This window comes from Oppia nitens, unplaced genomic scaffold (assembly GCF_028296485.1).
Source record: "Oppia nitens isolate AA-2021 unplaced genomic scaffold, nextdenovo-longstitch-racon4-pilon3 scaffold30_pilon_pilon_pilon, whole genome shotgun sequence".
NCBI classification, from domain to species: Eukaryota; Metazoa; Arthropoda; class Arachnida; order Sarcoptiformes; family Oppiidae; genus Oppia; species Oppia nitens.
Genome location: NW_026533211.1, coordinates 247840 through 319928, shown reverse-complemented (window position 1 = coordinate 319928; position 72089 = coordinate 247840). Strand labels below are relative to the sequence as shown.

Genomic DNA, 72089 nt, shown 5'->3' with positions numbered 1-72089 from the left:
TAATAATTATAAATTTTATTATGCTGTTTGTTGATATTTTTTCGGTAATATATTAATTTTATTCACAAAAAAAAATATTTATTAGTGATATTAATTTTATGCAATTTGTATTTATAATAAAAAATATATATTTTCTATAACATATATAGTGAATACAATTAAAAATAACTGATAAACAAACAACTGCTTATATATAAAACTTATTATTCAAAATTAGTTTTTAAAATATTTTTTTTATAGATATCGAATATTTCGTCTACATTTAGGGCAAAAGTTAGCAAAATTTTTATTAATTTAATCTAAATTATTATTTAGAAATTAATATTATAAACAATAATTCAATGATAAATATATTGTTTATAAATCATTGTTATTAATGCAAATTATATTTATAAATTCAAATAAATGAATGAATACTTTTTGTTTTAACATTATTTTTACATTATATTTACTTTTCTGTTTATAATAACTATTACATAACAAAAGTAATTTAACTCAAAACATAATTAAAAGCAATTTGATTACAGAATCTACAAAATATATCAAAACAATAACTACTACTATGTCTATAACGTTGCAATTGTTTGCAATAATTTTGTCCATACGTTTGTCGCACTGTTATCAACAATCGATGTGCGATATATTGGCACCAAATGGACAGTTTGATGGCATCCGAGTATACCGTATGTGGATTATAGAAAAGCATTCGGCTAATGATTACCAGGATTTATATCTGATGTATAAAAATGGTAATCAATTTGAATTTCAGGTAACGTTTCCAACAAACAGTAGTAATGAACCGGTGGTAACATTACTGGACAGTAGTAATGATACAAATGTTATGACTGAAAATATAATCAAATTTTCAGTCAAACTGTCAATGTTAGGCACTTATAAAAGTACAGTATGTGATGTATACTATACTAATGAAAATTTAACTGTAAGTAATGTATGATTGTATTTGTTTTTGTCTAATACTATTAAATATATTACTTGATTGTTACATATGAATTGAATGGTTATTATTCAAAAAAATAAGGCCATCAAAAACACAACTGTCCAAACCAGATGTATTGATCAGCGTACAAGTCCTGAACAATATCTAATTAATTTACAATACAATATCACTGATGTTATCCTATTTAGTCCCGTTCCCGGACTAATGACATCCTATATTATTTCAGTTAACAAACATCGCAAAAATGATGTCATGTTTGTCTATATTTGGGAAAATAACACAATGAGTTTCGATGAATGCAAACAAATCAAGTGTTTGTATCCAAAATTTATTGATGATATACCCGACGATCTCTGGCCACTGGTCGACGGTATTGTCGACTATGGTATCGCCGATTACCGTACCAACAGTTCCGGTCATATATTGTTCTTTACGATCGATGGAAAACCATACTATTGTTCGACACCATTGAATCAAACGCTGTCACCGAATGTAACGAATGTTTTTAGTTTTTCATTTATTTTTAAAAAAAAAATATTTTTAATATTTGTTTTCTCATTTTAACTATATTTCAGTGCAAATCTAATGATACACTCAAATCACTTAACTGTACAAAAGTCACGACTCCTACCAAATCATCGGATAATAACTTTTGGCTTTACATTATAGTAGCGATTGTCATAACTTTAGCCATTATTGTTGCCAATTGTTTGCTAATTTATTTCGTTTATTACCGAAAATCGTCAGCTAATACTAAAATTATAGTAATATAATTAAATTATTTTTGTTTATAACTATTTTATTCTATATATATATATATGTTTGTATTATGTTTTTTTTGTTGGTTTTTTTCTTAAAGAAAAAGTCAACAAAAAATGAGCCCACATTTAATGGACAGTCATCTTATAAATCGGTGATTACCTCTAAGTCAAACAAAATTATGGCCACCAATGGTACAGTTATTTTCATTGATTTTGTTTTTTTTTAAATACAATAACAAAATTTCGTAGTAATTTATATATCAATTATTTATTAAATTATTGTTTTACTTTTATTAAACCAAATAACAGCAAAAAACTTAAAAGTAAAATCCAATTCAACTACCGTTCCCTCTCATGTCTCTAACAAGTGTATGACTGAGTCTACACTATCAGCTAATATGTAGAGATATTATAACAAATTAAACTGAGATTTTTGTTTTTTGTTTATATTTTTGATTACAATTACAATAACAAAACTTTTGTTTATATACTGTAAATATTTTCATACATAACACAAACTAACATTATTTCTATATATTTATTTTTTAAGCTAAATTCAAAATGTAATAATAATAATAGTATTTTTTTATAAATTTATTTAATGACAACTAACTATAAATTTCTGATATTTTTTTATGAAACTATTAAATAATATATAGTATTAAATATGTAATGTATAGTACAAATATATATGTTAATTTTTTTTATTGGTAGTATAATTGTAATTGTTTTTGCAATCATAATAATAATAATATAAAATATAAGAGTTATTTTTTTGAAAAATATTTCATATAAATATTACAAACAATTTGTATTTATTTTTATTTTTTTAAATGAAAAACTTAGATGTCATTAGATATAATTTAATATAAAATCAATAATCAAAAAAATATCTACAAATCTATTGATGATTTTCATAGGAAACTATTGAAAACAAATGGTATGCAACCGATTGGTATGACTGTCTATAGGAACGGGTGATTTAAGTAACATTATTTAATTTTTATACTATAAATTTTATTGGGGGGGGGGAAATTAATTAATTAGTAACTTACTACTAATAATTTTATTATTATAAGATAAATTATAAAAAGTTTTTTTTATTTAATATTTTAATTTATTAAATATTGTGTACAAATGTAATATACAATAATTTAAATAATAATAAATTAACATTAATAAAACAATAAAATTAATAATAACAACAAATTTTGTGGAAAATTAACATTTGATTAAGAAAAAAGTTTTTTGATATATTATATTTAAATTTATAAATATTTTTTTTTTTGGTAAATTAATTAGATTAATATTATCGGTTAAAATACATTTTAAGGATTAATATAAAGATAATAATGATTGCAATCAATAAGACTAATGCAATTGCAATCAATATATAGAAGACAATCCAATTATTTTCAATAGTTTTTATGGGCCATATGTTTGAACAATTTGTTGCATATGGTGTCAGACTATCTATGGATTTACACTTTAAAAAAAATTAAAACAAATATATTTAAAACAAAAAAATAAAATAATAATCAAATCATTACTTTTGACGACAGACTCTGATTGAATTGTGTAATACAATAGTATGGATCGGAGTCGACATTGAAAAACAATATATGTCCCGATCTTTTGCTGTTATCATCGGCGACACCGTAGTCGACAATACCGTCGACCAGTGGCCAGAGATCGTCGGGTATATCGTCGATGAATTTTGGATACAAACACCCAAATTGTATTTTGCATTCATCGAAACTCATTGTCTTATCGGAGATATAGATAAATATGATATCATTTTTTCGGTGTCTGTTCACTGATATAATATAATCTGATTGAAGTCGAGGAACGGGACTAAATAGGATAACATTTGATATATCGTATTGTATATTATAGTATTTTGGATGGGAGTTGAAATAGCATAGAGTTTGGACAGTCGTGTTTTTGCTGGTCTTTATTAAGCAATAAATAATAAATTCAATAGTAATACACATATACACACACCCACACACCCACACACCCACATACACACACATACTTACAGTTATATTATAGTATACATCACATACTGTACACTGATATTTGTAATCATTAGTACCTAATTGTGTATTTTTGATGGCATATTTGATAATATAATCGGTACTAACGTTTGTTATACTACTAGTGTCCAGTAATGTCACTACCGGTTCGTTACTACTTTTTGTTGGAAATGTCACCTGAAATTCAAACTGACTGCCATTTTTATACATCAAATAGTCATCGATATATACTTTTGGATAACCAATCATTAAAGTCCACATACGATAGACTTGGATGCCATCAAACTGTCCATTTGGTGCCAATATATTACATACCGATTGGTTGTAACAGTGCGACCCATAGATTAACACAATTATGGCAAACAATTGCAACGTTAGAGCCATAGTCGTCATTAATTGCTATATTTTGTAGACAATTATGTATTTATTTATAATTATTATTTTTTGTCGTTAAATAACTTTTCTCGAATAATAGTTAACTGAAAAAAATAATTAATTAAATTAATTAATTATTTAAATATTCAAATCATATGAATGATTATTAGTATTATTAGTATAAAATTATTGTATTATTGTTTCATAAGATTTATTATTTATTTAATAATTTCTAAATTAAAAGATATATTATTATACATATATTTGTTATAATTAATTTTGTTTTGTTAATTTTTATTAATGTAAAACCTATATAATTAAAAATTTGAATAATAATTGATGACATCATTGAAACTATTAAAACAAATACTACTATAACTACTTTATACTATATAAATGACTTTAAAAAATTTGTTTCAGTTTTATTTTCATTGTAAATCATTTTCATCAGTTAAATATTATATTATTTTATTAGTAATTTTCTTGAAAATATTAATTTATTTATAAAACAAAACACAACAAAAACTTTTATTCAAAAAAATGTTTTTATTAACTATTTTTCCATTAAAGTCTAAATAAATTAAAATTATATTTTTATATAGAAATAAATGTTTAATAACTAATAATGTGTTTTAATAACTGAACTATAAATATGTTTTATATGTTATATTTGTAAATATTGATATAATTTTGTTGTTTTTGTAATATATCTATTTTTTGTTGTAAAAATCAAAATCTAGATATATATATATATATATTTGATTTTTACATATTTTTTGATAGTGTAGTCTCAGTCACACACTTGGAGACTGTCCTCTATTGACAGCGTTGTCCGGATGTTCAGCCAGAGAGGAGGGAACGGTAGTTGACTTGGGATTAACTATTATTTTGTTGTCGACATTATTCTTTGACACAAAGACTGATCGATCAGTACGTGTCTGTCCATCGTCTGAGGCGATGGTAAACACCGATTCTATACGAGTTTCGTCATTAAATTTAGGCTCAATTTTTGCCGACTTTTTCTTAACAATGAATATAAAAAAAATTTATGAGTATTTATGACTAAATAAAAATAAATTAATTAATTAAAAAACTTATAATTATATACTTGAGTTTTGGTAGTTGTTAACGATTTTTGATAACATATGTAATAAATTAGCAAACAATTGGCTAAAATAACGGCCAATATTACGACAATCGCTATCATTATGTAAATCCAATATTTATCAGCTGATTGATCATCGGTAGGACTGGGAGGTGAAGGAAACAGTATTATTGACGGTGTTATACCTTTTGGCCAAATATTCGGACAGTTAGTGGCATACGGTTTCAGTGTTAATATTGGGGATAACTTTTTGTTCAATGGTGTCGAAAAATAGTAGGGTTTTCCGTCGATTGTTAAGAATACTATATGTCCCGATCTATTGTCGCCGATTCCATAATCGACAATACCGTCGACCAGTGGCCAGAGATCGGTGGATAAATCGTCGATAAACTTTGGATACCAACACAATGTCTGTTTACATTTAGTTGAATTATATGTTTCTAATATTTTATCAAAAAATATGAATTTTATATCATTTTTACGATGTCTGTCCACTACTATTACAAATGTTGACCATCCGGTGGCAACGGGACTGAATAGTACAGAATCTGTGATATCGTATTGAAAATTGGACTCATATTTCAATGGATTAGCTGATCCATTGTTTTGCAGACATTTAACCAAATTTGTCGTTGGAGTGGAAGTGTCCTAATATATAGAATAAACTGTTATTTTTATTTTGTTTTGTTTAAATACCAAACTCTTATGTGTATTACATAAGAGTATATATATATATATACTTACATTAAGATAGACATCACAGAAAAAGCATATATAGCTTACAATTAAGTCAGCTTTTAAAGCAAATTTAGCCGAACTATCGGTACTGATGTTTGTGACGACACTGTTGTCTGCTATTGTCACCAGTGGTTCATTGCTATCACTATCTGCTTGATTGGTGGGAAACGACACCTCAAACTGAAATTGTTGTCCATTTCTGTACATTACGTATACATCGGTAAAGTTTGTATCCTTTATGTAATATAAATCCCATTTGTGATCGACTCGTATGCCATCCGATCGTCCATTTGGTGCCAATATATTGCATACAGACTGTTGTTGTTGTTGTAGCTGACTGTGCGACCAATGGATGGACACAATTATGGCAAACAACGACAACACTGGATAATACATTCAAAATGAAAATTATTATTATTCAATATTATAGACACAAAAAAAACTCTCAAAAAATCTAATCACAAACAAACAAAACAAACAAATGGGTAAAAAACAAATGCAAATTCAGTTAATAAATTTGAGAATAATTTTTTAGTTAAACTATTTAATTATTTTTTTTGAACATATTTTTAAAAAATAATTAACTCACGCTAAAACAATAAATATTGTATTTTATTGTATCAATAATTAATATAAAAATTTATTTGTTTCATATTTATTATTATATTACAGTATTATAATTATTATTAGTGTCTTGATTTTAAAAATATTTATTATAAATTTACATTGTTTTGCATGCGATAATTGATATTATTATACTAATTAAACTAAATACAAAATAATATTTAAAAAGTAAAACAGTTATAAAAAGTATTAGTAATCAATTTGTATTAATAGTTTGAAAGATGTCATCAATTTTTATTCATATACGACAACAACACCAACAACTACTGGCCATCAATTGGTTTGCCATTAATAAGTGGTGGTCTAATCATCGGATGATAAAACATAAGCCCAGTAGTCGACAATCGTCATCATCTCTATCTACTACCAGTGCTGACTTCAAATCAATCAACAGTAGTTATAGTAGTCAACTGATGATGAGATGCGCTTATATGATACCATCGGATAGGATATCGGATATCTTACGTAATAATCAAATAAATGTCGTCAAATTAGTAAACCCGGGTTATATTGGTGGCGATAGCGGTAGCGGAAGCGGGTGTTTGATTAACAAAAATTACGGTCTATTGGTTACCAATGTTCATATAGCTAACGATATTCGACAATTGAATTGCTATTATATGATAAAAACTAGTGATAATAAAATCATTAGTCGTTATCGTAAAGGACGGGTACTATACTGTGAACCGTATCGTGATTTAGCACTCGTTAGTCTAGAGTTTACTGGCAGTGATGACAAAAACAACGAACTGACCGATCAGTTTGTATTGACCGACAAGAAAACGGCCGATTTTGGTGAACAAGTTTTCTGTATCGGATATCCCAAACCATACCGTTTACAGAGTATGACTTTTGGCTTTGTTTGTTGCGGTCGACAGCCGTTTAATGAGGAAATGTTTGCGTTTAATGTCAGCTCATTTATACACCATTCCAGTGGTGTAACTAAAGGCTATTCTGGTGGACCAGTGATCGATGAAATGGGACGGTTAGCTGGCATTCATTTTGCAAGCATTCCTAGTGATAACATATCATGCGCTGCACTGACTATTGATTTTTTAGGTTTGTATGTTAGCTATAATATTGTTATAAAAACAAACAAATTAACAAAATTATTATTATTATTAAAAATGTTTTATTTTTTTGATGACTAGACTTCTTCAAGAATGCAAACAAGTTTAACAAACAAAATGTAATATAAATATATAATTAATATATTTATTATTAAAATAATTTTTATTTTTTATATGTATTTAATGTAAATACAGTATATATATCGAAATACTAGGAAACGGTTTGTCGAAACTGAATGCCGATTGACTAACAAAGTAGTATTGGGTGTTGAGATCTATTGGTATTGTAATGACTACTGTAGTAAACGATATAAACTAATGGCCGATAAAGAGGACCGAAAGTTCCCTAATATAAAGAAAAATAAATTATTAGACAGTTGTATAATAGTGTGGAATGTCATCAAACCAATGGACAGTACTGTGAATGAGTTGTTAGTATTGAAAGATTATTATTATTATAATTATTATTATTTATAAAATATTTAAAATACATAACTATTATACATAACAAATAATAATTTGTTTTTATCTGATTTTTCTCAATTTTATACTAATAGTCAAAAACTTAAGGAATTTGATATAATTATTAGAATTAATGACTATTTTGTCGAATCTATCGACGATTTATACAAAACAATTCAATCAAATGGTATGAATCCGATTGAATTGAATGTCTTAAGGAGTAATAAAATGATTGACATCACTGTAACTCCACAACAATTGACACAATCAATAGGATTTGCTTAAAGGGTTTACAAATCAATTCAATTATACAACAAATCCATTGATATATTATATAACTATTCAAAAAAAAAGTTTAAATTATTTATAAAAGCTTTTTATTTGTGGTTTAATTCAATTTTAATTCAATATTTATATAATTAATATTATTTATTAGTAAAATTAAAAATCAAAATTATTATTTTGATTTTTTTATACAGCATTTATATTTGATAAAATAAAAACAATTTTGTTTATTAATCAATTTAATGCTTAATATGAAGAAATAAAAATACAATAACAACAAAAACTATTATTAAAATATTGTTTTCTTTTATAACTAAATAAAAAAAATTAATTTATTATTTTAAAAATTAATTACTTGTTTATTATATTACTTTTGGTAGATATACCGGTATATGACATACAAATGTATTTACAATATAACTAAACCACAGATATTACTATTAACGACAACAATAACTATTCAATAAAAAAAGTCTAAATTATTTATTAAGTTTTTTGTTTAATTCAATTTCAATGATATAACAAAATCAAAACATAAATAACAAATATATTTTACTTAAATTTTAATTGACTTTAATATTGTAAAAATAAACACAAAAAACAAATACACTAAAAGATAATACATTTGTTTGTTTTTCTGATTAATTTAAATAAATTTATTTAACATTATTTTTACTAAAAACTATATTAATTTGGAAACTAATATTATATAATTGATATATAATAATAACTTTGATTTTTTTGTAATTTATTAGCAAAATATTTTAGTATAAATTTTAATTGTTTTGCATGCGATACTTGATATTATGTTTCTAATTAAAATAAATACAAAATAATATTTAAAAGTAAAACAGTTATATGAAGTATTGGTAATCAATTTGTTTTAATAGTTTCAATGATATCATCAATTTTTATTCATATACGACAACAACACCATCAGCTACTGGCCATCAATTGGTTTGCCATTAATAAGTGGTGGTCTAATCATCCGATAATAAATGATAGGCCCAGTGGTCGACAATCGTCATCATCTCTAACTACTACCAGTGCTGACTTCAAATCAATCAACAGTAGTTATAGTAGTCAACTGATGATGAGATGCGCTTATATGATACCATCGGATAGTATACCGGATATCTTACGTAATAATCAAACAAATGTCGTCAGATTATTAAACTGGGGTTATATTGGTGGCGGTGGTAGTATCGGAACCGGGTGTGTGATTAACAAAAAATCCGGTCTATTGGTTACCAATACTCATGTAGTTAACGATAAAAGACAATTGGATTGCCATTATTCGATAAAAACTAGTGATAATCAAATCATTAGTCGTTATCGTAAAGGACGGGTACTATACTGTGAACCGTATCGTGATTTAGCACTCGTTAGACTAGAGTTTACTGGCAGTGATGACAAAAACAACGAACTGACCAATGTGTTTGTATTGGCCGACCAGAAACCGGCCGATTTTGGCGAACGTCTTATCTGTATTGGATATCCCGAATCCATTAAACAGAGTATGACTTTAGGCTATGTTTGTTGCGGTCAGAGTCCGTCCGACCAATTCTTTACCTGTGGTGTCAACTCTTTTCTATACCATTCCAGTGGTACAACCAGAGGCTATTCTGGTGGACCATTGATCGATGAAAAGGGACGGTTAGCCGGTATTCATCACGCAAGCATTGCTCGACATATACATAGGATATCATGCGCTCAACTATCTATTGATGTTAAAGGTTTATATGTTTGTTATAATTACATATACTGTATATATATATAAACAAATTAATTAACAAAAATCAAAAAACAAAATTATGATAATTATTAAAATGTTTTATTTTTTTAATGTCTAGACTTCTACAATAATGCTAAAGAATTTAACAAACAAAAGGTATTAATATATATATAATTCATATATTTATTATTAAAATAATATAATTTTTTATATGTATTTAATGTAAATACAGAATAAATATCGAAATAATAGGAAACAGTTTGTCGAAACTGAATGCCAATTGACTAACAAACTAGTATTGGGTGTTGAGATCTATTGGTATTGTAATGACTACTGTAGTAAACAATATAAACTAATGGCCGATAAAGAGGACCGAAAGTTCCCTAATATAAAGGAAAATGAATTATTATTAGACTGTTGTATAATAGTGTGGAATGTCATTAAACCAATGGACAGTATTGTGAATGAGTTGTTAGTATTGAAAGATTATTATTATTATAATTATTATTATTTATAAAATATTTAAAATACATAATTATTATACATAACAAATAATAATTTGTTTTTATCCGATTTTTCTCAATTTTATACTAATAGTCAAAAACTTAAGGAATTTGATATAATTATTAGAATTAATGACTATTTTGTCGAATCTATCGACGATTTATACAAAACAATTCAATCAAATGGTATGAATCCGATTGAATTGAATGTCTTAAGGAGTGATAAAATGATTGACATCACTGTAACTCCACAACAATTGACACAATCAATAGGATTTGCTTAAAGGGTTTGCAAATCAATTCAATTATACAACAAATCCATTGATATATTATATAACTATTCAAAAAAAAACATTTGTAAAAGTTTTTTATATTTTAATTTAATTTCAATTCAATATTTATATAATTAATATCATTGATTAGTAAGATTAAAATCATTATTTTGTTTTAATACAGCAATTAATTTTGTTTAATAACTAATTAAAATTGATAATATTGAGAAATAAATAATACAATAACAACAAAAATAAACTATTTATAAAATATTATCGTAGAGTTTTTTGTTTTAATTTCATAACTAATTAATTATTATTTTTATTTTAATTACAATTTTTTATGTATTACTACTCCTAATGTTATCATTTATAACCGATTTTCTCGATATATCGATCGTAGACTTATTGGTTTGATTAGTTGACATCGATTTTTTAGTATTGATTGTTTCGGTAGATATCGATCCGACCCGAACCGCCCAATCGGTGTCCATTTGGCCGACTTTACTACGAATTTCTGCCGGCAGTCTTTCAGATTTCTGATTTCGGGTGAAAAAAAACAAATTAAAATAAACAGTTTTTTAAATCTAAATTTAAGTTTAAAAAAAATAATTACATTTAAATTGGTTTCATTGTATTTGGTTTTAAGCTTATTATTTCGGTGTAAGCATATAATAACTATCGCAACAATAATACCGATGGTTAATATGAGACACCCGACAACAATGGCCACCAATATGTTAAACCATATATCATTTGGTTGTTCAACAGTTACAATATTATCTGTTTGATTGTTTGACAATGTTGTAGACGACTGTCCTATAGTACTACTACTACTACTGATAGGCATCAATGTTGTTGTAGTTGTTGCTGATGATGATGTCATCGGTATTGTTGTTGAAGTCATTTTTGTTGTTGTCGTAGTTGTTTGTATGGTATTATCAGTAGTAGTATTAGTATTATTACTATTATTATCGGACCAAATACTGTCACATTCAATGCCATACTTAAGAAAATTGATTTCATTTTTACACTAAAACAGTAGATAATATTGATTAGTATTATCGATAGTATTATTATTATCTGTAAACTATTTAACAAATAATTTAATAGACACTACATATATCGTATACTATATATAACAACATACCTGTTCGGACAAGCGCTGACCTAATGGTGTCCAACAATAATAGGGTTTAGAGTTTAGTTTGAAAAACAATATCCAACCCTTGCGATTGTTACCGTAATTATAGTCAACAATACCATCGATGGCCGACCATAGCTTCGAGTCGATATCAAAGACAAATATCGGTATCTGACAGTCCAATTGATCGCAGTCTTTGTGATCAAAAATCACATCCGACTGGACGTAATAGTATTTGATGTTTACCGACGATGTATTTACCGTCGGATATACTGTTGGACTGACCAGATAGACATAGGTTGATCGGACGGCCGGTAAGGGACTGAACATTAGGTCATTCGGATCGTAGTCTTTATTATAGACTTTCGTTTTATTGTTGGCATCCATACAGACTGTTTTGATTGACTTGTTTTGGTTGTCCTAAAAAAATTGTTGAGAGAGAGAGAGAGTGAGTGAGTGAGTGAGTGAGTGAGTGAGTGAGTGAGAGAGAGAGAGAGAGAGAGAGAGAGAGTAAACTTTATATATTAGGAATCAGTTGTGTTTTACACTTACTTTATATTCATTGAAACAATTATACGAATTATACGTTTGATTTATGATATCTTTAGGACTAAACCATTTGATTGTCGATATCGGATATCTATCAGTCTTATTCATTATCAATCGGATGACTGGTTCATCATTATTGTCCTCAAAAGTTACGTTAAACCAGAATAGCCGACCGTTTGTATACATAATATAGACATCGTTGTAGTGGTTGGCATAGATTTTGTCCAGTGACCACTGATGATGGACACCGATACCAGTGAACTGGCCATTGGGTGCCAGTATATCGCACGGGTTGTCTAGTAGTAGACAGTGATAGAAATACCAGTGTATCGATAAATAAAGGACAGTAGTATATAATAAGTTCATATTATTTGAGATATTATTTATTAATTAAATTCAATAATAAGCTATAATAAGCTATCAGTAAATAAATATAAAAATTAATTGAAATTCAAATAATAATAATATTTGAAATATTTTTATTATCGCGAGATATATACAGTATTATTGAGTAGATATTAACTAAAACTCATTAATAAAAAAAAACATTTATACTGTAGTTATACTATAAATTTTATTGGATGGAAAAAATTAATTAATTAGAATTAAATACTATAAATTAGTTTAAATTTATTATAACTAATTTTACTATTAGTAATACTACTACTACTAATAATTACTTATTTTATTATTGTAAGATAAAGTTTTTATTTATTAAAAATTGTGTACAATTTAGTTTAATCAAAAGTGATATAATAATAATAATTAATTAATTAATTAACATTAATAAAACAATAATATTAATAATAATGAAGGGGTCGAAAATTAACATTTGATTAATAAAAAGTTTTTTTTGTATTTTATAAATTTAAACTTTTAAGTAATTTTTGATAAATTAATAGTTGTTTTTGTATTAATTAGATTAATATTATCGGTAAAAAAAAGTTTCAAAGGTTTAATATAGAGATAATAATAATTGCAATCAATATATAGATGACAATCCAATTAGTTTTTATTGTCCATATGTTTTGGACAATTGGTTACATATGGTGTCAGACTATCTATGGATTTACACTTTAAAAAAAAATAATTTAAAACAAATATAAAATAATAATTAAATTATCTCATATAAACTGCTATAATATAATACAAAGCATTAAAACAATTTAAATAAGTATTATTTTTGTAAAATTAAGTGCAATTAAACTAATAAAAATCAAATTGAAACAATAAAAATAATTTTTTTTAAAAATACTTTTTAATGATATTAATTAATTAATTTATAAACAAAAACAAATATTTTATTAAATATAGTTAATATAATACATATATATATATATATATATATTAGTATTAAATAAAATTTATAGAAATAAAACAAATCAAATTAATAATTATTTACACAAACAAAACAAAAATAAATTGACGTAAAAAATATATAAACTAGAATTTAGTTATTATAAAAAAAAATATTAAAAATACAAATAGATAGAAAATAATAGTTTGTTTTAAAAAAAACTAATTTCAACTAAAACACAAGTTATAGTATACTATACAATGTATACTATACATCACATTTTATACAACTATATACATAGCCATTATTGTGTAACTTTATATCTTTGACGGTATATTTGATAACACTATTTGTAGTAACATTTGTAACATTACTACTGTCCAGTAATGTCACTACCGGTTCATTACTACTGTTTGTTGGAAACGATACCTGAAATTCAAATTGTTTGCCATTTTTATACATCAGATATAAATCCTGGTAATCATTATTGTCATCATTATTGGTAATGTCTTCTCTGTAATCCACATACGGTATACTCGGATGCCATCAAACTGTCCATTTGGTGCCAATATATTGCATATCGTGTTGGGATTATAATGCGACCAATAGATGAACACAATTATGGCAAACAATTGTAACGGTAGAGACATATTAGTAGTCTTTAGCTATATTTTGTAAATAATTATTAATCCAATAGTTTTTTTTTGTTATGTTTGAGACTTTTAATAACTTTTGATAAAAATCGTTACAAAATTGTTATAACAAATAGAAAAAACTAAAAAAATTAATTAGTTATTTTGAATCTAGAATTTCAATTCATAACAATGTTTACGATTATTATTATTATTATTATTATTAAATTATTATCATTTCATATGATTAGTACAAATTCATAATTATTTTTGTATAATATTTATAAATTCAATTAATATCTAAAATTAAATATTTGATTAATTAAAATTTATAATTCAAATATTTATATTATTAGAATATACTGTACAAAAAGTTAATAATCTTGATTATAATTTTTATTTGCTTAATATATAATTAATATGTTAAGATGATATAAATTATTATTATTATGCTAACAAAATATATAATAATTAAAATAATTAATAAAAATATAAATACTAGTATTATTTAAATAAAATGTATTATTTACTTATCTAATTATTAATTTGTTTAATATACTTTCTTTAATAAAATTTAACAAACATATGAAGTTTAAAAAAATTTATAATATATATAAATCAGATTTTAAATTTAATAAATTAATAAATATATTAATAATATTCATATACTCTATATAAGGACACAGTTATGTTGTCTCCACAAAACAAAAGTTGATGGGATGTCATATTATTATTATTATTAAACATAACCTATTGATTCAGTTAATTGTTGTGGAGTTGCAGTGATGTCAGCATAATTGAAATCCCTGAAGACATTCAATTGAATCGGATTCAAACCGTTTGATTCAATTGATTTGCATAAATCATTCATTGATTCAATTGGATTGCCATTAATACTACAAATTATATCTAATCGCTTAAGTTTTTCACTAAAAAAAATATATTAATAATAAAAAAAATTTTTTTAAATATAACACATAAACAACTATAAAAAACATTTGAAAATAACAAAAATTCTAATAATTATATTAATAATCAAAAATTTTAATAATCAAAAGTTAAAACTAACTATTCATTGATAATACTATCCATTGGTTTGATGACATTGCAGACAAGTATACACTTATATAATGGTATAAATTGCAAATCAAACTTAAATTTTTGGTTTTCAATTGCAAGCAAATTATCAAAATCTTTGGTGTGACGGCTACTAAACCAGCAGATCTCTACCCCCAACACTAATTTAGCGGTCAATTGACAGTTAATTTTGATCCTATGTTTTATATGGATATTATTTCGATAATCTCTCTGTATATATATATATATTAATATATTTAAAAAAAATAATAATAATTTACAATAATTTTATATTAATTATTATTATTATTATTTATGTTTTAGTTAGTTAGTTACCTGTTGAATGTTAAACTTATCTGCTCTTGATAAAAATTCTAGACATGAGGGGGGGTATAAAATTTTTAAAAAAATAATATACATTTTTTATTTTATTTTTTTTAATTATCATTATTGTATACCAACAAAACAAACAACAAACAACAAAAAAAACAGTTAACAAACCTTTTAATATGTTGACTGGTGTGGCATAACTATTAATTGAGAATTGTCTGCTATGGTTAATACCGGCTAACCGTCCCATTTCATCGATCACTGGTCCGCCAGAAAAGCCGTGCGCAATACCGCTGTTGTGACATATTTGTTGGACATAATGGACACAATACAAATTGCATATTAACGGCCAGTAACCGCAACAAACATTGCCAACCATTGAACATTGTTTTTTTGCTGGCCATCCTATCGAGACTACTTGTTCGCCAAAATCAACAATCGCCAGTTCCTGTTGTTGACTGTTGTTTCCATCGACGACTGTTGTCCTCAATTCAAACTGTTTGACCATTTCCTCATCGGTGTCGGCAAACTGTACGTCAGTTACGGCCAGATCGTACTGAGGTTCGATGTATACAACCCGTGCATTACGTCTAACTATTTGTCCGGATTTGGTTTTAAACCGTACGTACGCTTGTCTCATGTCTTCACACACGTGAGCATTGGTCACCACTTGGCCAGACTTCTGGTCGATCACACAACCGGTTCCATTGCGTCCATAGAAATAGCTTATGATTTCGATATAGACACTCATTGGCTTACTTTCCCAAACAATCGCACCCACTATCGGTAGACTAGTATCTGATGGTATACTATCCGATGGTATCATATAAGCGCATCTCATCATCAGTTGATTACTAATACTACTACTATTGATGATTGGTTTGCAGTAAGCACTGGCAGTATTTACAGATGACGACAGTTGTCGACGACTACTTGACCTATCAATTATCATCCGATGATTAGACCACCACTTATTAATGGTAAACCAATTGATGGCCAGTAGTTGTTTGTGTTGTTGTTGTCGGATATGAATAAAAATTGTTGACATCATTGAAACAATTTAAAACAAATTACTACTGTGTGTGTGTGTAAAACTGTTTATCTTTTAAATATTATTATTTATTATTATTATTATTATTAATGTTGTTAACAATTATCTCAAGCAAAACAATTAATAATATTTTACTACAATTTATTGTCAGATTTTTTTTTGTAATATTATATTTGGCAATAAAATATTAACAATAAATAGTTAGTGAATTAAAAGCGATTGTTAATAGTTGTCTATACAAATGTATGCAAACTAAACAATTTATATTATATTTTGTAAATAAAAAAAATATGTATATTATTTAATTTTTGTATACTTTACTAAATTAGAAAAAAATATTAATCAATATTTGTTTTGTTTTTTTGATTAATTAAGTCAAAAAAAACAATAAACAAAAATTAAGTATCACTAATATTATAGTTAAAAAATTAATAATAGTTAAATAATATTTAATCTAAAAAAATTGTATTTATTAATATCTAACTTAAGATATTATAATTAATACTTTCAACAATAAATTCAACAAACATATGAAATAATAATATATAAATAAAATTTTTAATCAATAAATAAATTAATTGTATTATATATATATATATTAAGCACACAATTACTACAAATAGTATGTCTTTTCAATTGTGTTTATAATATAAGGATTATATACACGTATATCATATGTTAAGCATAATTAAACATCGATTGTATAGTCATTGGTTGTAATGTTGTATTTATGTCAAGAAAATCATCAATTCTGTAGATATTCAGTACAATTGGATTCAAACCAATTGTTTTGTATAAATCATCCAAACATTTAACATCATTGCCATTGATTTGTAGAATTAAATCAAATGGTCTAAGACTTATATATATTGTAAATAAAAAACAAAATAATTATTAATATTTAAAAAAAAAATAATTAAATCAAATAATTATTATTATTATTATTTATAAAAAAAAATATTTTTATTACTAACTTCTCATCCATAACATTGTCATCCATTGGTTTGTTGATGACATTCCATACTAGTATACAACTGTCCACTGGTGTATAATCCATATCCGGTGGAAACTGTCGACCCTCTTCATCGGCCATTATTTTATATTCATCGACATTGAAATGCCTGTACCAACTGATTTCTACGCCCAACCCTAGTTTGTTGTTGTCATCGGTAAATGTCGACAACAATTGACAACTAGTTTGAATCAAACGTTTCCTATTAATATTTCGATGACATTGACTCTAAATGTTTTTATTATAGATAAACATAAAATATTTTATTATTAATTGTTTTTTTTCAAAAAAAAATTAATTATATTATATTATAGTAATAATACCTGTTTATTGTAAAACTGGTCGACTCTATGCAAAAATTCTAGACGGTTGGGTGTAGGGGATGGGAGGGTATTACTATTTTTATTATTAGTTAAACAAACAAACTAACCGTTAAATATGGTGACGGGTGTAGCCCAGGCCATCCTAGTTGAATGACTTACGCTACTATTTATACCGATTAGTCGACCCATTTCATCGATCATAGGTCCGCCAGAAAAACCATGAAAAATACCAGTGCTATGATATACTTGTTTACTATTCATTGCCGGCCACAAACTATTGTCTGTTTGATACGACTGATCACCGCAATAGACATTGCCAACAGCCGTATAGGGGTTGCCTCGGATAGGATATCCTAATGAGACTATTTGTTCGCCAAAATCGATCACCAGTTCCTCCTCCTTCTCCGCCTGATTGCCACCGGTTGTCATCAAATCAAATTGTTTGTCAATTTTCTCGGTATTGTTGGCCAACTGTACACTAATTACGGCCAAATCGTACTGAGGTTCGCAGTACACTACCCGTGCCGTACGTATAACTTGGTTACCGATTTGATTAGAGAACTGGACGTACACTTGTCTCATACCTGAACACACGTGACTAGAGGTCAACACTCGGTTAGATTTATTGTCGATCACACAACCGGTACCATTGGATGTATTGCCGCTATAGTCTCGGTTTACTATACAGACACTCATTGGCTGAAATTTGTCTACAATCTGATCCAATGTCAATGTTGGTGTCGGTATATTATTATTATTACCCGATGGTATCATATAAGCGCATCTCAACATCAGTTGACTACTAATACTACTACTATTGATGATTGGTTTGCAGTAAGCACTGGCAGTATTTACTGGTGACGACAGTTGTCGACGACTACTTGACCTATCAATTATCATCCGATGATTAGACCACCACTTCTTATTAATGGCAAACCAATTGATGGCCAGTAGTTGTTGTTGTCGTATATGAATAAAAATTGTTGCTATCATTGAAACTATTAAAACAAATACTACTATAACTACTATCTGTAAAACTGTTTTAACTTTCAAATATTATTTTGTATTATTATTATTATTATTCTTAACAATTATTTCAAGCAAAACAATTACAAATATTTTTTTACTGTTACATTTAACAATTTATCTAAACAAATGTTATTAAATATTTATTTCAAAAAACAAAATTTATTAAATAAAATAAAATTTTGATATAACTTTATGTTAGTATAAAAAAATTATTCAATTATAATTTACTGCATCAAAAGTATTATAATTTAATATCATTTTTTAAAAATTGTATTTAAAATCATATAAATAACTTTTTTTTTATTTTGTCATTCAATTTGTTGTCAGTTTTATTTTTTGATAAATCTGTTTCATTAGTTATATTATTAGTAGTTTTCTTCAAAATATTAATTTATATAAAACAAAACAACAAAAACTTTTATTAAAAATATCAGTAATTTATTTTTGTTTTGTTTTTCTTAATTATCAAATAATAAGTTAATTATAAATTTCATATGATTAGTGATTTAGCGCTTGTTTTATAATAATAGTTAATACAGTTATCAATGATTATATAAAATACAGATATAAAAAAATATAATAAATTGAATTCAACAAAAATTTTGATGTAAAAAATAGTTGTTTAAATGTTTTATTTAAAATAAGATTTTTTGTTATTTTTATAAATTTTTATATAACAAATATTCAAATAATTAGTAATTTATTAAAGTATTGATTGTTTAAGCCATCACTTCCTCTGTATCTTTGGTCGCGTCTCCAGAATCGGCAAATTGTTTCTTGAATTCGGCGACCAATTTGTTGTCCACTCGTTGTCGACATTGAATACAATTGACAACTGTTTGGCCATCCGTTTCAGTACTGCTCTTCTCGATGAGTCCGCGAAGACATCGGCGATGATATAGGTGTCCGCAGTCCAGCACATCGGTGTCCACCAGTGGTCGTATAGTATGAACACATAGAGTACAGTGACTTCTGTCGGCCGAATGCCACGGACTACGCAAACGGTGTAATCGTTTCCAGGCTTTCTTGTGTTTGTCAAACGATTTCCTATCATTGGTAGGCATTCCCTGTCCTCCAGTGTTGCTGTCGTTGTTGATGTCGTCCGGCTCACAATCACTGTCCGACTTTTCATCCGATGACTCGTTGTTGCGGCAAAACATATCTATCAGACCAAACATTCCGCGACCACCACTTCTCATCAAAAGAGTACGTCCGCGACCACCTAAACCAAAACCACCTCTTCCTCGACCACCACCACCGCCTCTACAGCCACCTCTCGGTCCGCCAAACATTGCCATTCGTGGGTCGAGTCTATGAAAGTTGTCGTAAGCAATAAACTGTTGCATTCGTGGATCATTGCAATCAAAACCACGAGCCATATGATCGTCAAGTAGTTGGTGTCGTTGTCCGCTAAACATACCAGTTCTCGGATCGTTCATTATATTATTGTTATTCAATATTATTGATTAGCAAAACCTAAAATCACTAATAAAAATATTGTCTTAAACTTTTCAAATAGTTATCAAAAATTCAAATATTTTTATTATTAGTAGTAGTTTTATGAAACAAGTGTTAGATGTTATGAATGAAAACCCAGTTTATATATATAGTGATCGGAGATGTAGTAGTAATTCAATGATTATTATTAACTATTAGGTGTTTCCTTATCACATATATATATATATATATATATATACAGTATATATAATGTTTTTCTATCAAATATACATTGTTTTATGTTATGTATTGTTATCACATATTTTTAATATCGCACTGTTATTATGCATTAATACAAATTTTATGTGTGTATATATTTGTACAGTAGATGTTAATATAATATATTAATGTTACTGTATAAAAGTGCACTGTTATCATATACTACAGGTGCAAATGTATGTTATTTGAATAATATATGTATGTTTATATATTTTATTACAATAAATAAAAAATTTACAAAATTATGTTCATAAATACAAATTGTATAAAATTAATATACAGATAATTTTTGCAAATTTTTTTTTATACTAAAAAATAGCAAAAAAAATATAATTAATATAATTGTCAACAAAAACAAATCAACAAAAAAAAAACTATTTATTAATTTTTTAATTGTAAACAAATATTTTTTATGTTTACTTTAATACTGATCGGTTGGTTGTCATCATATCTGATCTGATTTAGATATTTCTGACACTTTTAGAGACCAATTGCTGTCTGATTTGCCCACTTTTTCCCGAATTTCCTGCGGAACTGAATCCAGTTTTATCTATTGGTTACAAATAATAAATAATAAATAAAATTAAATGATTTTTTTATTTGACAAACAATTCATACATTTATCTTCTTTTTCTTCTTCTTCTTCGGCGACGATTTGTTGACTTTGTATGTCTTTTTACGATAGTATCGCCGATAAGACATATTGACTAACATTACTGTAAACACAATAATACCGATTGTTAGGACAATCGATAGGATAATCAATAGGAGGTATAGCCAGAGATAGACGTCTGTAGTTTTAGCGGTAGTAATGGCAGTGATAGTAGGGATGGCAGTCATGGCAGTCATGGCAGTCATGTTGTCAGTGGTTCTGTTTGTTGTCCACAAAGATGTAGTTGTTTTAGCAGTAGTTTGAGTGACCGTAATGTTGTTGGCGTCGGTAGTCGACACTGATGTTGTATTTGCTATAGTTGTTGAATCATTTGACCAAATGTTTGCACAGTTAGTGGCATACGGTATGAAATTGTCTATGGATTTGCACTGAAATATTTTATCAACAAAAAAAATTAATACTTAAATAACAAACATTTAAATAAAAAAATATTATTATAAAATATTTATAACATTTAGCGATATATTTCTATGAGACGCTTCGTTACAGTAATAGGGTTTTGAGTCGATTGTGAAAAACAATATATAACCCAAATGTCGGCTTTGTTTGCCATAATCCGGAGTTTACGCACATTAAATAAAATTGATTTTTTTCAACAGATAATAGTTAATTATGACCTAACAAACATATATCCATCAAAATTATTGCGCGGAAACACCTAAAACCTAACTAAAACCTAATCTAAATACCTGAGCTCTCATAACATAATTCTACACTAATTATAAATAAAATAATATTAAACAAACATAAAGCGCGTGAATATAATTAACATTTATAACAATGATAATAAAATAGTATTATTGTCATTTCTTTATAATACTTTTAAAAACAACTAGTTATCCATGCGGAACATATAACCATCTAATTTTATAGAATTTATAAATTAATTGAACCACAATAATAATGATTTTAAAACATAAATCCAATATATGAATGTTATTTAACGTGACAAACACTGATTCCGTAACCACAGTACTATATAGATTAGGTTAGGTTACCATTGAAAATTAGGTTAGGTTGCGGTTCGAACACCAGGTTAGGTAACGCGACAAACACTGATTCCGTAACCCAAGTACTGTATGAATTAGGTTAGGTTACCATTAAAAATTAGGTTAGGTTGCGGTTCGAACACCAGGTTAGGTAACGCGACAAACACTGATTCCGTAACCCAAGTACTGTATGAATTAGGTTAGGTTACCATTAAAAATTAGGTTAGGTTGCGGTTCGAACACCAGGTTAGGTAACGCGACAAACACTGATTCCGTAACCCAAGTACTGTATGAATTAGGTTAGGTTACCATTAAAAATTAGGTTAGGTTGCGGTTCGAAAACCAGGTTAGGTAACGCGACAAACACTGATTCCGTAACCCAAGTACTGTATGAATTAGGTTAGGTTACCATTAAAAATTAGGTTAGGTTGCGGTTCGAACACCAGGTTAGGTAACGCGACAAACACTGATTCCGTAACCCAAGTACTGTATGAATTAGGTTAGGTTACCATTAAAAATTAGGTTAGGTTTCGGTTCGAACACCAGGTTAGGTAACGCGACAAACACTGATTCTGTAACCCAAGTACTGTATAAATTAGGTTATGTTACCATTGAAAATCAGGTTAGGTTGCGGTTCGAACACCAGGTTAGGTAACGCGACAAACACTGATTCTGTAACCCAAGTACTGTATTAATTAGGTTAGGTTACCATTGAAAATCAGGTTAGGTTGCGGTTCGAACACCAGGTTAGGTAACGCGAATAGCACTGATATCGTAACCCCAGTACTATATAAATTAGGTTAGGTTACCATTGAATATTAGATTAAGTTGCGAAGACATTGACACTTAAATTTATATATACATACAAACATTTTAAAATTATATAGTTGTATAGATAATAATATAATAATATTGTTTTATTATACAGTGATTGATAACAATATTCACGCGCTTTATGTTTTTTTAATATTAATTTATTTATAATTAGTATAGAATTATAATTTAGTTCTCGTGTATTAAGTATTGACAACAATATTATTCTATTAAAGTTGTTATAAATGTTAATAATATTCACGCGCTTTATGTTTGTTTAATATTAATTTATTTATAATTAGCGTAGAATTATGTTATGAGAGCTCAGGTATTTAGATTAGGTTTTAGTTAGGTTTTAGGTGTTTCCGCGCAATAATTTTGATGGATATATGTTTGTTAGGTCATAATTAACTATTTTCTGTTGAAAAAAATCAATTTTATTTAATGTGCGTAAACTCCGGATAGGCCGTAGTTTGAGTGACCGTAATGTTGTTGGCGTCGGTAGTCGACACTGATGTTGTATTTGCTATAGTTGTTGAATCATTTGACCAAATGTTTGCACAGTTAGTGGCATACGGTATGAAATTGTCTATGGATTTGCACTGAAATATTTTATCAACAAAAAAAATTAATACTTAAATAACAAACATTTAAATAAAAAAATATTATTATAAAATATTTATAACATTTAGCGATATATTTCTATGAGACGCTTCGTTACAGTAATAGGGTTTTGAGTCGATTGTGAAAAACAATATATAACCCAAATGTCGGCTTTGTTTGCCATAATTGACAATACCGTCGATGTGTTGCCAGAGTTGGTCGGGTATGTCGTCGATAAACTCCGGACGCCAACACCCAAATTGTTGGTGACATTCATTGTAATCATAAAAATGTATTTCTCTATCCGTTTCATTTATATAGACAAACTTGATCCGGGATTTGTCATACCTGTCCATTACGATAGCATAGGCACTGGTAGTATTGTCAACGGTTATAGGATTTAATATAAAACTGTCAGTCATGTCGACTGTTGTCGATATATTCAATACTTTCATAATAGTCACGGATGTACTGTAACACTGATAAAATACAAGTGTCTTGTCATTGATGTCCTAATTAATCAATAAAAAATTATAAGACATTTTTTAAAACAAATAATTCAAAAAATTTCTATTATAATAGTATGAAAAAAATGAAAATATAATAAAATTATTAATAAACATATTATAAGTTATATTCTCCAATAGTCTACAGTAGACTTACATATATATAACAATATCCACTTGTATTGAATGTATTGAAACCAAACATATTTATTAAAAGATTGGTTTGATTTGTTTGGATAGTTTTGTCAGATAATGTCACCATTGGTTCATCACTACTACTATTGTCCGGAAACGATATGTGAAACGGTAACAACAATTGCGTACCGTTTTTATGCATTGCATAAAAAGTTATGTAATTATTTGATATGTTTTGATTGATAATCCATTGATGATAGACTCGGATGCCATCAAACTGTCCATTTGGTGCCAACATATCGCACACCGACTGGTTGTTGGTATTGGTGTCATTGGTATTGGTGTTGTTAGTATTGGTGTCATTGGTATTGGTATTGTTGGTATTGGTGTCATTGGTATTGGTGTTGTTAGTATTGGTGGTGTTATTGTCTTGAAAACAGTGTGACCAATGTGTGGACACAATTAAAACAAATAATATCAATGAGATATACATTGAAATCATATTCACAATATTATTGGTGTTGTTATCTCGTAGACAATGCAAACAATGAATAATTAACACAATTAAAGCAAACAATTACAATGATATATACATTTAAATCAAACACAATATATATAATAGTCTATTAATATTATTAATAGTTTTATTAATTGCTAACGATATTACATAAAATTAAACATAAAAAATTTAAATATATATTTTTTTCAGTTTGAATTTATAAATCAAACTAAACAATAAATTTATTGTAATTATTTTATTTGTGATTTTTTATTTTTAAAGATTTAAAGATAAGAGCGTGTATTGTGATTGTATAAAATGATGAAAGCAATTATAAAAAAAACAATTATATTAGCAAAAAATCATTTTATAATTAATAATATCTATTATTTATTTTATATAATTAACTATATTTTAAGAATCGATTAAAATCTTAATAAATAAAAATTATATTTCAATAGAAATATTTAGTTAACAAATTTGTCTATAATTTTTTTTTAATCATTAACTCAAGCGAAACAATAAATATTGTATTTTATGTATTGTATATTAATTATTCAAAATTAATTTTGTTGTTTCATATTTTATTTTTGACAATTAATTTGGAAACAAAAATAAATATCATTTTAATTTCATTAATTGAATAATCAATATTGAATATGAGTAGTAATAATAAAGTTTAATGTATTGAATAGTAATAATAATACTATTAAATTGATTATTACTAGTAAATAAATGTATAAATAAAAAAAATAACACAAAAAAATATTTGATAAAATATAAACTAGAATTTAGCTATAAAAATAAAATACAAATAAATAACTAAAAAAAATAAAAACTAATAATAGTTTGTTTTCAAACTAATTTGAACTAAAAAAAAATAAGTTTTTGCTGGCATTTCATTTGAAAGGTAACCCCCAATAGTGTCGTCAATATTAGGCCTACTTTGACCTCTCGATCTCCTGTTGTTGTTGTAGTTGTAAGGGCTGTCCATCAAGAGATGGGATGGACTTAATTGAGTCCATATCGATCTCCGGGGGTTTCAATGGCTTAGCCTATAATATAAAAAACAACAAAAATTTAATAAAATGTTTTTAAACTTTTTTTTTAATAAATATTTTTTACATTTTTGTCTTCATTTGGTTTTTTTGTGTAACAAATTATTAGACAAATGACAATAACAATGACGACAATAATAATTATTATGACAATCACTGCTATAATGTAAGGCATAAAACTTTTTTTAGACGACTCAGTAGTAGTAGTAATGGGCAGTGATTCCGATATAGTGGTCAACAATGCTGTTGTTGTGTTAGTCTTAGCAGTTATTTGGGTGACAGTAGTGTCCGATATTGTGGTCAACGATGTTGTTGTTGTTGTTATCTTTTCCGCCCAAATGTTCTGACAGTTAGTGGCATACGGTTTGAGACTGGCTTTAGATTTGCACTAAAAATAATTAGAAATTTTTTGAAGAAAACAAATGAATATATGAAATACACAACAAAAATAATAATAATAATAATAATAAAATAATTATTACTTTCGTTGACAACGTTTGGTTGAATTGTGTCGAACAATAGTATGGTTTTCCGTCGATCGTAAAAAACAATATATGACCGGATCTGTTGTTGTTTAGTTTATCGCCGGCCACATAGCCATAGTCGACAATACCGGCGACCAGTGGCCAGAGATCGTCCGGTAAATCGTCGATAAAGTTTGGATACCAACAGTTTGGAGATTGTTTGCATTCATTTGAATCAATTGTTTTCTCATCCAATACATAGTTGAATTTACCGACACCTTTGCTATGTCTGTCCATAGCTATTGCAAAGTCTGACCCGTTTTGGGCTACGGGACTGAATACAATTGAATCGGTTATATTGTACGGCAAATCGTAAATAAATGATAACTTATCATCCATTGAATCGATTTTTTCCATACAATTAGCAGTAGTTTTTAAAATGTTGTCCTAATAAAACAAAACATATATTATTATTATTATTATTATTTTGGTTTTTTTGTAAATGCATTATACACTACTACTACTACTACTACTACTACTACTACTACTACTACTACTACTACTACTACTACTACTACTACTACTACTACTACTACTACTACTACTACTACTACTACTACTACTACTACTACTACTACTACTACTACTACTACTACTACTACTACTACTACTACTACTACTACTATAAATCATACCATCACATAATACTGGGCAGTACATGACATACACCTATAACTGTAAAATATTTGTCCATTTTCGTAACCATATAATACAGTTTTAACCACCAGTTGGGCCAAAGTATTGCCATTGATTAACGTAATCACACTGTTGTCCGCTATTGTTACCAGTGGTTCATCAGTGCTATTGTCTATCCCATCAGTGGTGATGGTTGTGGTGGGAAACGATACTTCAAATTGAAATTGTTGTCCGTTTCTATACATTATATACACATCCGTATAGTTTCTAGCATTTCTATAGTCGAGATCCCATTTATGATAGACTCGTATGTCATCCGATCGTCCATTTGGTGCCAACACTTTGCACGCCGACTGCTGTTGAGACCATTGAATGGACGACAAAACAATTACAGCAAACAATAATAACATCGGGATATTCAATGAAATCATTTTTGAATTTAAACCAATATTTTGTTTTTATTTGTTATTATAAATTATATGTTTAAATATTTATAACTAAAGCTCAGGTATTGACAAAAAAAGTATTATTTTGTGTGTAAATTCATTCAATAAATTTACTCAACAAATACCCGTTAAATTACAAATAAATTTTTATTTTCATTGTTTATTAAATACAATTAATCTATTAATCAAATATTAATAACGCGACAATAATTGTTATAATATTATTTTTTATACACATTTAATATGATATGAAAATACATTTTTATTAAATATTACTGTATTATATAATAGTTATAACTAAATAAAAATAAATTGAAATAAAAATACTTTAATGTTTGTAGTATTAATAGCAATAATGTACTATTGATAGATGAATAAATATATATATAAAATATCAAATTAATAATTATTTACAAACGAAAAAAATTAATCAGAAAATATAAACTAGAATTTAGGTTTGAAAATAAAATACAAATAAATAAATTTTTAGAAATAATAGTTTGTTTTCAAAAAAAAAACAAAATTAAGATTTTGTTGTCATTTCACTTGAAAGTCAACCCCCAATAGTGTCGTCAATATTTGTCGACGACTTTATCCCATCGACCTCTTGATGTTGTTTTTGTGAGTCGTGTCCATCCATTGATCGGATGGTCTCCACTGAATTTTTAGTGGTCTCCAGTTTCAATGTCTTAGTCTATAATATAAAAAACAACACAAATTCAATAAAATGTTTTTAAACTTTTTTTTTAATAAATATTTTTTACATTTTTGTCTTCTTTAGGTGTTTTTGAGTAATAAATTAGTAGACAAATGATAATAACAATGACGACAATAATAATTATTATGACAATCAATGCTATTATGACAATCAATGCTATTATGACAATCAATGCTATAATGTAAGGCATATAACTTTTTTTGGACGACTCAGTAGTTTCTGTAATAGCAGTAGTAGTCGGCAGTGATTCCGATATAGTGGTCAACAATGTTGTTGTTGTGTTAGTTTTAGCAGTTGTATGGGTGAAAGTGGTGTCCGATATTGTGGTCAACGATGTTGTTGTTGTTTTCTCTTCTGACCAAATGTTATGACAATTAGTGGCATACGGTTTGAGACTGGCTTTAGATTTGCACTAAAAAAATAATAGTAATTATTGATGAAAGCAAATGAATATATGAAATACAGACCAAAAATAATAATAATAATAATAAAATAGTTATTACTTTTGATGATAACGTTTGGTTGAATTGTGTCCAACAATAGTATGGTTTTCCGTCAATCGTAAAGAACAATATATAACCCGATCTGTTGTTTAATTTATCAGCGGCCAGATAGCCATAGTCGACAATACCGTCGACCAGTGGCCAGAGATCGTCCGGTATATCGTCGATAAACTTTGGATACAAACAGTCTGGAGATTGTTTACATTCATTTGAATCAATTGTTTTCTGATCCCATAAATAGCTGAATTTGCCGACACCTTTGCGATGTCTGTCCATAGCTATTGCAAAACGTGACCAGATATGGGCTACGGGACTGAATACAATTGAATCGGTTATATTGTACGGCAAATTGTAACTATTAAAAAAATCAGTCACATTTGCATCATATACATTGAATTTTTCCCTACATTCAACGACAGTATTTAAAATGTTGTCCTAAAAAAACAAAAACATATAAAATATTATTATTATTATTTTGGTTTTTGTTTGTAAATGCATTAAACACTACTACTACTACTACTACTACTACTACTACTACTACTACTACTACTACTACTATTACCCTATACCTGGGCATCACATGTCATACACCTGTACGCGAAAACTATAATTCCATCAATAAAACCGTATCCTACAGTTTTAACCACCAGTTTAGCCAAAGTACGGCTATTGAATGACGTAACCAAACTGTTGTCAGCTATTGTTACCAGTGGTTCATCAATGCTATTGTAATCAGTGGTGATAGTGTTGGGAAACAATATTTCAAACTGAAATTGATGTCTTCCCTCTCTATACATTACATACACATCCGTATAGTTTTTAGCTTCTTGATGATCGACTTTCCATTTATGATAGACTCGTATGCCATCCGATCGTCCATTCGGTGCCAACACATTGCACGCCGACTGTTGTTGCGACCAATGAATGGACGACAAAACAATTACAGCAAACAATAATAACATCGGGATATTCAATGAAATCATTTTTTGAATTTAAACCACTATTTTGTTTTTATTTGTTATTATAAATTATATCTTTAAATATCTATAACTAAAGCTCAGATAAAAGTGTTGTTTTGTATGTAAACTCAGTATGTAAATTGTATGTAAATTTACTAAACAAATAGCCGTTAAATTACAGATAAATTTTGTTTTTTATAAATACAATTAATCTATTAATCAAATATTAATAACGCGACAATAATTGTTATAATATTGTTATTTTGTTATTTTATCAATAATACAATTATATATGATATGAAAATACATTAGTTATAAATAAATAAAAATAAATTGAAAATACTTTAATGTTTGTAGTATTAATAGCAATAATGTACTATTGATTGATGAATAAATATATAAATATATATCAATTTACAAATTAATCAGAAAATATAAACTAGATTTATGTTTAAAAACAAAATACAAATAAATAAATTTTGAAAAATTAAAATTTTGTTGACATTTCACTTGAAAGTCAACCTCCAATAGTGTCGTCAATATTTGACGACGACTTATACTCCTCGACTTCTTGTTGTTGTTGTTGTTGTGAGTCGTGTCCATCCACTGAATCTTCATTGGTCTCCGGTTTCAATGACTTAGTCTATAATATAAAAAACAACATAAATTCAAAAAAATATTTTTAATAAATATTTTTTACATTTTTGTCTTCGTTTGGTGTTTTTAAGTAATAAATTATTAGACAAATGACGACAATGACTACTACTATGACGACAATAATTATGATAATAATTGCTATAATATAAGGCATTAAACCATTTTTGTTGGTCGAGTCAGTTGTTTCAGCAATGGTTTTGAAGGAATCGGTAGTTTTAGCGGTAGTTTTGAACGACTCAGTAGTTTTATCGGTGATTTTAGCCGACTCAATAGTTTTAGCAGTGGTTTGAATGACAGTAATGTCCGATATGGTGGTCAATGATGTTGTTGGTGTTGGTGTTGGTGTTGGTGTTGGTGTTGGTGTTGTTATAACTTATGGCCAAATGTTTTTACAGTTTGTGGCATACGGTTTGAGAGTATATCTAGATTTGCACTGAAAATAAATTTATTGAAGAAAACAATGAAAATATGAAATACAAAATAAAATAATGAAAAAAAACAGTTATTACTTTCGGTGACAACGTTTGGTTGAATGGTGTCCAACAATAGTATGGTTTGCCGTATATATTAAAAAACAATATATGACCGGATCTGTTGTTAAGCTTATTATCGATGAGATAGCCGTAGTCGACAATACCGTTTCCAGAGATCGCCGGGCATATCGTCGATAAACTTTGGATACAAACATTTATTTGATTTTTTGCATTCATCGGAATCTAATGTTTTATTTTCCAACAAATATATGAATTTTCCGACACCTTTGCGATGTCTGTCCATAACTATTACATAGTTTGATGAATCCTGGGGTACGGGACTGAATACAATTGAATACCTATTGATTGATCCGTATTGCAATTCGTATTCAGATTTTAATTGATAATCCGATCCATTGATGTTTTCCAGACATTCAATACCTGTTTTTCTAATAATATCTAAACTTTCCTAAAAAAAAAACATTTATAGTTTTTTTTCTGTTAATAATAATTGCATTAAATACTACTACTTTATAAACATACATGTATTAACTTATCGTAGGCATTACATGACATACAACTATATTTTAAATTTAACTGATAATTATTTAAGCGCTTAGTTAGTATAGTTTTAACGGCAAGTTTGGCCAAATGTTTGGTTGTAATATCGCTGTATGTCCCATGTCTATTGATATCCATTGTCACCAGTGGTTCATCAATACTACTACTGTTATTGTCTGTATTGGTGGTGTTGGGAAACGATACATCAAATTTAAATTGTGGATAACTTTTCGAGTCGTAGATCATATAGATATCGGTATAGTCTTCAGCATTTCGATGGTCGACATCCCATATATGATTGAATCGGATGCCTTCAAACCGACCAATTTGTGAAAATAAACTGCAAACCGACTGCTGTTGCGACCGATTAATGGACGACAAAACAATTACAGCAAACAATAATATCGACGAAATCATAGACATTATATAAAATTTGAATAAATTTTTATTCAGACAATTAATATCAACAACAAAATTAATTTTATTATCTAATGAACAATAGTTTGATGAATAAAAATCTATTGCTAACTAATAATACAAACAAACAAAAAGTATTCAAAAAATTATTTATTAAGTGTTGTTTAGTTTGAATCTATAAATCAAACTAAACAATGAATTTATTAGCATATTTGTACTAATTATGATTAATAATGATTTTGTTTAGATTATAGATAAGATTGATGCGTGTATTGATTGTATAAAAATGTTAATCAATTATATAAAAAAAATTTATACTAAAAGTATAATTTATTTATTTTTTAGTCAATGATGTCTGTAAATCAAATTGAAACAAAAAATAAAATTTAATTTAAAACAAATATATCTGATTAATAATAATGCAATTTAATTAAATTAATTAATTTATAACAAATATATATTTTGAAACAATTATTATACAAAAATAATTCAGAAAATATAACTAGAATTTAGATTTAAAAATAAAATACTTATAAAAATTATATTTTGTTTTAATTTAAATAAATTAATTTCAACTAAAAAAAACAAAATAAGTTTTTGCTGGCATTTCACTTGAAAGTCAACCCACAAATATTTGTGAATTTTGATTAGACTATAGATAAGCGAGTATTAAAATGTTAATCAATTATATAAAAAGTATTTTTTTATACTAAAAAAATCAAAATTTATATGTAATTTATAATTTATTTTTTTAGTCAATAATGCTTGTAAATCAAATTGAAACAAAAAATAAAATATTTGTAAAACACTTAGTTTTAAATAATTGCAGTCGTATGTAATTTAATAATATTAAAAACTTTATTTAAAAAATAATCTTATAATTAAAATACATTAAAATATTGTTGACATTGAAATGAGTGAAGAGTTATAGTGTTAAAAGCATTGGTATGCGTGTGAGTAATACGGGTGACCATTGATGTCCAATTTTATCACCTTAACTGATTCATCCATAAAAATAACTGATACTATTTAAAACTATAGATATTAAACTACTTAAATATAAAAAATAATTTCAATCGGCCACCGGCTAAGGGCAGTTATGCAACTTTTAATTTTTGTAAAATACAAAAATGCTGTATATCTTACATATTAATTTATTAGTTAAATATATCTTATTAATAAATAATAAATGCTATTTAATTAAATTAATTAATTTAAAACAAATATATATTGAGTAGTAGTAATGATATTAATATTAGTAATGGGATTACTAGTACTATTAATGTATCAAATTATTAATTATTAAAACACAAAAATAATTCAGAAAAAAATAAACTAGAATTTAGATTTAAAAATAATTAAAAATAATAGTTTGTTTTCAATTAAATTTCAACTAAAAAAATAAGTTTTTTCTGGCATTTCACTTGAAAGTCAACCCCCAATAGTGTCGTCAATATTTGACGACGACTTATACCCCTTAAGTTGTTGTTGTTGTTGTTGTTGTTGTTGTTGTGAGTCGTGTCCATCCAGTGATCGGATGGTCGCCACTGAATCTTCATTGGTCTCCGGTTTCAATGTCTTAGTCTATAATATAAAAAACAACATAAATTCAATAAAATATTTTTAATCAAATTTTTAATAAATATTTTTTACATTTTTGTCTTCAGTTGATGTTTTTAAGGAATAAATTATTAGACAAATGACGATAACTATGACGACGACAATAATTATGACAATAACTGCAACTATAATATAAGGCATTAAACCATTTTTGTTGGTCGAGTCAGTTGTTTTAGCAATGATTTTGGAAGAATCGGTAGTTTTATCGGTGGTTTTGAACATTTCAGTAGACTTAGCGGTAGTTTTGAACGACTCAGTAGTTGTATCAGTGGTTTGTGTGACAGTGGTGTCCGATATGGTGGTCAACAATGTTGTTGTTGTTGTTGTTATCTTTTCCCACCAAATGTTTTTACAGTCGATGGCATACGGTTTGAGTTTGTATTTAGATTTGCACTGAAAATACAATTATTGAAAAAAACAAAAAAAAATATACCAAAAAAATAATAATAACAATAAAACAATCATTACTTTCGGTGACAACGTTTGGTTGAATTGTGTCGAACAATAGTATGGTTTTCCGTCGATATTAAAGAACAATATATAACCGGATCTATTGTTATGTTTATTGCCGACGACTAAGCCATAGTCGACAATAGCGTTAATCTTTGGCCAGAATTTGTTAGGTATATCGTCGATAAACTTTGGATACGAACAGTAATTTGATTTTTTGCATTCATCCGAATCTAATGTTTTATTTTCCAACAAATATATGAATTTTCCGACACCTTTGCGATGTCTGTCCATAACTATTATATAGTTAGACGACTCCTGTGGTACGGGACTGAATATAATTGAATCCGTGATATCGTATTGCAAAATGTATTCAGATTTCAATGGATTATCCGATCCATTGATGTTTTCCAAACATTTAATAACTGTTATTTCTATGTGTCCATTTAACTAATAAAAACATTTATATATATTTTTTAGTTAAATATTTGGAACAGAATCGGTATATGTAACCCATTTGTTGTTCAAGTTTTAAACGCTATTAAAATGATAATTTAACAAGTTTTACATACCAGCCCTCACCTCCCGTTCCTTCCCTCCACATACGCCACTTCCTAACCCTCTACACCCACCCTAACCTAACCTAACCTAAAGTAATTGATAGCATTTGTCATAAACTTAATGGTTATAACAACGCGCGTGAAATTTCAACAACAAATGGGTTACATATAACGAACTTTAGCCAAATATTTAATTGAATTAATTACAACAACTACTACTACTACTACTACCACTTTATACATACGATTGAAAGCTTAAGATCGGCAATACATGACATACAACTATAATTTAAATATAATTGATAATCATTTAGTCGATTAGTTTGTATAGTTTTAACGGCAAGTCTGGCCATATGTTTGTTTGTCATATTACTGTTTGTTGAATATCTATTGATATCTATTGTCACCAGTGGTTCATCAATACTATGATTGTCTGCCGCAATGATATCAGTGTTGTTAGGAAACGACACTTCAAATTGAAATTGTGGTGATCTGTATAACTCGCACATCATATAGACATCGGTATAGTATTCAGCATTTCGATGGTCGACATCCCATATATGATAGACTCGGATGCCATCAAACATACCAAATGGTGCCAATATATCGCACACCGACTGCTGTTCAGACCAATCCGTGGACGACATAGCAATTACAGCAAACAATAATAGCAACGAAATCATAGACATTATATACAATTATAATTATTGGCTAATCCGGAGTTTACGCACATTAAAAAAAATTGATTTTTTTCAACAGATAATTGTTAATTATGATCTAAAAAACATATATCCATCAAAATTATTGCGCGGAAACACCTAAAACCTAACTAAAATCTAATCTAAATACCTGAGCTCTCATAACATAATTCTACACTAATTATAAATAAAATAATATTAAACAAACATAAAGCGCGTGAATATAATTAACATTTATAACATTGATAATAAAATAGTATTATTGTCATTTCTTTAAAATACTTTTAAAAACACTAGTTGTCCACGCGGAACATATAACCATCTAATTTTATAGAATTTATAAATTAATTGAACCACAATAATAATGATTTTAAAACATAAATCGAATATATGAATGTTATTTAACGTGACAAACACTGATTCCGTAACCCAAGTACTGTATAGATTAGGTTAGGTTACCATTGAAAATTAGGTTAGGTTGCGGTTCGAACACCAGGTTAGGTAACGCGACAAACTGATTCCGTAACCCAAGTACTGTATAGATTAGGTTAGGTTACCATTGAAAATTAGGTTAGGTTGCGCTTCGAACACCAGGTTAGGTAACGCGACAAACACTGATTCCGTAACCCAAGTACTGTATAGATTAGGTTAGGTTACCATTGAAAATTAGGTTAGGTTGCGCTTCGAACACCAGGTTAGGTAACGCGACAAACACTGATTCCGTAACCCAAGTACTGTATAAATTAGGTTAGGTTACCATTGAAAATTAGGTTAGGTTGCGCTTCGAACACCAGGTTAGGTAACGCGACAAACACTGATTCCGTAACCCAAGTACTGTATAAATTAGGTTAGGTTACCATTGAAAATTAGGTTAGGTTGCGGATCGAACACCAGGTTAGGTAACCATTGAATAGGTTACCATTGAAAATTAGGTTAGGTTACCATTGAAAATTAGGTTAGGTTACCATTGAAAATTAGGTTAGGTTACTGATCGAACACAGGATAGGTAACGCGACAAACACTGATTCGGTAACCCTAGTACTGTATAGATTAGGTTAGGTTAGGTTCAAAATTGAAATAACATTGCTTTAAATTAAAATTGAAAATATATCAATAATTTTTTGGGTTTGTATTAAAATATTGTTTTTGGGGAAATGTGACAGACATACAAAAATCCAGATTATTATCTTAAAGTATTATCTTGATAGTCATTGACAACAATATTATTTTATTAGTTATTATAAATGTTTATATAGATCTCGCGCTTTACAATTGATTAATATTAACTTTTTTATAATTAGTGTATAATTATGTTATGAGAGCTCAGGTATTTAAATTAGATTTTAGTTGGGATTTAGGTGTTTCCGCGCAATAATTTTGATGGATATATGTTTATTAGGTACTAATTAACTAATTTCTGTTGAAAAAAATCAATTTTTTCTAATGTGCGTAAACTCCGTATAGGCCTAATTATTTAGACAATTAATATCAAAAACAACAAAAATTTATTATCTAATGAATGATTTATTATTTTAATGAATAAAAATCTGTTACAATAAGAATACAAACAAAAAGTATTCAAAAAAAATTATTTATTATGTTTTGTTTAATTTTGAATCTATAAATAAAACTAAACAATGAATTTATTATTATATTTGTAATTATGATTAATATTTGTGATTTTGTTTAGATTATAGATAAGCGCGTGTATTGATTGTATAAAAATGTTAATCAATTATATAAAAAGCATTTTTATTTTTTTTAGTCAAATCAAATTGAAACAAAAAATAAAATATTTATTTATTAGTAAACTATATCTAATTAATAATAATTAATGCTATTTAATTAAATTAATTAATTAAAAACAAATATATATTGAGTAGTAGTAATGGTATTAATAGTACTATTAATGTATAAATCAAATTATTAATTATTTAAACACAAAAATAATTCAGAAAATATAAACTAGAATTTAGATTTAAAAATAAAATACAAAATAATTAAAAAATAATAGTTTGTTTTAAAACTAGTTTTAACAAAAAAAAATAAGTTTTTGTTGTGATTTCATTTTGAAAGTTAACCCCCAAATAGTGTCTTCAATATTAGGCCTACTTTGACCTCTCGACCTCTTGTTGTTGTTGTTGAAAGTTGTGTCCATCCAGTGATCGGATGGTCGCCACTGCGTCCATATTGGTCTCCGGTTTCTATAATACAAAACAATTTTTTTTATTGTTTCAATAATACATTTTTTTCTGTTAATAAATTTTTTTTCAGAAATATTTTTTACATTTTTGTCTTCATTTGATTTTTTTGTGTAAAAAATTATTAGACAAATGACGATAACTATGACGACGACAATAATTATGACAATAACTGCAACTATAATATAAGTCATTAAACCATTTTTGTTGGTCGAGTCAGTTGTCTGAGCGGTTGTTTTGGACGTATCAGTAGTTTTAGCGGTTGTTTTGGACGTATCAATAGCTGTAGCATTGGTTTGGATGACCGTAATGTCCGATATGGTGGCCAACGATGTTGTTGTTGTTGTTGTTATCTCTTCCGGCCAAATGTTTTTACAGTTAATGGCATACGGTTTGAGACTGTCTTTAGATTTGCACTAAAAAAATACAATTATTGAAAAAAACAAACAAATAAATACACACAAAAAAATAATATAATAAAAAACAGTCATTACTTTCGGTGACAGCGTTTGATTCAATGGTGTCGAACAATAGTATGGTTTTCCGTCGATATTAAAGAACAATATATATCCGGATCTGTTGTTAAGCATATTTTTGACGAGAAAACCATAGTCGACAATACCGTCGACCAGTGGCCAGAGATCGTCGGGCAAATCGTCGATAAAACAGTTATGTTGTTCTCTGCATTCATTGAAATCTATTGTATTATTCTTTGCCAACAATTGAATGAATTTTCCGACACCTTTGCGATGTCTATCCATAGCTATAACATACGGCCCATAACTATCGGCTACGGGACTGAATACAATTGAATCGTTGAGTTTGTATTGCAAATTGTATTCAGTTTTGTTTGTTATATCCGATCCAAGCATTCTTTCCATACATTCAACAACTGTTATATCAACAGCTAATCCATTGGTCTAATAAAAACATATATATATTTTTTTGGTTTATTTTAAATTGCATTAAATACTACTACTACTACTAAACTGTATTTTATACATACAATTGGTCCGTTAAAGGCATTACATGATATAAAACGATAATGTATAGGTAATATTTCAATATCATCGATACCACTGGTTACTATAGTCTTGAGGGCCAATTTGGCCACAATATCTGTACTAAAGTTTGTAACCACACTGTTGTCAGATATTATCACCAGTGGTTCATAAGTACTGTTACTATTGACTGTCGGCTCAGTGTTGGTGGTGTTGGGAAACGACACTTCAAATTGAAATTGTTGTCCGAAATTGTTGTACATTTTATAGACTTCGGTATAGTTTTGGGCCAAACTATAGATGACATCCCATTCGTGATAGACTCGGATGCCTTCAAACAGACCATTTGGTGCCAATATTTCGCACACCGACTGCTGTTGTGACCAATGAATGGACGACAAAACAATTACAGCAAACAATAATAACATCGGGATATTCAATGTAATCATTTGGATTTAAACCACTATTTTGTTTTTTGTTGTTATCATAAATTATATCTTTAAATATCTATAACTAAAACTCAGGTATTGACAGAAAAAAGTGTTGTTTTTTGTCTATGAATTCAATCAATAAGTGAATACAAATTTACTCAACAAATAACCGTTAAATTACAGTTAAATTTTATTTTTATTTTTTTAAAGTAATCTATACTACACTATACACACATTTCTGTGTCACGCAAACAATTAATTTTAATGTGTCGCGCGATTATTAATAATTTTTAATTTATTAAATAAAAATTAATTAAATAAAATATATACTTTTTATAATACACTGTATATTATATAGTGCGTGAAAAGCATTGTTTAGTAAAGAGATTGATTGAGACTTATTGTAATAATACTGTATTATTATGTAAAATTGCTTTTATTATTAATTATTAATGTAATGTTAAATAAATCTTATTATTTGTTATATTTAAATAGTATTTTTTAAATAATAAAATTTATTCGTATGTTTACATTATTTTTTTTGTGTTTGGCTATTTCATATAAGCCTAATTCAATGCTACCCTTACTTGATATACTGATTGAGAGAGAGAGAGAGAGAGAGAGAGAGAGAGTATTGTTGCACGTGTTAACTATTGTATTTGACGATTGAATGTCATGTAATATTATGTAATTATTATTAGGACTATTATTTTTATCGAAACACTATTATTATTATATAAAATCATACAATCAGTTATACTGTATAATACCAGTACATACCTCTCGGGACAGTTCAGTCAAAGTGGCAAAAAAATAATAAGGCTTAGATTTTAAGGTAAAAAACAGTACATAACCCTGACGTTGGGTACCGTAATCATAGTCGACAATAGCGTCGACAAACCTAAACATAATTTGATTGAGTGTTTGAAATATTTTCGGGAATCGACAGCCTTGTCTACGGCACCGGTCATAAATGAATACCCGATCGCTGTCCAAATAGTAACACTTAATGTGTTTGGGGACAACATTTTTCCGGTCGATAATAATTGTATAGATTGTTTGGTTATCGGGAAATGGACTAATTATCAATGAATTAGCCATGAATTGGGCATTTTTTCTAAGCTTATCGGCCGGTGGTCTTAAACAATAAGTAGTCAGTGTCTTGTTTTGCTTATCCTAAATATATACTGTATATGTGTGTGTGTACCACAAAAATAGGGTTAGTATAGGTTAGTTTGTATAGTATGAGCGCATACACAGGTAAGGTGCCTGAAGTATACCTTATAGTAGACCTCACAATAGTATGACTCATAAAACTGTTTTCCAGTTCTAGATCTAGTCGTCCACTTGAATGCAAACCTATTGACAATACTAGTGTTGATACTATTGACTAAACTGTTTGAAACCAATTCAACATCAATCGGCCGGTTATTGTATTTTTTTTTAATTATAAATAACTATTACTTTAATTTAATAGATTGTAATATAATTTATTGTACATTTAAAAACATTTATTTCTGTACTTTAAGATAATTAAAAAAATTAGTTAATCATAAGTAGAAAAAATAAATAAGTTATAGATTTTATGATTACATATCATTTGTGAAATGATTTTTTGCTAATATAAAAAAATAAATACTGTTTTTAATACATTATTTTACATTATTTACAATCAATACTCGCGATTATCTATAATTTTTTAACGAAATCACAAATAAAATAATTACAAATAAATTCATTGTTTAGTGTAATTTGTAGATTCAAACTGATAACTAAATACAAAAAATAGATTTAAAAATTTTATTTTGTATTTTTTTGTATGTATTATAGCAATTGTGTTCAATTCATTAAACTAATTAATAACAGATACTAATAAAACTCTATATATATATATTATATATTAATTGTCTAATAATAATAATATTGTGAATATGATTTCAATGTATATCTCATTGATATTATTTGTTTTAATTGTGTCCACACATTGGTCACACTGTTTTCAAGACAATAACACCACCAATACTAACAACACCAATACCAATGACACCAATGCCAACAACCAGTCGGTGTGCGGTATGTTGGCACCAAATGGACAGTTTGATGGCATCCGAGTATATAATCAATGGATTCCTAAACCAAACTATTCAAATGATAACACAAGTTTCTATGCAATCTATAAAAACGGTTTGTCATTGATGTTTGACGTGTCGTTTCCTGAAACTGATAATAGTTTTGATGAACCATTGGTTACATTAGCTGACAATACTAATAAAATAAATGAAACCAATTTTATCGATATGTTTGGTTTCAATACTGTGTTCACGATTGGATTTTGTTATAAATATACGTAAGTTATCTAAATATTGTTATTTTAAATATTTTAATTACTATAATTTTAATACATATATTAGCATAAATTAATTGTTAAATTGTTTTATAATTATTTTATTTTAATTTCAAGGACACCACAAACAAGTCAATTGTTTTGTATAAATGTTTTGGACGAAAATCATTTGACAATAATAGTGATAAACCATTGAACATATCGACAGAAGTCGAAAGGACTAATGGTGTTATAATTAATCCCATTCCCGTCACTAACACTATAGCTACCTATGTTATCGTAGTGGACAGGTATGACAAATCTAAGGTCAAGTTTGTCAAAATAGAAGAATTAGAAAATAATATCATTGTCTATGATTACGATGAATGTTACCGACTATTTGGGTGTTGGCGTCCGGAGTTTATCCACGACATACCCGATCAACTCTGGCAACACATCGACGGTATTGTCAATTATGGCAAAAATAACCGACATTTAGGTTATCTATTGTTTTTTGCTTTTGCTAAATCAAAATGTTATAAAAATATTTGTAAATATTTTTTTTTAGAAAAATAATAATAATTGTTGTCTTAAATATTTTTAGTGCAAATCCATTGGTAGTCTCAAACCGTATGCCACAAACTGTCCGGCAATTTGGCCGAAAATCAATAAAACCACTGCTTTTACTATTAAGACCTATATATTGATTGCCGTATTAATAGTCATATTAATTGCTAGTATTGTTTTGGCCATTGATATCATCCGAATGTATTGTCAAAGACAACAAAACTGTATGTCATTTATAAAATAACTACGATTTTTAAAAAACCTGATAAACAAAAATAATAAGACTTTTTGAATGATTTATTTTTGTCGTAAAATTTTGAATGATTTATAGGAAATCTGGTATTTGATCGACACTTCGGAAAAATGTCGGCAAATCGGACACCAATTGATCATTACGTGTGAACAGTATATCGACTAATAGACGATGAATATGAAAAAATAAAACAACAATCGCAACAAAAATAAATGTATTTTAATAATTATAACTCAAAATATATTGTTTTTTTAAATATAAATTTTAATTTATTATAAGTATTATATTTGTCTTACATTTTATATTTTTTTGGTTTTCTTATATAATTTTATATAATTAACTGATATTATTTGTTGTATTAAAAGATTTCTATTTTTTTATAAATATTTTTTATATAAATTTTATCTGAGTTTTACTCAATGATAAACTATTGATAGAAATTTATATCTATTTAGTATTTAATATTAAGTTTTAAAATTATACTTTTTTTCTTAACATTAATAATAATAATAAAACAAAATAGACAAACAATAATAATAACAATATCGACATAACAAATATAATAATATAGATTTTAATAATAATAATAAATCTATATATATTTAAATCAATAAATAACAAATAAATCATATGAAATTATAATAATCTATTAATTACATTGTTATAGATTTAAATAAATACAAAATAAAATTATTTTTCCCATTACTTGTCTGTTAATAATAACGATTATTACAAACAACAAAAAGTTATTTAACTCACAAACAAAATAAGATAACATAATTGTCTACAATTTATAGTGAATATGACTATTACAATGTCTATATCATTGCAATTGTTTGTTATCATAATTATGTTCAGTCAATGGTCTGACTGTAATCATAACATGGTATGCAATATATTGGCATCAAATGGACGGTTTGATGGCATCCGAGTCTATCGTATGTGGATTTTAGAGAAGGAATCGGCTAATGATTACAAAGATTTATATCTGATGTATAAAAATGGTAATCAATTTGAATTTCAGTTGACATTTCCAACAAACAGTAGTCATGAACCAGTGGTAAGATTATTGGACAGCAGTAGTCATATAACTAATGTTAAAACCGATAATGTTATCAAATATGGCATCAAAAATACAACATTACATCAAAATAGTTATACATATGACTGTTCAGTATGCGATGTATACTATACTGTAAGTAATGTTTTGTTGTCTATGTGTGTGTGTGTGTGTGTGTGTCTATGTGTGTGTGTCTATGTGTGTGTGTCTGTGTGTGTGTGTGTCTATGTGTGTGTGTATTTGTGTGTGTATTTGTGTGTGTATTTGTGTGTGTATATGTGTGTGTGTATGTTTGTGTTTGTGTGTGTATTTGTGTATGTATGTTTGTGTATGTGTGTATGTTTGTGTATGTTTGTGTATGTTTGTGTATGTTTGTGTATGTTTGTGTATGTTTGTGTATGTTTGTGTATGTTTGTGTATGTTTGTGTATGTTTGTGTATGTTTGTTTGTGTATGTTTGTGTATGTTTGTGTATGTTTGTGTATGTTTGTGTATGTTTGTGTATGTTTGTGTATGTTTGTGTATGTTTGTGTATGTTTGTGTATGTTTGTGTATGTTTGTGTATGTTTGTGTATGTTTGTGTATGTTTGTGTATGTTTGTGTATGTTTGTGTATGTTTGTGTATGTTTGTGTATGTTTGTGTATGTTTGTGTATGTTTGTGTATGTTTGTGTATGTTTGTGTATGTTTGTGTATGTTTGTGTATGTTTGTGTATGTTTGTGTATGTTTGTGTATGTTTGTGTATGTTTGTGTATGTTTGTGTATGTTTGTGTATGTTTGTGTATGTTTGTGTATGTTTGTTTGTGTATGTTTGTGTATGTTTGTGTATGTTTGTGTATGTTTGTGTATGTTTGTGTATGTTTGTGTATGTTTGTGTATGTTTGTGTATGTTTGTGTATGTTTGTGTATGTTTGTGTATGTTTGTGTATGTTTGTGTATGTTTGTGTATGTTTGTGTATGTTTGTGTATGTTTGTGTATGTTTGTGTATGTTTGTGTATGTTTGTGTATGTTTGTGTATGTTTGTGTATGTTTGTGTATGTTTGTGTATGTTTGTGTATGTTTGTGTATGTTTGTGTATGTTTGTGTATGTTTGTGTATGTTTGTGTATGTTTGTGTATGTTTGTGTATGTTTGTGTATGTTTATGTTTGTGTTTGTGTGTGTATTTGTGTGTGTATTTGTGTGTGTGTGTGTGTGTGTGTGTGTGTGTGTGTGTGTGTTTGTAGTTAATTATAGATATATTAATTTATTTTTTTGAAATATATATTATTAAAAGTCAACCAAAAATACAACTGTCCTAACACGATGTATCGATTCTAGACAACATTACATTAATATGCAATACACTATCAATGATGTTATCCTATTTAGTCCCGTTCCTCGACTGCAATCAAATTATATTATATCAGTTAACAGATATAACAAAAGTAATGTCATGTTTATCTATATATTGGATAATATGGTAATGCATTTCAATGAATGCCAACAAAAGATGTGTTTGTATCCAAAATTTATTGATGATATACCCGACAATCTCTGGCAACTGGTCGACGGTATTGTTGATTATGGTATCGCCGGTGACAGCGGTGGCGACCACAACAGATCGGGCCATATATTGTTTTTCAATGTCGACTCCGAGCCATACTATTGCAGTACACCATTCAATCAGAATCTGTCGTCAAAAGTAATGATTTAATTATTATATAATTTATAATTTTAAATATGTTTTACTTACAAAAAATTATTTTAAGTGTAAATCCATAGATAGTCTAACACCATATGCCACACATTGTTCAAACATATGGCCCACAAATTATAATCGGATTATCTATTATATATTGATTGTCATCGGAATTATCATATTTATTGTCATTATTATAATGTTTGTACTAATTATCAAAATGTTTTTATCCAATACTAAAAAGTCAATCAGCAGATCAACTATTAACTTATCAAAAATATAAGTTATTATTATTATTATTATTAAATATTATTATTTCTTTAAACTTAATTTATTATTAAATTACATTTTATTCAAATAAATACAAATATATGAATTGTATATATGAATTATATTAAAAATTTATCCAATAAAATAAGGATATTAAAATAAATTACATATTTTTAAAAAAAAACTCTACAAATTAATGTATTTTTGATTATTTATTTATTTATTTATTGAACTAATTATATGAAATAATTTAATATTATCTGAATTTTTTACGATTTTTTTTGTATTGTATAACATTTGCTATTAAATATACAGTACTCTTATTTAGTTAAGATACTTATTTAGTTAATTTATCATTAATTAAATTAATATTAATTTTATAATACAAACATATTATGACACGCGCTTTCCAATTGTAATAATAATTATTTTAAAAAATTTGATTCAAAATCAATTTAATATTAATATATAATTATATATAAGATATTACTAATATAATAATAAGATTATATAACGGATTCAAATTTATTTATAGATATATATATATAACAAACAATTATATAATTTTTTTTGGTTTCAGTTGATTTTGTGTATATATTTATTGTACAAAACAAATGAATTCAATGACGATTTGGTTGATATTGTTTGTTCTCATTGTTGTTGTTGTCATCCATTGGTCTGAATGTCAGTATTCGCATGTCTGTGACGTTATGGCACCAAACGGTCGGTTCGATGGCCTACGAGTCTATCATCGATGGGATACGGGATACCCGATGGGTGCCGACCAATACACAGATTGGTCCGAATGGCATGCAGACAGGTATCACATGTATAAAAATGGCAAACAATGGCAATTCAATGTCAGTATGGATGCGGCCAACAATAATGGCCAACCAGTTGTGACATTAGTGGAAAATAGTGTAACCGATATGAACGCCAGTATTGTCGTCCGATACAGTATTAACAATGTTTGGTATAGAGATACCAGTACTGCCTATAAATCTATATTATGCGATGCCTATTATATTGTAATACATATATATAATATATTATATAACAATAACTATGAACTAGTTATCTAACTATATATATATCTATAAATCTAACTATTTTTTTAAGGATCGGTCAGAAAGTATGATTAAAACCCAGTGTACATCTAAATTATGGTCAAACATTAGTATTGTTCAATACCCGATCACCCATAGTCTGATATTTAATGCCATACCAGCAAACAATACAGTCTATGCTATAATTGTATTCAAACTAAAACATGTAACACGTGAAGTCAGTTATTACTACTATATAAACGATAAGCGAATGTATTATACCGGATGTCAACCTCTGGACTGTTGGTTCCCGAAGTTTATCGATGACATACCCCTCGAACTCTGGACAAACGTCGACGGTATTGTCGAGTATGGTATGGCTGGCAGTGATGGCAAATCGGGACACATATTGTTTTTTTCGATAAAAGGAAAGCCCTATTACTGTAGTACACCGTTGAATGAAGAGCTATCACCAAATGTAATGTTGTCTATAAACTGATCTGTTTTTTATCAATTATTTTTATTTTGTTTTTTTTTTTAATAATAATTATGAAAAATTTCATATTTTAGTGCAAAATTGAAGACAAACTAACACCATATGCCACTAATTGTCTAAACATTTGGCCCAATGCTAGTACAACAACAACAACCACTACGACTACTACTACTACAACACTAGCAACTACTACAACAACAACATTGTCGACTACCGGTGCCGCTGATAGTACGACAACAACTCAAACAACTACTATCCCTACTGTCACCACTACTAGTACTACCAGTTCCGCTGACAACAACTCAAATATCTCCCAAACCAGCACTGAATCTACCGGTTTATCCGATGATTATTTCATTTACATTATAGTAGCGGTCGTCCTAATAGTGGCCGTAGTTGGTGTCAATGGTTTGCTAATATGTATTGTTTGTTGCCTGAAATCAAAACCAAATAATGATAACAAAAAAGTTAATATAATTTGTTATTATAATTATTATTATATAACTAGTTATTATAAAATTATAGAATTAACTGAAAATTATTTTTAAAACAAATTAAAACATTTGTTTTTTTGTTTAATTATAGAAAAAGAAATTTAAATTGAAAACCAAAGGTGACATTAAACCGGAGACCGACTCCTCAGAGGAGGCACAGGTAGGTCTCGAGAGGTCAAAGTCGGTTGAGAAGACACTATCAAGAGATTTATGAGAGAGAGAGAGACCAATAAACATAAAATTTTAGATTAGATTTTTATTTATAACAAAATAATAATTATTATTATTATATACAATATTTGTATTTTAAACTAAATTGTTTGATTTAAATGTCTATTATTTTTATTTTATTTGTGTTAAATAACTTAAATAATTTAAATTTAAAATAAGTTACTTTACTTTTTTTCAATACAACAAATAATTTAGACTTTTTTTGTCATTATCAACATTCAATATTGACATTATCTATCATATACCAACATTTATATATATATATATATATATAACGTATAATCTATATAATCTTATATAATCTATAAACCAATAATATATAATCTATACATATATTTATCGATGGTTTGTTGTATAATTGAAAATTGATTTGTAAACCCTTTAAGCAAATCCTATTGATTGTGTCAATCGTTTTGGAGTTACAGTGATTTCAAGCACTTTATCATTCCTTATGACTTTCAATTCAATCGGATTCATACCATTTGATTGAATTGTTTCGTATAAATCATCGACAGATACGACAAAAACATAATTAATTGTAATAATTATATCAAATTCCTTAAGTGTTTGACTATTAGTATATAAAAAAAATGGAAAAATCAGATTAAAACAAATTATTATTTGTTAGTATTTTAGTTATATATTTTAAATATTTTATAAATAAATAATAATAATCTTTCAAAACTAACAACTCATTCACAATACTGTCCATTGGTTTGATGACATTCCACACTATTATACAACTGTCTAATAATAATTCATTTTTCTTTATATTAGGGAACTTTCGGTCCTCTTTATCGGCCATTAGTTTATATTGTTTACTACAGTAGTCATTACAATACCAATAGATCTCAACACCCAATACTAGTTTGTTAGTCTATTTATTTTCTAATTTTTCTATTTTCGTCGAACAGTTTATTTTAAAATGTGAAAAACTTAATAAACTTTTAATCTCAGGATTTCCAATTGATGACTTTAATAGTTTATCATCACTTAATAACATTACTACAAAATTCAGTAATTTATCTGTGCTTAATATTGATATTACTGTCTATTCAGATCAATCAATTATTGAATTTTTGCAACCTTTAAACAAATTAACTAATCTAATTGACTTTACATTGAATGGCTGGTTTGAAGAAACAACCTGTGTGCCATCAATTATTGTTAAACCCTTTAAAAACCTTAAATACTTTACGTTTAACGGTTATCAAAACAAATTTTCTACAGGGTTTTTCAATTATTCTATACTAAATTATATTACTAAATATTGCCCTAAAATTGAATATTTAGATATAGATTTTATATTTGCTGACACTAAAGACCGTCGTTTTTCATTTAATAGTGATTTATTCAAAAATCATAAAAAGTTTTATTTCAATAAAAGAAAAAGAACTTTTGAAACCTTTTTAAAGAATTATAATACCGGTATAAGAGGACTGGTTGAGTTAATAAGTAAAACTAAAATTGCATCAATTACTTTAGTAGGCAATTTTAATTTAAATAGTTTTACTAAAAAACAAATTCTCCGATTAGTCAAACATAATAAAACTAAACTTTATTGTTTAGAATTAAATAATTATAGAATTATTTAAAAATGTCTCAACCCAGTACCAGTCACAATTATGACGAGGACTGTCCATTATATGAGGATCATAGACCAGAAACACCCAATCCTCCTATATATTTACCCAAAAATCGCAAACCTTATGATAATTTAATAAGGTAATATAATCGAAAATATAACAAAAATTATATATTAAGACGAGATATAGACTTTGGAACAATTAAAGTCGTTGTGAGCAAAAATAATGTTGTTTATTATCAACAATTTATTTTTGGTCCTCGAAAATCCTCTATTGAAAACAGAGAGCCTATGATATTTTTAATTTGTTCATCTCATAGCCCAAAAAGATCTCTTATTTATAAAATAAGATCTGAATATACACTATTATGTATACTTAATTATTATAAAATTAATATGTTACCTTTTAATTATATAAAACCTAAATATTCTATTAAATTAACCGAAACCATTAATAGTCAAAAATGGTTAAAACGTAGTGTAACAAAACGCTATATTTGTATATACTGCAATTTATTAAATGAAAATGGATATTACTTTACTAACCATATTGTCGACGAAATTAATAAGAATGAGATCACACATTTGTGCAACAACAAGTGTATTTTAATGTGTGAAACACATGATCACTGGCATAATAACAACCAAATTTGCAACGCAGAATGCAAACTATTTTGTCTTAAAAATAGTTTCGCAAAAACTTTGGAAACTACATGGCTTCCACAATTCACCCGTAATCATTGTGTTAATAAATTATGTATTTATTGTCTCAAATTAACCGATAGTAATGAATTATTAAATATATTAAAAAGTGAAGACATATCAAATGTTTTAAACACTTTCTATAACCATATTAATATGAAATCAGTGTTGTGTTTGTTGTGTCGTGCGAAACATTTTAGTCAATACAAAAATGGACATTCTATTGACCATTATATTGCAAATGATCTAAGTATCATTATTGATCATTTGATATCACACCATGTGACCGATATCCAAGAACCTCTACATCTGGAAATCTCTACATTTAATTATGGTGAAGACATCACAGACGACGCTTTGACATGGATAAGACGGTACTTCTATGATGTTGGAGTAACGAAAATTGAAGATATCATCAAAAGCAACATCAAGAAAGCATCACCGGATTCAGTTGTCTATTCATCACTAACAAAGGCGATTTCGGATATGGGGACACTGGGTGAATTTAATTCGTTTTATACCATACCTACTGAAGCTGATAACATAGCAGCCGATGATATAATCAATGACTTATTTAATAAACTTAATTAATTATTTAAACTTTCTTATTTAATCTTATAAACAATGTTTTTATTATATAAAACAAACTTTATAGTCAACCAATTATTGCAACCAAATACTATAATAATCAATATACTTACATAATCTGAATATTGTATACACAATTTAACCCTTTTATAATTATATAATATACACTTATTATCCAATAATTTTAGTCCTAGTATACTATTTACTATATATAAATATCACAATTAATGAGACTATTCTGATATAATTTATATTATTATATAACCGTAACTATGAATCTATTATTATATAATCTATTAATATATTTTGTGACTTACATTACATTACATGCAAAACTAAAATAACCAATTTTTTATATAAATAACTATATTTATATAAATATTTCCCAATATAAACACCTAATATTGTAATCTAATATTATATCTTAATCAAATTATATTCTAACCAATATTTAACCATTATATTTAATATAACATTTATCTTACATTTATGTCAATTTATTATATATCCTATTTAATAATTGATGTTTTTAATATTTAATTGTAATCTTAATCTTTATATGCGGACAGATATCATGAGATTCGAGTCGAATCTACAGGGAGAAGAGAGTGATGTCAATATAAATATTTAAATTATATAATACCTAATAATATATATATATATAATACAATAGATATCCTGTAAAAAAATTTTTATTCACCCTAAATTAATACATAAATATACTACATATAACATTTATATACAACCAAAAATCCAAAATCTCTACCCTTACCATAGCATAAATAGTACTAATTTTTTCCCGTTTAGAGCGAGATTTTCACTGTTAAGACATCAATCATTATATAACATAGTATAAACACTATTATATTGCAACAGTTTTCGCACCAACACATCAGAAAAATATTCCTTACCTCCCTTTAAAATTTATATTGATGCGACCGTTACTATAAAACCCCAAGTATTCTCAATGATTTTATCATTGAGATACTGGTAGTCATTGGCATAAGACTAGTACTGCTAAGAGCCGTTAGCAGATCAGTTCTCTCCCCCTCTGGTTCGACCCCTTCTCATTGATGGTCCGTATACTTGGATGTATACCACTTTGATGTCTTTTCAATAAAAACCTTTTGGATTTAATGTAAGTTTTTACCATTTATTGTCTCCTACTTTTTCTAAGCGACCTAAATCCGTGGGTTCCCGCGTCGGGAGCTCCAGTATCGAAAAGGTCCCTTCTTGTCTACAGTCTTAAGGTAAGATGACTGGCCGTCGGGTCCGCCGTGTCGGGGGATCTGGTCGGTTATGTTGTCAAGCCTTCCCGCGTAAATAGCTAATGGACGGAGCCGCCGTGTCGGGGGTTCCGGTCCAGTTATGTAACCTTACCATACCTACCCTAACCTACCTTATGATGGTAGACCGTCGGATCCGCCGTGTCGGGGGATTCGTACGGTCATGCCGTCATTCCTTTACCGTTGATAGTGTGCTAACGGATCTGTCGTGTCGAGAGATCTGTACGGCTACGCTGTCCTCCTCCCTTACCTCCTTTGACCTATACTTAGTTATTGTTGGTGTAGACTACTATATGTGTCATATAGGAGTCTCCGACATCCCCGAGATTGTACCAGGCCGCCGAAGGCTCTGCCCGATTTTTCGGCAATAGTCCTATGTCTTAGTGAAACAGTTGTAGTTTTGTCGGTTCTCAGTGTTATTTAACACTAATAGTCTGACCTTAAAATACAATTTACTAGGTGATCCAATAGTTGCTGTCTTCGTGACAATAGCACTAGTTTGGTTGATTGTTGTAATTATCGGCTGTTTGAGTGAATGTGTGTGTGAATGCATAGCAGTGGATTTCTCGAGTACATATGTGCTTTCGCTAACCTAGTATGGAAATGCATAGTTACTATTCGATATCGACTGACTAGGCAGGCCAGTGGTCCCAAGAGGGTTCCGGTCTCCCGATCGCGTGATTGTGTGTTAATAGCCGATAACGGACACTGAGTTTAAGACCGTTAACATACGCTCCTCAATAGTGATCCGAGTGTATAGTTAAGGTTTGCCTTAACTTTATGAGTCTATAGTCACCTTCGGGATTGACTGACCCGGTATAAATAAATATTTAGACACCTAATAGTTTATTGTTGTTACATATGCACTGTTCTTACAATATCACGGCCAAAAACCTATAGGTGATGTCAATTGACCCCAGAGACAACATAGTTATGTCTGACCAGATTTAACTGAATACCGTATGTGAGATAATAGAAATGTTACGATAATTATGTAATACTGTCGGCAATCTGTCGGTCATGTATTGTCTTTATCGTACTTGAGTGTATGATGTGTTTCTATAGATTTATGTTAATTTATGTGATCGGTGACTCTCCGGCGATGCATTCGTTGACCGATGCGGCGGCGGTTGTGTACGCGACACCGCTTGCTGTAGTTAATGAGCGCCTTGTCATTGCCGCCACCACACATACAATTTTGTCTAATATAGTCCTTGTCTATGTATGTTAGTTGAGTGTAATTTTGTTGTCTATTGTTATGATATACAGTACAGATTAGTAGTCCAGTGATAGTCACCGTAACACAGGTTTCGGGTGATATCACATTTCACCGACGAGTGTCGGGTAGGGTTTAACTAGTGTTTAAACGCCTTTATTTAGTGCCGGGTAGGCACGGCTGGAGAGACATAGATGGGTTAGATTCCCCCAGAGATTGCTTGTGACGATCCCATGGTTATGTCATCAGAGTCAGAGGACTCTGATTTATAGTTTGGCCACAGGGTTGGTCAACGGGTATAGCATTACTTATCCTATAGTGGGTATTTGAATAGACTATACGCCGGTTTTACCGACGGTAGTACCGAGTGATGGTACTGACCATTAGACTCAGTCTTACTAGTAGATTGGGTATTGAGTTGCATGTTTTGGTTAGAGGGAGGCTTTGAGGCTTCTCTCGTTGGCAATTATTGGTAGGGCCCGACCAGTTAGTCAATCGTTATGTTTTAGTTACCAGTTTATAATTGCGACAAGACATTTGTTGTCATTGAGTAATGTCGGTTTTTGTTTGTTTTAGCGCAAGTGTTGCGGCTAGCCAGCCATTGTATGGATGCTGATAACACTGTATCGTCCTGTCTTCAGTATACTATAGTTGTGTCACGTGTAGTGAGTGACCAAACTAGTAAAATAGTTTTTACTGGTCTCAGAGCTTCTGACCAGACCCGAGTGGTACAGACTTCGAGTCTTAACTCTCAAAATAATGAGTCTGTCTTAACATTGAATAGTGTTTCGTTTGATAGTAAAGGTCAAATTGAATTAAATAATCCCAGGACCAGAGATAATACCTTTTATATAATTGGTCCGCAAAGTAGTAATGTCTTAATTTACGATCAATCAGACATAGATTGTATTAATAATTGTGTAGTAAAAGCTAATATTGTGCCCAATGTACAATTAAGACAACCTAAACCACTACAGGAGTACTGTGCCAATAGTGGCGGCCATTCCAGTGGTTTACGTGAAATCATTGCATGGAAAGTGAAGCGAGTAACTCACCCCAAAAATTCTCATGAAACATCTAAATAATCAACACTTTCCAGATATAAATGGCAATGCTATTAAAATAATATTGAAACGGTATAGAAATAGGATATATTATAGTTATAACAGTAATGATAAAATCTACTCATTACAATATATATACTGTATTTACATTAAATACATTAAAAAATATATTATATTTTAATATCAGTTATATATTAATTATACTTTTTGATTGTTAAACTTGTTTGCATTCTTGAAGAAATCTAGACATCAAAAAAAATAAATAAAACATTTTCATAATTTTGTTAATTTGTTTGTTTTTATAGCTATAAATATTTGATATTATAGCTAACATACAAACCTAAAACATCAATAGATAGTGTAGCACATGACCTACTATTGTTAGGATTCCTACTGTGATGAATGCCGGCTAACCGTCCCATTTCATCGATCAATGGTCCACCAGAATAGCCAGCAATTGTAGCACTGGAATGGTGTATAAAAGAGCTGACACTATACGAAAACATTGTCTCATTAATCGGCCGCCGACCGCAACAAACATAGCCTAAAGTCATACTCTGTAAACGGTATGGTTTGGGATATCCAATACAGATAAGTTGTTCGCCAAAATCGGCCGGTTTCTGGTCAGTCAATACAAACTGATCGGTCAGTTCGTTGTCGTTGTCATTACTGCCAGTAAACTCTAGACTAACGAGTGCTAAATCACGATACGGTTCACAGTATAGTACCCGTCCTTTACGATAACGACTAATGATTTTATTATCACTAGTTTTTATCAAATAATGGCAATCCAATTGTCGAATATCGTTAGCTATATGAACATTGGTAACCGATAGACCGTATTGTTTGTTAATTATACACCCGCTTCCGGTACCACCACCGCCACCAATATAACCCGGGTTTACTAATCTAATAATATTTATTTGATTATTACGTATAATATCCGGTATACTATCCGATGGTATCATATAAGCGCATCTCATAATCAGTTGACTACTAATACTTCTATTGATAATTGATTTGCAGTCAATAGTACTGATAGTATTTACAAATGACTGCGATTGTCGACTACTGGGCTTATGTTTTATCATCCGATGATTAGACCACCACTTATTAATGGCAAACCAATTGATGGCCAGTAGTTGTTGTTGTCGTATATGTATAAAAATTGATGACATCATTGAAACTATTAAAACAAATTGATTACTAATATTTTGTATAACTGTTTTACTATTCAAATATTATTTTATATTTATTTTAATTAGTATCATAAATAGTATAATAAATTATGATTCATAATATCGCATGTAAAACAATTAAAATTTATTATTAAAATATTTTGCCATAACTTACAAAAATCAATTAATGTATTATTTTTCAAATTACGATAGTTTTTAGTAACAAATTTTGAATAAATTTATTTAATTAAAATCAGAAAAACAAACAAATGTTTAGCTAATTATCAAATAACTGTATTATTGTTTAAATATGTTATTTTTTATTTTTACACTAAATTAAAATTTATGTAAAAATTTATTTGTTATTTATGTTTTAATATTTATTTCATTGAAATTGAATTAAACAAAACATACATAATTGACTTAATTATTTATTGCAAATACATGTATTTATATTAAATAATTGAGAAAAATAAAGTGTATATAATAATAACAAAATAGCTTTTACTAAATTAAATTTAATTTTTTTGTTGTTCATATATTTGTATTTATTTGAATAAAAAGTAATTTAATAACAAATTAAGTTTAAAGAAATAAATAATATTTTAATAATTTATATTTTTGATAAGTTAATAGTTGATCTGCTGATTGACTTTTTAGTATTGGATAAAAACATTTTGATAATTAGTACACACATTATAATAATGACAATCAATATGACTATTCCGATGACAATCAATATATAAAAAACAATCCGATTATAATTTGTGGGCCATATGTTTGAACAATGGGTGGCATATGGTGTTAGACTGTCTATGGATTTACACTTAAGAAAAATATTTGAAGGAAAAACATATTTAAAATAATTAATTATATAATAATTAAATCATTACTTTTGACGACAGACTCTGATTGAATGGTATACTACAATAGTATGGCTCGGAGTCGACATTGAAAAACAATATATGACCCGATTTTTTGCTGTTAACATCGGCGATACCGTAGTCGACAATACTGTCGACCAGTGGCCAGAGATTGTCGGGTATATCATCAATAAATTTTGGATACAAACACTTCTGTTGTTTGCATTCATCGAAACTCATTGTCCGATTCTCCCAAATATAGACAAACATGACATTACTTTTGCGATATTTGTTAACTGATATAATATAGGATGTCATTAGTCCGGGAACGGGACTAAATAGGATAACATCAGTGATATTGTATTGTAAATTAATTAGATATTGTTGAGGACTTGTACGCTGATCGATACATCTGGTTTGGACAGTTGTGTTTTTGATGGCCTTATTTTTTTGAATAATAACCATTAATTAATATATTATTAAGTGATATATTTTAATAGTATTACACTAAGACTCAGACAAACATACAATACTTACAGTTAAACTTTCATTAGTATAGTATACATCACATACTGTACTCATATATATGTAACCATTAGGGTCTATGATTGCCATTTTGACGGCAAATTTGATAATATTTTCAGTCATAACATTTGTTACACTATTAATGTCCAGTAATGTCACTACAGGTTCATTACTGCTGTTTGTTGGGAACGATACCTTAAATTCAAATTGATTGCCATTTTTATACATAAGATATAAATCCTTGTAATGATTAGCCGATTGCTTCTCTAAAATCCACATACGGTATACTCGGATGCCATCAAACTGTCCATTCGGTGCTAATATATTGCATACCGATTGTTGATAACAACGGATGAACACAATAATGGCAACCAATTGTAATCTTATAGACATATTTTGCTATATTTTTGTAGATATTGTAATCCAATTGTTTTTAATTATGATTTGAGTTAAATAAATATCGTTATATAATATAATAATAGTTATTATAAACAGAAAAAAGTAATATAAAAGTAATGTTCAAAACAAAAAGTATTCATTCATTTATTTGAATTTAAAAATATAATTTGCATTAATAACAATCATTTATTAACAATATTATTGTTTTTATATAACATTTATTTTTTAATTATTGAATTTTTGTTTATAATATTAATTTCTAAATAATTATTAGAATAATACAAATTGTGCCAACTTTTGCCCAAAATTGAAAAATGCTAAACAATTATTTAATAATTATAAAAATCTATGATTTAAATTTTAACACATAAAATATTTGAAAAAATATTAAATTATCTCATAAAAATTACTATAGTATAATACAAAACAAAAAAAATAGATAAATAAGTATGATTTATGTAAAATTAATTATAATTAAACTAATAAAAATCAAATTGAAACAACAAAAAAATAATAAAACTATAATCTATTTTTAAAAAAATACATTTGATTAATAAGTAATGTTAATTAATTAATTTAAAACAAATATTTAATAAAATATATATTATAAATATAGTAGTAAATAAAATTGTATAATTAAAACAAATCAAATTAATGAGTATTTACACAAACAAAACAAAAAATAAATTGAAAATAAAATATAAACTAGAATTTAGTTATTATAAAAAATAAATATTAAAAATACAAATAAATATAGAAAATAATAGTTTGTTTTTTTTTAAAAAAAAACTAATTTCAACTAAAACACAAGTTTTTTAATGGCATTTCATTTTGATAGTCAACCCATCAAATAGTGTCCGCAATATTTAGGCCTACTTTGACCTCTCGATCTCCTGTTATTGTTTTAATTGGCTGTCTGTCTCTAGAGATGTCTGTATGGTCTGTATGGAGCTATCAGTCAGCTCTGAGATAGGCTTCAATGTCTTAGCCTATAATACAAACAATTTTGTTTTGTTTTACAGATAAATGATAATAGATTTTATCAAATAAATTATTAAAAGAAATTATTTTCTCTACATTTTTGACATCTTTTGATTTTTCTGCGAAACAAATTATTAGACAAATGACGATAACTATGACGACAATAGTTATGACAATCGCTGCCATAATGTAAGGTATAAAACCATTTTTGTTGGTCGAGTCAGTTGTCGGGCTTAGGGTTGAATGGGTTTGCGTTGTTTGGATCAAAATGTTTTGACAGTTAATGGCATACGGTTTGAGACTGTCTTTGGATTTGCACTGAAAATAATACGATTATTGAAGAAAACCAACAAAAAAAACAAATAATTATGAAATACAAAAACTAATAATAAAAACAGTTATTACTTTCGGTGACAACATTTGGTCGAATGGTGTCCAACAATAGTATGGTTTTCCGTCGATCCTAAAGAATAATATATGACCGGAACTGTTGGTACTGTAATCGGCGATACCATAGTCGACAATACTGTCGACCAGTGGCCAGAGATTGTCGGGTATATCATCAATGAATTTTGGATACAAACACTTAAATTCTTTGCATTCATCGAAACTAAATGTCTTATTATCCAAAATATAGACAAACATGACATCACTTTTGCGATATTTGTTAACTGATATAATATAGTTTGTCGTTAGTCCGGGAACGGGACTAAATAGGATAACATCAGTGATATTGTATTGTAGATCAATTAGAAATTGTTCATTACTTGTATACTGATCGATACATCTGGTTTGGACAGTTGTGTTTTCGATGGCCTTATTTTTTTTTTTTTTTGAATAACTAATTCATTAATTAATATATTACACACAAACACATACAAACATTCATTACTTACATCACTTAAACTTGCATTAGTATAGTATACATCACAAACCATACTTTCATATATTTGGTCATTGATTGTATATTTGATGGCAAATTTGATAATATTTTCATTTATAACATTTGTAACATTACTACTGTCCAGTAATGTTACCACTGGTTCACGACTACTGTTTGTTGGAAACGATACCTGAAATTCAAATTGATTGCCATTTTTATACATCAGATATAAATCCTGGTAATGATTAGTCGATCCTTCCTCTATAATCCACATACGGTATACTCGTATGCCATCAAACTGTCCATTCGGTGCCAATATATCGCACACCGATTGTTGACATTGAGACCAATGGATGGACACAATTACGGCAAACAATATGATACATGTGTTATACATTTTTTTTTATAGATATAGAAATGTCTCACAAAAATAAAACAAACAAATAGTATAACATTTTAAAAAATCTCTTTTGATTTGAAAACTATTGATATAATCGAAACAATAAGTAATCATAAATTATTTACTGTTTGAATCTACAGTTTTTTTTTAAATCTCACGTAAATAAAACTATTAAAAATATAAATTAAATTATTATTTTATAAAATATTTTGAATGAAATATATATATATTAGTAGTAAATAAAATTTTATAATTAAAACAAAACAAAATTAATAATTATTTAGACACAAACAAAACAAAAATAAATTGAAAAAATATAAACTAGAATTTAGTTATTAAAAAAAAACATTAAAAATACAAATAAATAGATAGAAAATATATATTTAATAAAATATTTATTATAAATAGTAGTAAATAAAATTGTATAATTAAAACAAATCAAATTAATGAGTATTTACACAAACAAAACAAAAATAAATTGAAAAAAAATATAAACTAGAATTTAGTTATCAAAAAAAAACATTAAAAATACAAATAAATAGATAGAAAATAATAGTTTGTTTTTAAAAAAAAAACTAATTTCAACTAAAACGTAAAAGTTTTTGTTGGCATTTCATTTTGATAGTCAACCCCTCAAATAGTGTCCGCAATATTTATGCCTACTCTGACCCCTCGGTCTCCTGTTGTTGTTGTTTTGAGTCCAGCGATCGGATGGTCTTCACTGAGCTATCAGTGCTTTTATGTTTCAATGTCTTAGTCTTAGTCTATATAATACAAACAATTTTATTTTTATTTTTTTTGTTTTACAAATATAATAAATTTTATCAATAAAATTATTAAATGTAATTTTTTTCACTACATTTTTGTTATCATTTGGTTTTTTTGAATAACAAATTGTTAGACAAATGACGATAACTATGACGACGACGACAATAATTATGACAATCACTGCAACTATAATATAAGGTATAAAACTGTTTTTGTTGGTCGGGCTTAGGGTTGTTTGGGTCCAAATGTTTTGACAGTTAATGGCATATGATTTGAGACTGTCTTTGAATTTGCACTGAAAATAATACGATTATTGAAGAAAACCAAAAAAAAACAAATAATTATGAAATACAAAAACTAATAATAAAAACAGTTATTACTTTCTGAGACAAAGTTTGGTTCAATGGTGTCGAACAATAGTATAGTTTTCCGTCGATCGTAAAGAACAATATATGACCGGAACTGATGGTATCGTTATCGGCGATTCCATAGTCGACAATACTGTCGACCAGTGGCCAGAGATCGTCGGGTATATCGTCGATAAATTTTGGATACAAACACTTCATTTGTTTGCATTCATTGAAACTCATTGTCTTATTGTCCCAAATATAGACAAACATGACATCATTTTTGCGATGTTTGTTAACTGATATAATATAGGATGTCATTAGTCCGGGAACGGGACTAAATAGGATAACATCAGTGATATTGTATTGTAAATTAATTAGATATTGTTGAGGACTTGTACGCTGATCGATACATCTGGTTTGGACAGTTGTGTTTTTGATGGCCTTATTTTTTGAATAATAACCATTCAATTAATATATTACACAAACATATACAGTAGAATCATACATTACTTACAGTTAAACTTTCATTAGTATAGTATACATCACATACTGTACTAATATAAGTGCCTAAGATTGACATTTTGACGGAAAATTTGATAATATTTTCAGTCATAACATTTGTAACATTACTACTGTCCAGTAATGTTACCACTGGTTCACGACTACTGTTTGTTGGAAACGATACCTGAAATTCAATTTGATTACCATTTTTATACATCAGATATAAATCCTGGTAATCATTAGCCGATTGCTTCTCTATAATCCACATACGGTATACTCGGATGCCATCAAACTGTCCATTTGGTGCCAATATATTGCATACCGATTGGTGCGACCAACGTATGGACACAATAATGGCAACCAATAATTGTAACGTTATAGACATAGTAACAGTTATTTTCGCTATGTTTTGTAGACAATTATTATTTCAATTGTTTTGAGTTGAATTAAATTTCTTATATAATCGTTATTATAAACAGAAAAGTATATGTAATATAAAATATTTATTTAGTTATTTAAATTAATAATTTGCATTAATAACAATGATTTATTATGAATATTATTGTTTATAGGATTTTTTTTATTGAATTATTGAATATATAAATATTAATTTCTAATGTAAATGCTATTTATATTTTAAAAATACTTATAATTTTATAGGAAGTCTATAAAATAGTTGTTTATTTGTCAGTTTTCATTGTATTTATTATATATTATATATATTAAATACAAATTGTCGAAAACCAATTTTAATAACAATTTTTTTTTTTAAATAAAATTAATATAATTAGCAAATTTTAAATACCAAAATAAAATTCATAATAAAATTTTTTAATTATTATAATTATGTATTAAATATATATATACAAAATATTTCATTTCATTTTGTAAACAAATGTTTACTTTAATACTGATCGGTTGGTTGTCATCATATCTGATCCGATTTGGATATTTCTGACACTTTTAGAGACCAATTGCTGTCCGATTTGCCCACTTTTGCCCGAATTTCCGACGGAACTGAATCCTGATTTATCTATAGATTCCGGAAATAATAAATAAATAACAAAATTAAATGATTTTTATTTATTTTTTTTGATAAACATTTCATACATTTTTCTCATTTTTCTTTTTCGGCGACGATTTGTTGACTTTGTATGTCTTTTTACGATAGTATCGCCGATAAAACATATTGAATATCAAAACAATAAACACAATAATATCGATCGTTAGGATTATCGATATGACTATAAATAGGATATATATCCAGTTATAGTCAGTTGGAGTTTCAGCGGTAGTAATGGCAGTGGTAGTAGTGATGGCAGTGATGGAAGTGATGGCAGAGATGGTAGTCCTGTCGCCAGTGGTTCCGATTGTTGTCCACAAAGATGTTGTTGTTTTAGCAGTAGTTTGAGTGACCGTAATGTTGTTGGCGTCGGTAGTCGACACTGATGTCGTATTTGCTATAGTTGTTGAATCATTTGACCAAATGTTTGCACAGTTAGTGGCATACGGTATGAAATTGTCTACGGATTTGCACTGAAATATTTTATCAACAAAAAAATTAATACTTAAATAACAAACATTTAAATAAATAAAAATATTATTATAAAATATTTATAACATTTAGCGATAGATTTCTATGAGACGGTTCGTTACAGTAATAGGGTTTTGAGTCGATTGTGAAAAACAATATATAACCCAAATGTCGGTTTTGTTTGCCATAATTGACAATACCGTCGATGTGTTGCCAGATTTGGTCGGGTATGTCGTCGATAAACTCCGGACGCCAACAACCAAATTGTTGGTGACATTCATCGTAATCATAGACAATGATATTTCTATCGCTTTCATCTATATAGACAAACTTGATCCTGGATTTGTCATACCTGTCCACTACGATAACATAGCCGATGTCATTGTCAACAGTTTTCGGATTAATTATAAAACCGTTAACCGTATCGACAGTCGATATGTTCAATATTTTTACAAAACTAACGGATCGACTAAAACATATATACATTATATCTCCTTTGGTTTTGGTATCCTTTTTTTTTAAAAAAAAAATATAGATATTTAACAAATGTTTAATAATATACTACAATATATATACAATGAAAGCAAAAAATATCATATATTTATAGTAAATTTATAGTAAATATAGTGTACTTACAAATAAAAAACAACTTCCACTTATATTGAATGTATTGAAACCAAACATATTTAAAAGATTGGTTTTATTTTCTGGTTTAATAGTGTCAGATAATGTCACCATTGGTTCATCATTACTACTATTGTCCGGAAACGACACATCAAACAGTAATGTCGATCGGTTTTTATACATTGCATAGAAAGTTGTGTAATAATTAGACTTTTGATTAACAATCCATTGATGATAGACTCGGATGCCATCAAACTGTCCATTTGGTGCTAACATATCGCACACCGGCTGGTGTTCAGTGTTGTTATCTCGTAGACAATGCGACCAATGGATGGACACAATTAAAGCAAACAATTTCAATGAGATATACATTAAAAAACAAATACAATACTGTATTAATAATAAACAATTAATATCTGAGTTTTTGAATAGTTTCTAATAAGTTGTTTAATTACAATCAAATCTATTGCTAACTACAAAATAATCATAAAATTTAAATATAATTTTTTTTGTGTTTGTTTTTCAGTTTAAATCTACAAATCAAACTAAACAATGAATTTATTGCAATTATTTTATTTGTTATATATTTTGTTTAGATTATCGATAATCTCGTGTATTGTCTATGAATATTGTCATATAATGTAAATTAATTATAAAAACTCAAATTATCTCTCAATTGATATGTAATCTATAATTTATTTATTTATTATTATCATCTAATTTTAAATAATCTAATAGACTTTATATAATATAGTGTCTTAAAATATTAATTTTAAAAAATTTAATTAAACAGAAATAATTGTTTTATAAAAATAGTTTTGTTTTAATACTTGTGTGCAAAAAATATATTAATTTAATCAGAAATATATTTTTTTAATTTAGTTAAAACCAAGCAAAACTAAGCAAAAATTATATTATAAGATAAATAGGATAATAAATAAATACCTAAAAATAACTAATACATAGTATATAAAGTTTTATATATTAAATAAACATTTATATTATATATGATATATTATATTAGTTGATATACTGTAGTATTTTGTGATTATATAGTGATTTATCATCAAATTAGTTGATAATACTGTTGTTGTTATTATTGTATTGATTTTAATGATCAATCAATCACTTGATATGTTTGCTATGAAATACCCGATCTCTGTATAAACAAAACAAAAAATAATAATTAAAACAATTATTTCAATTGCATTTACTGACATAAAAATTACATACAGTTTTGTCGTCCGTTTTTTTTGGTAATATTTTCTTTGGCAATACATTCGTATGATATCAACGGTAACAACAATAAATACCAATTGATAACAAAATTTATATCGCAATAAATATATAGGTTTTTGTATGAAAAACTAGTGTTTTATCTGTAGTGGTCGTAGTGTCGGCACTGGTAGTCAACGATATTGTTGTTGTTGTTGTTGTTGTCCTAACATTTTGCCAAATGTTTGAACAGTTAGTGGCATACGGTTTGAGACTATCTATAGATTGGCACTTATTATATGTAAATGAAAAATATTTTTTTTTTTTAATAAAATAACTAATTTTTAAAAAATAATTTCATTACTGATTGTTTATTGCCAACCGGTTTAAAACAATAATAGGGTTTTGAGTTGACATTGAAAAACAATATGTAACCTATTTTGCCGATTTCATTGGCATTATAGTCGATAATACCGTCTAACAGTGGCCATAGTTGATCGGGTATGTCGTCGATAATTTCCGGCCGCTTACACGAGTCAAACTGGAAATTATTGCATTCATCGTAATCATAAACTATGATATTTTTAGACATTAGCTTTAACTGTATATACTTGACCAGCGATTTGTTATATCTGTCCACAACAATAGCATATTCATTGTAGTCATTGGTATTGAATATAAGACTATTAGCCGCGTCTATATCATGTTTGAACAGTGGTGTCTCATAATCATTGGACGGATGTCGATATTTACAGGACAGTTGGTTCTCATGGTTTTCGGTCTTTTAAAAAACCCACACAAGTATGACAACCAGTGGTGTGTATGTATGTGTAAGTTTGTGTGTGTGTGTGTGTACCGGTATGTATGTGTGTGTGTGAATGTATGTGTAAGATTGTATGTGTGTGTGTTTGTGTGTGTGTGTGTTTGTGTGTGTATATGTGTATGTGTATGTGTTTGTGTGTATATGTATTTCATAATATTAACATTTTGCAAATAAGTAAAATATTACTACTACTAATTAGCGATACCCTAAAACATTAACCAAAAACAAAATCAAAAATATTTATTAATTTAATATTAATGTTTATAAAAAAAATTAAGTGAACCAAAAAAAAATGTTAAGTAATTGGTGTAAATATTAATTAAATAATAATTAGTTTATTAAATTTAATTATCAAATTTTTTTTCAATATATAATACTTTTTTAAATAAGATTCAGCAAAAAAAAAATGTTTAAAATAATATATAATTAACAAAATTTGAATAAATTATATAATTATATAATTATTAAATAATATTCATAGCATAGCACAGGTTATGTCTACCCATTGTATTCATCTTATATGACATCATATATTAAGCATAACTTATTGATCCAATAAATTGTTGTGGATTTACAATAATATCCATCGGATGGTCAATCCTAAAGATATTCAATTTAATGTCATTCATACCCATTGTTTCAATTGTTTTGTGTAAATCATTTAAACATCTAACTCTTGTGCCATTGATTTCATTGATTATATCAAATTGCAAAAGTGTTTTACTAAATATTACAACAACAACAACAATATATAATATTTAATAGTTATAATTTGTTTGCTTAAAAAAATAACTAACAACTCATCCATAACATTGTCATCCATTGGTTTGTTGACGATATCCCAGACTAGTATACAACTATCATATGGTATCAAATCCATATCACGTATGAACCGTTTGCCCTGATTTTCGGCCATTTTTACGTATTGTCTATAATTATATATACGATACCAACAGATCTCTATCCCCAACACTAACTTACAGCTAAATTCACAGTTAGTTTTGATCATATGTTTTATATTGATATTATTATTTCGATAATCTGTCTGTATATCCTATATATTGTTATTAATCACACAAAAAAAAGCAAACAAACAAAAAATTTACTAAATTTTTTTAGTTTTAGTTTTAAATATTTTTAATTACCTGAAAATTTTCTGCTCGTTTTAAAAATTCTAGACAAGAGTATAGATTCAAATAAAATTAGTTATAAATTAGTAATTAAATACAAATTAAATATTCAATATATTTATGAAAAAAAATTCACATTAAAAAATCAATTAATTATTATTATTTATAACAACAATAAAAAAAACAGACAAACCATTCATTATGGTAACGGGTGTTGAATAGCAAACCCTATAAGTCTGATGTCCGCTACTATTAATGGCGACCAAACGTCCCGTTTCGTCGATCATCGGTCCGCCGGAAAAGCCGCTAACAATACCGCTGTTGTGTTGTATTTGCGGAACATTAGCCGCACACCAACGGGAATCTAATCCAAACGGCCGATTGACGCAACAAACAATGCCAACAGTTGTCGATGGTTTGCCATTGGGATGTCCTAACGATAGTATTTGTTCGCCAAAATCGACCGCCAGTTCCTGATTGCCATCGTCTGGTGCCATCAATTCAAACTGTCCGTACAGGTGTTGTCGATTATTCTTAAATCGTACGCCAATTACGGCCAAATCGTATTGCGGTTCGCAGTACAGCACCCGACCCCTGAAATTAGCCAATTTCTGTCCGTTTGGTTTGATTAACATTACATACAATTCTGTAATGTCTTCGCAAACGTGAACATTGGTAACCACTTTGTTTGTGTCGATCACACATCCAGTTCCCAATGATTTAAGGTTATAGCCTTGATTTACTAATACTACACTCATTGGCTGATATGTCTTAACTAACTGATCCAATGTTACTGTCGATATTGGTGTCGGTGTCGGCGGTATATTATCCGATGGTATCATAAAAGCGCATCTCATCATCAGTTGACTACTACTACCACTATTACCACTGATGATTGGTTTGCAGTCAATAGCACTGTTAGTATTTACAGTTAACGACATTTGCCAACAATTTCTTAATCTATTATTTAGTATCCGATGTTTAGACCACCACTTATTAATGGCAAACCAATTGATGGCCAGTAGTTGTTGGTGTTGTTGTCGTATATGAATAAAAATTGTTGACATCATTGAAACTAATTAAAACAAACACTATTGCTGTATAAAACTTTACAGATATTTAACTTTCAAATATTATTAATTTTTTTATATATATAAAATTATATATATATAATTATCACAAGCAAAACAATTAGAAATAATTTAATGTATTTTTTAATAAAATATATAATTGTATTATTAATCTTAGTTTTAAATGTATTTTTTTTGTTTTGTTATGAACTTATTATTATATAATACATGTATATTTAGTTATAAATTTATATAATTACTGTATAATAGCACGTGATATATAATTAAAAATTGATTGAAACAATAGCGCGTGTATATAATATACACACACACACAGACACATACACACACACACACACACACACACACACACACACACACACACACACACACACACAAATATAGATTTTAATACAAAAATTTAAACTAAACTTTTTATTTCATTGCTAACAGTTTTTTTTTGGCTAACATTTATTTTTATTTTACAATTTAATAGTCTATATATCATTAGAGACTATCAGTTATTTATTAATAATTTTTGTTGTTGTTATTATTATTGAAACTGAAAAAAATGATTTTCTTATATATTATTCTGCATTTATCGATATACTGGTGCTGTTATCGCTGTCAACAAAAAACCAATCCGTGCGATATACTGGCACCCAATGGCCAGTTCACTGGTATCAGTGTCAACCATCAATGGGCACTGGAGACAGTCTATGCCGATGAATACTATGACATCTATACTATGTATTCAAACGGTCGGAAAGTTTATTTTAACATAACATTTGTGACCGATAACAATGAACCGATTGTCCAGTTATGGATGAATAAGACGGATATGTATCCTAATTGGATAGTCAAATGGTTTAGTCCTAAAGATATCGATTTCAAAGAAAAGTTGTATAACTCGTATAATTGTATTACTAAATACACTGTAAGTGTATAACATAACTGATATATATATGTCTTTCTCTCTCTTTCTCTCTCTTTCTCTCTCTTTCTCTCTCTTTCTCTCTCTTTCTCTCTCTTTCTCTCTCTTTCTCTCTCTTTCTCTCTCTCTCTTTCTCTCTCTTTCTCTCTCTTTCTCTCTCTTCTCTCTCTTCTCTCTCTTTCTCTCTCTTTCTCTCTCTTTCTCTAACTCTCTCTCTCTCTCTTTCGCTAACTCTCTCTCTCTCTAACTCTCTCTCTCTCTCTTTCGCTAACTCTCTCTCTCTCTCTTTCGCTAACTCTCTCTCTCTCTCTCAGGACAATAAAAATAAGACCATCCAATCAAAATGTATTGATGTCAACATAACTGGGACAACACATAACCAACAATATCCAGTTCAGGACGTCCTGATATTTAGTCCGGAACCGACATCTGGCAGTACTTATGTCTATTTGGTTAACAGAACCGATAAAACCGATATCCGCTACTACTATGTAATCGCTGACCATATGTATGACACCGCTGAACACTGTAAGGACATAGGCTGTAAACAACCGGATTTTATTAGCGGAATTGATCCGGAATTGTGGTCAGTCATCGACGGTATTGTTGACTATAATTATGGTCAACGACGCAGTGGTTATATATTGTTTTTCAATATCAACTCTAAACCGTACTATTGTTGGACACGGTTTGGTAAACCAATGTCTAAAAAGGTATTTCCAAAAAAAAATCTATACTTTTTTTATAATATATTGTATTGTTTTTCGAAAAAAATAACTTTTTGTATTTCACTTAATAAATCAATGAATATATTAGTGTAAAACCCAAATGAAAAAGTATGGCATTGAATGTCAAAACATTTGGTCTAAGCCTACAACACCATCAACTATGACCAGTGGACAGTCGTCTATTGTGTCAGTTGATATTGAGACAACTATTACTACTACTACAGGACAATCAACAACATATATGACAGACACTGATGAACCAAACGTTGCCTGGATTTACATATTGATTGCCATCATTGTATTGCTTATCCTATTCAGCACCGTTATAGCCACCATATCATGTCTGAATGTTAAAAATAAGGCTAACTTGAAAACACCCGATAAAAATGTCCGATTAATTATAATTTTATTTAAATTTTTTTTAAAAAAATTATTTAATTATGTTTGTTGTCTGAATAGGAAAGGGAAGGTCTGGCACCAGAACTTCGGGCCAAAGTCGGCAAAATGGATACCGATTGGGAACTACCTGTTAGTCCAATATCTACCGTTTCAGCCAAACAACAACAAGACTCTAATGCTATTGTCGTCGATAGCAATACTAATAGTCAATCGGACAGTCAGTCGTCAACTATTATGGGTACAGATGTTGTTAACAATAATAATAATAATAATCCAAAAAATACTGCTAAACAACAAAAATTATTAATTCATATAAAATAGTTTATTATTAAATATTTAGTTATTATAAATATTTTTAATTGTTTTTTAATTGTATTATTTTGTTTGTACTATTTTTTTTTAATTATCGAGAGAATATTGTAATTTTTTTTATTAGTCAATAAATTTTATTACTATTATTATTTTTGGCAATTTTTTGTTTGTTTGTTTATAAATAAATCAAAAAGTGTCATAATTTTAACACAAATATAAATTTATATATATATATATATATAGTATTTATTAAATTATTTTAACTTTAATGTACTTTAATGATATGGACTAAATTAATATAAAAAAAACTATAATATCTATAAAATATACTATAAAACTAATGTTTATTATTATAATATATTTTTTTTATTATAGAAAATATACAGTATATAAACAGTATATTAGTTGTAAATAATAAATAGTTATAACAAAATGCTAATAAAGTTAATAAATTACTTAATAATATTAAATTTTAAATTTATTTAATTACAATAAAATAATTAATTAATATCTGCTTTTAAAAACTATATGCACGTGCAATCATGCACGTACTATTAATTATAACTTTAAATAAATTTAAATATATATATATATTTATTATAATGACCGTTACTTATATTAACTGATATAAACATTTAAAATATATTTGATTGCAATTAGTTTGTTGAGACCTAATTAAAAAAAAACAATTACCTATAACTTGAAAACTATGAAACTAATAATTGTTTTAACATTTTTATTGATGATTATATCGATATTACTGTCGATAAACCAATTGTCCTCATCATCATCAGCTGATAGTGACTTATGTAAGGCATTGGCACCCAATGGCAAATATCAACCTATCGGTGCCTATCGTCGATGGTTTCAGACCTGGCATATGGATATACAATACAATGACAGCTATTGGATGTGGAACCGGGAAAAGGAATGGCAGTTTAGGCTGAACTTTGATAACACTAACCGGCCGATTGATATTGAATTGGTTGCTAACAGTGTAGTCAATAGTGTCAGCACAAGTATTGTCAATCGGTTTACAACCAAACGGATAATTTGGGGATCGGGACAAACATTTTTTGAGTCATACTATTGTATGGTTTACTATAAGGTATAATAAATCTATGTTTGCTGTGCTCATAGTATACAAATTGCATACAGTACTTGATTATTAACCCCCCCCCTCCTCCTATCCCTCCCATATTATCTTTGTTGTTATACTTATCAGGACAAACAAAACAAGACAGTTGTTACCCATTGTCTAAGCCCACCCTCCAAACAGACCATAATAGACGCCCAATTCCCGGCCGATTCACTAATATTTAGTCCATTTCCCGGTTACCACACCCGCTATACGATAATTGTCAATAGAAAAGACGTCGTCAACGATACTAACAGTAAGTATTACTATATTGACAGCAACGACGGTCGGGTAGTCGTCTACGATCAATGCGGATCACAGGGATGTCGATTGCCGGTAGTATTTCAAACACTCAGTGTAGGCATGTTTAGGTTAGTCACCGCTATTGTCGACTTTGATTACGGTCTCAAACGTCAGGGTTATGTAATATTTTTTACCAAAAAATCTAAGCCTTATTACTGTTTTGCCACTTTGACTGAACTGTCCCGAGAGGTATGTCTAATACCTGATATGTGTCTACTGATTGTATATAATACTAATGTTATGATAAAATAAAAAATAAACAATACTTTTAAGGTAATCATTACATTATGTATTTTAATGATATTCTGTAGTGTAAATGGTCTACTGATATAAAAAAGTTAGCCCCTGAATGTACAAACATATGGCCATCCAATGCCATCACCACCACCACTACTACTACTACTGTCTCCAATACTACCACTGCTAGCACTATCAGCACATCCCTATCGACACCAACATCTACTACTAGTAGTAGTACAACAATTATTAATAGTATCATCACATCAATCAATACAACAACTAGTGATACAACCAATGGTATAACCAATAGTACAATCAATGATATAACTAGTAGTGAAAGACCAACCAGTAATACATTCAGTACTGAATCAGCTACTAATTGGACGACTAGTAGTGATACATCCGATGATACATCAATTGTTAGGTCAAACGGCACATCCATTAGTACATCCAGTGATACAACAATAACAACAACACTAGTAGTCGACAACAACAACAACAATACCCGTTCACCCGATACTGAATCAGGTGCTAACAGATCGTCATATTTATTGTTTTATATCATCACAATTGTCAGCATTATTGTTGTGATTATATTGATTGCAATTATCTATATAATGTATAAAGTTTATGAATCGCCAAAACCTAGCGATGACAACAAATTGGACAAAACTGTATGAATATAACTAATAAGTTGTTTGTAATATATATTT

At 28.0% G+C, this 72089-nt stretch overlaps 4 protein-coding genes across 4 annotated transcripts; 2 read left to right on the top strand and 2 right to left on the bottom strand.

The window, feature by feature from the left end:
* Positions 1 to 9264: 9264 nt before the first annotated feature.
* Positions 9265 to 10939, top strand: LOC128956493 (serine protease HTRA1-like). Its single transcript, XM_054302211.1, has 4 exons — positions 9265 to 10153; positions 10271 to 10308; positions 10385 to 10623; positions 10750 to 10939. Exons 1-4 carry the CDS (start codon positions 9313 to 9315, stop codon positions 10937 to 10939), a joined length of 1308 nt encoding a protein of 435 aa, XP_054158186.1. The 5' UTR covers positions 9265 to 9312.
* Positions 10940 to 37670: 26731 nt separating this feature from the next.
* Positions 37671 to 38574, bottom strand: LOC128956553 (uncharacterized). The gene is made up of 3 exons (XM_054302276.1): positions 38281 to 38574; positions 37873 to 38202; positions 37671 to 37789 (listed from the first exon to the last, which is right to left on the bottom strand). Exons 1-3 carry the CDS (start codon positions 38545 to 38547, stop codon positions 37694 to 37696), a joined length of 693 nt encoding a protein of 230 aa, XP_054158251.1. The 5' UTR covers positions 38548 to 38574; the 3' UTR covers positions 37671 to 37693.
* Positions 38575 to 45954: 7380 nt separating this feature from the next.
* On the top strand, positions 45955 to 47623 carry LOC128956546 (uncharacterized). Its single transcript, XM_054302268.1, has 4 exons — positions 45955 to 46398; positions 46490 to 46894; positions 46987 to 47379; positions 47498 to 47623. The coding sequence occupies exons 1-4, from the start codon at positions 45985 to 45987 to the stop codon at positions 47618 to 47620; spliced, it is 1335 nt and encodes a 444-aa protein (XP_054158243.1). The 5' UTR covers positions 45955 to 45984; the 3' UTR covers positions 47621 to 47623.
* Positions 47624 to 65630: 18007 nt separating this feature from the next.
* LOC128956544 (uncharacterized) lies at positions 65631 to 67345 on the bottom strand. Its single transcript, XM_054302266.1, has 4 exons — positions 66446 to 67345; positions 66268 to 66296; positions 65920 to 66176; positions 65631 to 65845 (listed from the first exon to the last, which is right to left on the bottom strand). Exons 1-4 carry the CDS (start codon positions 67320 to 67322, stop codon positions 65656 to 65658), a joined length of 1353 nt encoding a protein of 450 aa, XP_054158241.1. The 5' UTR covers positions 67323 to 67345; the 3' UTR covers positions 65631 to 65655.
* Between the last annotated feature and the right edge of the window lie 4744 nt (positions 67346 to 72089).

Coding starts and splice junctions, on each gene's coding strand:
- LOC128956493 (XM_054302211.1), top strand. CDS start 9,313: ATGATATCATCAATTTTTATTCATATACGACAACAACACCATCAGCTA. Junction 10,309..10,384: donor AAGAATTTAACAAACAAAAG/GTATTAATATAT, acceptor ATGTAAATACAG/AATAAATATCGAAATAATAG. Junction 10,624..10,749: donor GACAGTATTGTGAATGAGTT/GTTAGTATTGAA, acceptor TTATACTAATAG/TCAAAAACTTAAGGAATTTG.
- LOC128956553 (XM_054302276.1), bottom strand. CDS start 38,547: ATGGATAGACATCGCAAAGGTGTCGGAAAATTCATTCAATTGTTGGCA. Junction 38,203..38,280: donor ATCAAACGCTGTCACCGAAA/GTAATGACTGTT, acceptor GTATTTTTTTAG/TGCAAATCTAAAGACAGTCT. Junction 37,790..37,872: donor AATCAAATGAAGACAAAAAT/GTAAAAAATATT, acceptor TTTGTATTATAG/AAACCGGAGACCAATATGGA.
- LOC128956546 (XM_054302268.1), top strand. CDS start 45,985: ATGAATTCAATGACGATTTGGTTGATATTGTTTGTTCTCATTGTTGTT. Junction 46,399..46,489: donor TATGCGATGCCTATTATATT/GTAATACATATA, acceptor TATTTTTTTAAG/GATCGGTCAGAAAGTATGAT. Junction 46,895..46,986: donor ATGAAGAGCTATCACCAAAT/GTAATGTTGTCT, acceptor TTCATATTTTAG/TGCAAAATTGAAGACAAACT.
- LOC128956544 (XM_054302266.1), bottom strand. CDS start 67,322: ATGATGTCAACAATTTTTATTCATATACGACAACAACACCAACAACTA. Junction 66,297..66,445: donor ACCCGTTACCATAATGAATG/GTTTGTCTGTTT, acceptor ACTCTTGTCTAG/AATTTTTAAAACGAGCAGAA. Junction 66,177..66,267: donor AACGAGCAGAAAATTTTCAG/GTAATTAAAAAT, acceptor AACAATATATAG/GATATACAGACAGATTATCG.